Genomic DNA, 72,089 nt, shown 5'->3' with positions numbered 1-72,089 from the left:
TAAAATTACAACCTCCATTCATTTCACGTACATCATACACTTACTTCACCTACAACCTCCACTCATTTCACCTACATCATCCGCTTACTTCACCGGGAAAAAAAAAAAAACAATGGTGGTGGTTCATTCTCAAAGTCTATAAATAGGCTTCTCCATCAAGGGATCAAAAGGGGAATTGACATATACATTTTTCTACTCCCAAATTGGAAGAGAATTCCCCAAACCCTTGAAGCTATAAAACTTTAAAGCTTTCAAGCATCCAACCTCCCAAATTCCCAAGAATCCCAAAGGATCAAGAAAGCTCTCTTCGTTCTTCGTCAAATCCTTGAAGAAATCCATACAACCGGTCATCAAGACCAAGCCTCGAAGGCCCTTGAAGATCCGTTCATCCTCATTCATCCTAAAGATCAAGCCCCGACGGCCCTTTGGATCAACAACATCAACAAATTTGCACCACTATTATCCATAAATTGAGCCCCAACGACTCTTTAGATCAACAGCCCATCAACAAATCTACACCTTACGAAGATAGAATCAGAGGATCAAATTGTAAAAGAGATTGTAACACCAAAATTAATACAAAATATTATTTTATATACGTGTTCTTGTCTCATTCATCGTAGGAATATTTGTGTTTACAACTACATCCAAGAACTTTTTGTCTAGGGCACTTTATCTCTATTGAGAACTTGCACACTTATTTCAGTGTTCTAAAATGAATGATTTGAAACGACCCACTCTCCTAATTGAGTATAATGTGTGTCGATCTTTTTTTCAAATTATCCATTATTTATTTGATAATACTACAGCTAGAAATAATTTAAGATATGAGAGTTAGAGAAAAGGTCTCTTTTAAAAAAAAAAAAAAAATATATATATATATATATATATATATATATTATTAAGGGAAGAGGGAGGGTTCGAAACTATTACAATAATTTAGGAAATGAGAAGTTCAAACTCGGAATGCATGAGTGAAAGCTCAACAACTATCCAATAGGATATTGGACCACATGCAAGAGAAAAGGTCTATTGAATTTGACTTTTTTAGATTACAATGGACTCACTGTTTAGGCATAAATAAAACAAGTAGAGTTAATGTTATACTTATCATATTTTTCATACCGCATTTGTAAGACCTCTCTAATAGAGGTAATGCCCACTAACAAATGCGGGTTCCATCTCTATTAGAGAGATGGTACAAACGGGATATATATGTAAAATGTAGTAAGAGTGACATTTTTGTAACAACCAATGAGACTATATCATTAATAGTGATTTTGGCCTCTGATTAAATTAGTATATTAATAATAGGAAGTATTATTGGCATTCCAAAAATCTCATTATACACTCCTCACAAGTGTATTTTTCTTTCTTAATATAGAAAGTTTGGAGTGTAGAATGAGATTTTTGGAATGCTAATAACAATTCCCTTAATAATTTGTATTATCTAAATTTGCATTTCATGATTGACTTTTAAGGTATACATATCTAATAATCTCTCACTCTAAAGTCAACCACAACACTTATGGATTGATTATAATTTTAAAATTAAGAAACTACCTTTAACAGCGTGAGCATTACCAAAATATCAACCTAAGGTAGTGCTTGTTTGGGTTCACTAAATTTTATTGGACTAGACTACACTAATTATAATTGTAGTCCTATGTTTGTTAGGCAAATGGATTAAGTTTAAAGGAAAACTAATAAAAAGTCCAAAAAAGCTTTAGTTTTAATGAAAAATGACAAATAAAGATGTAGTAAATAGTATCAGAGAAAGATAAAAATATGATTTTTCGTTAAAAGTGAATAGTACCGAGAGTGTTTAATTAAAAGTCCTTAAGTTTAATGAGATTAGCCCTCACTCACTCCGACTATCTCTTTTGCTAGGAGTTCTTAGCGAGAATCCACAAATACAAATAATACTTGGCTACTCAAAGATGAGTATGAATTCCTACTCAAAACTCTTAGTATTTTAAACACAAAGTTTTGTACTTATTATCAGAACCATTCATACTATGAATCATACTGTAAAGATCATCTCTACAAAAAATAAATTAAAACTAAGGTCGTTTAGGAAATCTATTGTAGCAAATACATAGATGGTTCGTAATGCTTTTACCAATACTGTTCATTTGTTTTTAAATAGTTTAATGACTAAACGACCTTAATTTTAATTGATTTTTTGCAGATGTGATCTTTATAGGATGATTTATAATATGAACGGTTCTGATTATAAACACAAAGCTCTATAAATTGACAACGAACAATTTTGAAGAATTTTAAGCAGAAGTTTTCGCAAATACCAAGAGTTTATCAAGCCCGTCATTGAGAGAGTCGTCACACGTCCTCGTCTGCTCGCTCCTCTTCCTGCTCCTTTATCCTCGTTCACTCTCATCTCCTGCTCGTCATCATCTGCTCCTGGTCTGGTAAATTTCGAATCGAGCGATTTATTTCTTTGATTTTGTTTTCCAGATCGTTAAATTATTACTGGGTTTTCATCGATTAGTTGTTTTGGGTTTGAAAACTGTGAAAATTTGGAATTTTTACAGCAAAGATTGTCAATTTTGTGGATAATATTAGTTTTCTTGAATTTTGTGGTTTTGGGTGTTTTTTATTTGGGTTGAATTTCATAAATCAGTAGTGGCTAAGTGGTCCGAGTCGGGTGGATGATTAGCGTCGTTCAAATTGTTTGTCTATGCACTTTGCAATGGCAGTAGCCTGGTGCACGAGGCTGCACAATTGTTCATATTAATATCAGTAATAATTAGGTGTTCTATAAGGAAAGTAAAATGATAATTATGGTGCAAATTTTGATTAGAAAATTAGTATTAAGGACAAAAAACTGTGTGCCTTAGCATGCGGTGCTCTTGTCTACTTCCTATCACGTCCACAATTTGATGTAGATGCAAGGCTTTGGAACTAGAGCATAATTATGAGAAGGAGTAAGAAATTTTTCTGGATCCAGATGCAAGGCTTTTGATTAGAAAACTAGTATTAAGGACAAAGAATTTAGATGTAGATGCAGAGCTTTGGAGTTTGAGTATTGATTTTTATAATTGTTCATTTAATCTCTCAGTCATGTAAATAAATACAAAAAAATGTTGTTGTTTGATTCCTTGTGCTGAAATACTTCAATTTTATTTGCAGCTCTTGGTTTTCTTGCATGGTATTTGTCCGGGAAGATCAAAGTGTTTAATCATAGAGGCCATTCCGCAAAGCTCCTACATTGTATTTCTTCCATTACTATGTGCTGCTCTCGTGGGAATCTCTCATGTGGATGATTAGTGAATCATTGGCAGGACGTCTTCACTGGAGCTCTTATAGGAATTGTCACAGCTTCGATTTGTTACTTGCAGTCCTTCCCTCTCCTAAACCAACGAGATGGGTGGGCACCTCAAATGTATTTCCACATGCTGGGTGCAAAGAGGAATGTTGGTGTGTCCTTATCTGTGGCCACGAGGTTAAGCTCTCTTCTTATGCGAAGAAAAGATATTGAGAGTCCAGACTCGAGTCCGCAAGATTCGAGTGCACCGGTCCACCAGTTACTGGAAGAAGGAAGAAGATCCTGAGTTCAATTTGTATGTCATATAAAACGTATATATACATTTTGCATACACAACGTAATACCTCATCCGATGACTCCATATCGTGTGTAGCTCCTGACATCATTCTTTATTAGATGAAAATTTTATAATTTTATATAGTAAAAGTATGACTTTTGTTCTGAATTGTTTTGTTAGTCTTTTGGGTGAATGTGATGGTTTTTCGTTATCCTGCTTTTTAAACAGACACTGCACCAAACGTTTGACTAAATCAGTCTAACCTGGTTTAATCTAAGTCCATCCAACTTAATCCTTGAAGCTAGCCCATTTCGAGATAGTCCGGTGTAACAAATGTACCCTAATGGTCTAAGCGGACCAACCCAAGAAAGAATGACACCCAAAACTATAAAGCCCCAGGGCCCAAATCACTTGTCATCTAAAGGGTTCAAAGTTGATGGCAATGTCACCAATTTCCCCGGAACTGCCAGCAAATATATGAGTAAGTAGACTACCACTTCCGCAGCGAAATTTTAACCTACTGAAGGCCTATTGACTGGTGTCGCACCATATGAACGGTCTAAATACTCTATCTAATGAGTCGCTTATAGGTGTTCGTACTCGGTATACGCTAACGTACCCTAGACAAACCGAGTTACAGAAACCGCTCACAACAATTTTCTACATGAATTTGCAGGATCCCCATGCAGTAAGGTTCAGATTCGCCTTTGTTCAGACAAAAGAGGGAAGGAAACGCAGCGTTACATGGCTGCGAATACGGCAGCTGCCGGCGGATGAAAGCAACCAGGTCGCCCCGCCCAGGAAACCGATTCCGCATTCCCGCCGCCTGGTTTTACATCGCTATAAGTATCATTTTCGATTTTTTTTTTTCAAAATTTAAACAGGAATCTTTTTATGACAGTTACCATGTTTCCGTTTGTTTAACACGATTTAAATTGATAAAAAAATGTAAACTCAGGAAAAATAATCAAAGCTAAGATCCAGAAGCAGAACCACCTAAGAATTCAATGGCTGAAGTGGAAAGGGATAAGACTTCGAGCGAAGCTCTAGTCAAGAGTACCAAACAGCCAGCGAACTTCAGGAATCTAAGCTTAGGGACGGCAAGGAAGTTCAGCCAAGTTCAAGTATTTTGTTTTATCTAAGTTAAGGAATTAATTCATCTCTTTTCCAAAAATATTCATCTTCTACATTTTGTCGTCTTATAGCTCTTAGGAAATTTGTGGTGGAGGGTTAAAATTCTGAAACAGCGACCTCTTTGGGCATTTGGTGCACAAAGAAACAGACCAAACATTCCAACTCATTTCATAACCCAAAAAAAAAAAAAAATCTAAATCGAAACTGTGATCTCCACCACAAAGAATTTGGAATTCTCCATTGTAAAATCTTAATAAAAAGAAGACCCAAAAAACCCTAATACACATTCCTAAATTTCTTAGTGGGGTTTTACCATAAATTTGTTAATCAAAATCAAATACAAATCCAAACTGAAATGCCAAAATAATCAGAATATCAAACACAGTATACAATTTCAACAACCGAGATATATTATAAAAATTAAAAAAAATTAATGGGCCTAATTTTTCAAGCTCACTGAGCATCACAAATCAAGCAAATGAGCGTATGCATGTTTATTATATATGTTATGATAATATATATTATATGTACAGAAAGAGAAAGAAATATTTGAAGGTTGTCGCAAGCAGCAAGAGGTATTGGGTATACCTATTAGTTGCTAAACCACTTAGATTATAGCAGTCGGCGTCGTCCGAAGGCTAAATTTTTTCTGGGTTCAGAGAAGATTCCGAAAGAACGGCAAGCAAATATACATGGGATTAGAATAGAAGTAGAAATGTATGCAAATTTATGCAAAAACATTTTAGCAAAGAATAGCAACACAAATAATCTTTCCATAACACTATAAATACATATAATCTTAACAAAAGACTGCAAAATATATGTTTTATCTAAACCATAGACATCTTCCTGTCGGTTCTCTAAGGAAAAGTCTTGCTTAATCATTCATCGATCTTTTCTTCTTTCTTCATTGAAAACAAATCAGTGGGGCCATGCCGGTATGACTGAATATACAGATCCGAGCTGGGATAGTGGCGCCCATTCCTAACCAGTTTCGAAAAGGTTCGCTCATGCTGGAGTGAGCATCCACAATTAGTAATCGGTCCGCTAGTTCACGCGGAACGGGGGGGAAGGAGTTTTATTCTTTACAGCCTTCTCAGTGCATGAGGAATGAAAAGCGGAAAGAGCTTATTCATGAAAACAAACTACTGGAGTTCTTTCCTTTACTGCACTTCCCCTTCCAATTCTAATTTCCTTACTCCCATGCTCAAATGGACCACTTTTCCTAACATAAATTTTTTCTGTATCGGCTTTCCTCAATCTTCTGTCCCTACCACGATAATCATTTTGACGATCCCTTACCAAAGTTCCCCTTCCAGTTCTACCTTCTCTACTCCCATGCTCTGATGCACCATTTTTCCTAACATAACTATTTCTTGACACCTCCCAATAAGCACGACCAGTTTTCGACTTTGTTTCTTCCTCTAACATACTTGCTGAATTGTCCTAAGACAACTTACTACTATTTGCATCTAAACTCCTTGCTGCTCTCCCCCAAGAACCATTATCACTGACTTACTCTAACCTCTTTGCAGATTCCTCCCAAGACGAAACAGATGTCTTCGCCCTAGTTCCTTTCTCCAACCCTTTTGCTCCTTTACCTTTCGCTGCCGGTAACCACGGAAGTCTTTTCCCATCTCTTCCCACACCACTCCCTCCATTCACTGTCTGACCAGACTAAATTGAAAAACCTCGTCCTCTTACAAAACACCAATTCTGTGTACCACTTCTCATCCTAAACCCCCCAAATTGATTGAAAAAGAAAATCTGATTGCTTGCATTAAAAGACTTCCACAGACAGTTGAATAACATAATACAAATTCGTATCTGTAAAAGTAGACTCCATTTAAATAAGAATAATTAGGTTTAGGAGAAATACCCAAACAGTTAAGCCTTCACTTCTACTTGTTTTGGTCCTTGCTGCAAAAAAGCAGGTGTGTCGTTATGCAAAGTAGAATTTTTTACTTGCCGGTCCAGCAACGACCACTAACACAACAGGCACAATTAAAAGGTCAACCACTTCTTCAACAATAAACTACTTTACACAAATTTATTGAATAAGAATCAAAATAATTAGATTAAATCCAAAATTAAAACAAAGATCAGAAAATGAGATTGAAATTGAACGAAATTATCATTGCGGTACCAACAAAAAAAAAAAAAAAAAAACCAGAAATCTAAATTAATAAAAAAAAAAATCCAAACAATTGAAAACCCCACCCCAGTTGAATCGAATAAATCCCAGCAAACTCAAATAAAAAATTAAATATTTCAGACGAAAAACGGAATCCAACGGCAGATACCTCAAGAATGAGAGAGACAGGGCTGAGTCCTATCAATGACAGAACAGGGGGAGGAGTTTCTGGCGATTTTCTTGCTGAAATTTCCATAGATGCATGTACACCTTGAAGGCCTTGTAGAAATACGCGTCGTACTCACGCCTGTACAAAATTAAAAATTTACCGAGTAATTTTGGAAATTAGGGTTTAGGATGAAGAAATGAGGGGGAATGTGAAGGACCTTTTGCAGTGGTAATAGAGAAGCTGTCAAGAATTTCTTGTCGACTTTGTGGGGGAGATACCAGTCGAATCGCAGAGAGAGAAGTCGAGCTGTCCAACAGAAAACCTACTTCACACAAATTTATTGAATTATAATCAAAATAATGAGATTTAATCTAAAATTAAAACCAAAATCAGAAAATGAAATTGAAAATGAACGAAACCCTAACCGAATTGAAACCTATTTCAGGCACAGTGTGACGGCATCTCGGATAATTATTTTTCAAGGTGCGAGATGAAGAGTGGAGGATGGTCTACGAATTCGCATTTGGGGGGATAGTTGGCTGCCACGGGAGCATTTCTATCAAGTCCTTAGCCCCCTACCGATGGGGGTGCTCCCATTTCTTACGGTGAGATCCTTGATGGCGGAGGATGATGGAGTCCGGTGGAACTCGAATTTAGTGCGTAGATGGTTTTTGAAGGAGGAAGCGGATTTGATTTTGAGCATCCCTTTGAGCTTATTCCATCGGTGGAACTCGAATTTAGTGCGTAGATGGTTTTTGAAGGAGGAAGCGGATTTGATTTTGAGCATCCCTTTGAGCTTATTCCATCCAGCTGATTCTTTGATTTGGGCAAAAGAACCAAAGGGGTTGTTCACAACTAAGAGTGCGTATTTTGTGGCAAGATCATGCCAGGAAATGGGTGATGATGAGCCTCCGGGATCAATGGTTAACGAGAACACAAAGTTTCTTTGGAAAGCATTATGGCGAGCCAAAGTTCCGGGAAAAGTGAAAATTTGTGTATGGCATGGGTATATGAATGCGTTGCCTTCCAAAGTGAATATGAAGAATAGACGAGTACTTATAGAGGTTACTTGAGGATTTTGAGATCAAGAAGAGGAGACAGTAGAACATGCATTATTAAAGTGTCCTAGAGCAGCAGCTGTGTGGTTTGGAAGTCCGTTGGGAATTCGGTCGTTTATTGGAAGTGAGGACGGGTTTGGCGGGTGGCTGGAGCATATGGTGCAAAAAGTATCTAAGGAAAGTTTTGAGCTGCTCCTTATTCTAGTTTGGAGTATTTGGAAGGTACATAATGACTTTATTTGGAATGGTATTCATGTTTCTCCGTTGGATACCCAAATCAAAGCACAAGCGTGGTTGGCCGAATTTAAAAAATGGAATGATGCTGTACCGCAACACTCCTCGGTACGAATACTTCATTGGCAGACTCCAGCTTCTGGGTGGATAAAGTGCAATTTTGATGTAGCATGGGATGAAAAGGGGTCAATTGGAGGCTTTGGATTGGTAGTTAGAGACTCAGATGGAGGTTTTATGGCGGCTCAAGTGAGTAGGGAGGAAGGTGTGCACTCTGCACTACACGCTAAGGCTGCTGCTGCACGGGCAGCAGCGTTGTTCTTGCATAGATGGATCACGTAACAGGTCCAGGTGGAAGGGGATGCGTTGTTGGTGACTTCAGCAATTCAGAATGCAGGTACATCGTAGTGTGGTCATTACGGGCATTTGCTTGAGGATACAAATGGTCAAAGAGAGACGAATAAGGTGGCTCATTGCCTTGCAAGGTTTAGTCTAACTATTGATCATCCGGTCTCTTGGTTCGAAGAGCCTCCTCCGTATGTAATTTCTGAATTATTATTGCAGGATAGTACTAGTAGTTAATTTGGTGTGGGACACTCTTTTTCCCTTCGATCGGGTTGAAAGCCCCGACAAGATTTTTATTGAGGCCCAATGTAAGCACGCTATCATCGATTTGTACGTATTTCAATTTTCAATGATATCGTACTTCCTCTCAAAAAAAAAAAAAAAAAAAAAAAAAGAGGGATGAAGAGCCTAGTCTGTTTCTCCCTCTTCCTCCCCCTCCTTCATCTGTCTTCCTACCCCAACCTTAATTCTCTCTTTCCCCTTCTTTCTCGTTCTCTCCCATTTATCTCTCCTCCGTCCCCCTCTGTCTCCCCCATACTCTCTCCATCCTTTTTCTCTTTCTAATTTTCAATTGCTACAAGAAGCGTGGTAAGAAAATTCAGTTTTGATGTTTATTGTGTTAAATATAGATTTAGTGCGGGGAGATAGATAGAGAGATAGGAAGACAGAGGGGAAATAAAAGAGAAGAAGAAAACAAGGGCACCATATAAAAGAAAAGGAGATGCCTCCAGCAGGGATTGTGCCTCGTTTATTGTCGCCGGCTGGGGTGGGTGGTGTTGTGGCTGTTGGTTTGTATTTTTAGTTTTTCAGTCTTTTTGTTTTTACATTTTACAACTTAAGCTAGTAGGGATAATGGTGGAAAGATAGTTTTAGATTTTTCGTAATTTTATGGTGGGTGAAATTATAACGTGAATGGAAAAATAAGACAATAAGATGAGTCTAGTAGCACTCTAAGTTAATCTCAAACCTCCCTTAATTTCTGTTATTCTGTAACTAAACAAATCAACACGTTACATTACATATGTACTACATCGCATGATGATGCCTTGTACAAACTTATTATTGTACTCCTTATTGGAGTACAGGAAAAGAAGGACTGCATAATCCAGAAAACCAAATGCAGAAAAAAAAAATTATACTTGGTAAATATAAGATAAATAATGTCAAATGTCGACATAATTTCTCCAGTATTCCCACACTTGCGCAGACGATTAATTTGTACGTGGCAGGCTGCAGCTCATCAATCCTGGGAAGTCGAGTTAATCTTACCACCAGACCCGTCACTTAGGCCTCGCCTACTTGTAAGGATAGGAACTTTCTGTGTAATACATAATTAATTAATTAATTAATTCGAACATTATTTCAACAGCAGAGAGAGAGAGAGAGAGAGATAAAAACGTACCGAGCTCTCCGGATTTGTTTCAACAGGAGGAGAAGGAGCAGCTTCTGGATTTGCTGGTGGATCATCGGAGACTGGCGTATCTGCTACTGGGGTTTCTGTAGTTGTGGCTGGGCACTCTGCAACTTGTTCTATCTTCTCAGCACCGAAACACTTGAAAAGTGCTCTTATTGCTGCTTCAAGGAATGAGCTACAAGGCTTGGGCTTGTAAGCATCGAATACAAGTACTTTCACATCATCAGTAGTGGTGCTCATCATCTCCTCCTGTGTTGACACTATCGTTGATGATTTTTCCATTTTTGTGTTTATGATCTTTTCCTTGATTTCCTTTAGTTTCTTCTTTCCTCGCCTCCCATTAAATAGATCGTTCATCCATGGTCTTTGTCTCTTCCTTCACAATAAATTAATCTGTTATTCTAATTGACCCAAAATAAAGAATAAATAATTAGGTTTTATATTATACAATGTGATAAATAATTAGTTAGCAATAATTAAATACCAAACTCGCAATTCATAAGAGTTGAATCTGACGTATTTGTATTTGGTAGTCCAACCTACCTAGTAGTTTTTTACCGTCGATTTTCTAAAGTCATTCTTAAAGTTAATCTTCACCGTTCATTTCTCGGACGACTCAATCAATAATCTTAGACTTTAAAGAAACATTAAAGTCCGTCGCTAATGTAGAACAAATGGCTAAGAAGATTGAAGAACATGTCAAAAGGTGCAAAACTGGAAGCAAGATCCAAGGGATGCAAGCACGATCGTTGACGTCAAAATCAAACATAAAATATGTCGTTTTGAATGAGAATGAACGAGGAACAATACTCAACATTAAAAGTTCTGGGGTATTTTTAGTACTTTGTTAACTGTTCATTTTATTTCTTGTTTGAACGTTAAGTCCTTTTGCTGTTTGGATTTATGTTTTGGAGGTATAATATTTCAACCTGTTATCTTTCAACTATTATTCAATAAACGAGACTTTTTTTTTTTTTTTTTTTTTTTGTTGAACTCTAGGGTTTGCTAGTAGATTGTAGCGTTAGAATTTCTTTCGATTTTCCTTGTCATATATCCCACTACATCAACACCTTCTACTTATAAGTGGACAGAAAACTACAAAATCTCAATATTATGGCAAAGAATCAGCATGCATGGCATTCATGTTTGAATCCTCTCCCTATGAAATAAATTTTAAAATTTTGTTTTTTTAAGAAAATAAATAAAAGAAATTTCATCTTTAAAATATGTAATTCAGTTTATTTAAAATATTCGTGTTTGAACTCAAGGTCTTTAGTTCAGTTCCTTATCAATTACTTTAAATATATAAAGAGCCCTCATTGATATATAAAAGATTAGAAAAAAACCGTAGTGTGTGTTTGCTGTTTGGTCTTTCTGTGGGAACGGTCTTGTTCACAATTCACAAACAATGAGGGGGAAGGAGGGTTCATGTTGTTATTCTAATTAGACACGGGAGTCGGGAATTGACCAGTCCACATGTGGTTCAATTTTTTATCTAAACACCAGTCCACATGTGGTTCAATTTTTAATCTAAACAAAGCAATAGTATGACCAGTGGGAACTCAAATCAGGCCAACATGTAACGGATTTTGTTTAATAGCTAAATGTCAACCTACCATATGGAAGTAAGAATATGAATGTCGGATGAATAGTGTTCAACTCATTGACCCCAGCTCAGGTCATACTACTGTCACCACCTAACCCACATTATTTTTTTCTCTAATCCATCATCTAACCTCATATTATATTTTCTCTAATCTGTCATCTGAGCTAATTAAATCACCATAACTCTATTAATTAATGTTTTAACTACTATATGGGATTCCTTGCTGTTAATAATATAAGACTCCCACACATCCAAAGATAGAGAGAGTGAGAGACTCGATCGCCAAATTAGAAGCGTAAATTAAGAGACCATTGGTAGGCCAAATTGAATGCTTTGAGAGGATATAGGAACAAGGCATTTGTTATAGAGTAATGTTAAGGAAACTGTAATTTTAAATCACATTAATTGGTGTACTATCTTATATGTCAAGTGATGCATACAATCTGATAACATAACAATGGAGATGAACAAATGAACTAAGGAAGAAGAATATGAAATGTGAGAAGAAGAGAGAGAATCTGAGAAATGTAAAGCTTGTACATTTCACGCCATGTAAAAGAGTATTACACACAAGGTTTTATAGAGACTCTTCTTACATCAACAATTACTACAATACTCTCTAACTAACTTGTGTTCTTCTAACAGACTTAACTAACTAGTGACAAGTGTCACCACAATTTTAAATCACATTACTTAGTGTACTATGTCATGTGCCAAGTGATGCATACAATCTGATAATAGTACAATGGAGATGAAGAAATGAACTAATGAAAAAGAAGATGAAATGCGAGAGGAAGGGAGAGAATCTGAGAAACGTAAAGCTTGTATATTTTACACTATGTAAAAGAGTATTGCACACAAGGTTATATAGAAACTCTTCTTACATCAACAATTACTACAACACTCTCTAACTGACTTTTGTTCTTCTAACAAACTTAACTAACTAGTGACAAGTGTCACCACAATTTTAAATCACATTAATTAGTGTACTATGTCATGTGCCAGGTGATGCATACAATCTGATAACAGTACAATGGAGATGAACAAATGAACTAAGGAAAAAAAAGATGAAATGCGAGAGGAAGAGAGAGAATCTGAGAAACGTAAAGCTTGTATATTTCACACTATGTAAAAGAGTATTACACACAAGGTTTTATAGAAACTCTTCTTACATCAACAATTATCACAACACCCTCTAACTAACTTTTGTTCTTCTAACAAACTTACACTAACTAGTGACAGGTGTCACCATCTTCAGACACTATACTCTCCCCCCATTCTCAACACGCCCCCTCACGTGTGGCGAATTTTCAAGCCTAACACGTGGACAACACAATGAGGTGACGTGGAGCGCATATGGTCATTTGGCTTCACACGTGAGACAACCTGCTCTACTACCATGATAACAGTACAATGAAGATGAACAAATGAACTAAGGAAGAAGAAGATGAAATGCGAGAGGAAGAGAGAGAATTTGAGAAATGTAAAGCTTGTATATTTCACACCATGTAAAAGAGTATTACACACAATGTTTTATATAGACTCTTATTACATCAACAATTACTACAATACCCTCTAACTAACTTTTGTTCTTCTAACAGACTTAACTAATGACAAGTGTCACCATCTTATGACACTATAGCTACTACAATCAACATCCAATCAAATAAGTTCATTAATCAAAAGCTTCGTTCCTCGTGAAATCATGATTTTCCAGTCATATGTATTTAAGAAGTTTGATCTTACTTAAGTCGAACTTCGATTAATGGCTCTAATATGGATCATTCCATGAGCCGCCATGATCTATTCTCCAAAACTATAAATAGCCGCATAGTTTTCTCTTTCTTTTTCTCAACGGCCCCAACAACTACATATAACCAACTCCTCCTTCTGCTACCCCCATAGTGTAGGAGACCAAATGTATGTATTTCGATTACGGTCGTATTGTATAGTTACAATTCTCCATATCTGTTCTCTCTCTTGTTAAGTTCTTGACTACATATTCCGGCTAACCCGGACAAAAACCAACGAATCTCCAACGAAGACAAACCCCTATTTCCTTCATCTCGTCCTCATATACAACCCAACACCTGAAAGCCCTAGCACGAGGTGAATCGAGCCTCCACAGTTTTTTCAAGTCGAATGGTTTTTTTTTTCTTTTTCAAAACTTCGGGCACCCTTGGATGCAAGGTTGGGTGTATTATCTCTCTCTCCAAGATCTTCAACAACCCCTTCTTAAATGAGCTTAATAGCTTTTTCAAAATGAAAGTGCCATTAGAGTTAAGAGAACGGAGGTAGTAGTTTCCGGTGTAAAAAGATTGGTTGCAGCGTAAAAAGCATTTACTCTTATGCCTTCATAGGTTGGTGAAATGTTAATTGACATAGGATTATGGGTTCTAACGTGGCGGTTTTGACTGGCCAACAACTTGATGGCTTCTTGAAGGAAAGGGAATAGAAGATACATTGTTGGAGTCTTCTAGCTTTTGGCAACTCTAAAGCTAGTAGCATGAAGTTATATTATGAGAAATGTTTCTTCTGGCCTGAAAAAGGTTTCTTTTTTTGTCTCTACAGTCTATAATACACATTAGAGCAACTTCACCGTTGCTAAGGCCCCCCCAGAGCTATTCACTATTTAATCCACCCATTGAACAGTAATTGCCCTTAATAAATAATAACTGCCTTTTGAGAAACTTATACGCAAGCTTGAGGAACTTCAACCACCGTAGAAGCAGGAGAACGAAGTCGCGGTCTTGACGGTCACGTGATCCACTCTCCAAGGCAGCGGTGGTCACGAGGTGGAGATCTAGGAGCTCGGCCTACAGCGCCTTGTGGAAGCAGACGAGTAGGAGGATCGGCGTGTTGGCGAGCGGGACACGTGTCGTGGATGCAGAGGACTCCAGTTGGGCATCATTTTGCAAAGGGAGAAGGAGGCATTGGGAAGAGTCGTCGTCGTTGCTAGCGTTAGACCTGGCAATTTCTTACACGATCCGTTAACACGACATGTAAACGACACAAAAATAACGGGTTTCGGGTCAACACAATAATAACCCATTAATAATGGGTCCTTAGCAGGTTTACACGAGAGTGACACGCGAGTAACCTGTTTCGACAAGATAAGAAAAAAGTTATTTTGATGATTTTAATTTTTTAAACTACTAAAAAAAATTACTATAAAATACAATAGATATAATGAATATGTATATATTGTTTATTAATTATTATTCTATATAATTTTAAAATTTAAGTTTAATTTTTTTTATTTTTTGTATAGTATATTATAGGCAAAAATTGAGATTAAAAATCATAAAACACATTAAAAATAAAAATATCAAGTAATTTAAAAATACCAAACACATTAGAAAAATTATAATAATTAATTTACATGTGCGAAAAATATGAAAAAAATATGCAAACGCTCGTAGTCGTAGTCGCATCCTCTGCGCTTTAAAGATGGGTATATGATCGTTTGAATTTTAAAACCATACAAATTCTCATGAATAGTATTTGTAAGGGTGTTCAAAATAAACAAAATTCATAATCATTAATGTATAAGTTTGAAAGATGTGAAAGCATAATAATCACTAATTTAGTATTATGTTTTACATTTTTTTGGGTGAAATTATGTTTTTCATTTTCATTTTTATTTATTTAAAATATATTTTTCTTAACAGATAATGTCACATCTCGGCCCAGGGCGAATCACTTCCCGGGCCCGCTCCACCACCGTAGCACGATATTGTCCGCTTTGGGCTTACCATTCCCTCACGGTTTTGTTTTTGGGAACTCACGAGCAACTTCCCAGTGGGTCACCCATCATGGGATTGCTCTAGCTTCCTTCTCGCTTAACTTCGGAGTTCCTACGAAACCCGAAGCCAGTGAGCTCCCAAAAGGCCTCGCGCTAAGTAGGGATTGGAATATACATTTAAGGATCACTCCCCTGGGCGATGTGGGATGTCACAATCCACCCCCCTTAGGGGCCCGACGTCCTCGTCGGCACATTTCCGGACAGGGATTGTCTCTGATACCAATTTGTCACATCTCGGCCCGGGGCGAATCACTTCCCGTGCCCGCTCCACCACCGTAGCACGATATTGTCCGCTTTGGGCTTACCATTCCCTCACGGTTTTGTTTTTGGGAACTCACGAGCAACTTCCCAGTGGGTCACCCATCATGGGATTGCTCCTTCTCGCTTAACTTCGGAGTTCCTACAGAACCCGAAGCCAGTGAGCTCCCAAAAGGCCTCGCGCTAAGTAGGGATTGGAATATACATTTAAGGATCACTCCCCTGGGCGATGTGGGATGTCACAGATAACGAGTCGGGTCATATTACCCGTTTACTTTAACGGATATTACACGACACTACCCGTTAAGCTATCGGGTATGACATGAAAATGACACGAGCATGAGAAACACGACACGAATGCTAGGTCTAACCGGCGTCGAGATTTACCTATGCGAAGAGCTGTCCAAGCTCGTCCACCACCACATCAGGGTGTTGCTGCTCTTTGACTCTGTCCAGGCTCGTCCACCACGTGGTTGACGTCGCGCAGACGTCAGCCTTGCGTCACATGCCCTTTGGGCTCTCTGGCTGGCAACTTCTGCTAGGCCTTTCCCTCGGGCCCGCTCGGGCTCCATCGCCAGCACACATTGGACCAAGTTGCTTAGGCTTTCTGGCCCTGTTTGAGAGCCAGTTCATCAGGCTATTGCCCACGGTGGAACCACTCTTAAGGAGAGCGTTTTCTATGATTAGTGATGTGTAATAGCTTGAGATTGATGTTTAAGAGATTTGGCTTTGTTGGTTCAAAAAAAGAGATCCGCAGAGGATTGCTTGAGGTAATGTAAGGCTTGTTTTTGGGAGCTTGATGATGGCTTGCTCTTTGGTTCCAAAATAGTTATGCTAGAGCAACAATGATCTTTTGCTCTTCAAGCTCCACAAGGTGTTTCTTCTTGGATTGTTCTTATTTAGCAAATCATTCTTTTTGCTTTTCACCTTACTTTTTCCCATTAAACCTATATTGGTGATAGGTGCTAACAAAATGACAGCACTCTGCCCTAAAATTTCATGCAACTGGCATTTGGATAGGCTTATTTCTTTGGCAACGTTCATCCTTTCCTTCTCCCATTTTTCTCCTTATAAGCAGGCATGGGTAATATTTTTATGCAGGAAACATTAAATGCTCAATGGCTTTCTTTTGAATTTATCGCATGGCTTGTTTGTTGGGTTTGGGGAATATCATTGGGATAAATTAATTTGAATAATTAAATACGCAATGGAAAATAATAAATAACATACAATATGTTATCTTAATTATATATAAGTTGATTGTAATTGATAAAGCAATAAAAAAGGGGAAATTATTATTAGTACTCTAAAAATCTCATTATACACTCCTCACAAGTGTATTTTTCTTTCTAATTATAGATAGTGTGAAGTGCAAAATGAGATTTTTAGAGTGCCAATAACAATTCCCTAAAAAAAGATGACGAAGAGAATTACTTATAAGATTCCTTAGCCATGCGTGTGCCGTTTTTGTAGGATCATCTATGTGCTTTGGTTCTTCTTTTACATGGTCGATCGCATAAAGATCACATGAAGCTGCTCAAGTGTTATGACTCTAGGATTATCCACACTACTACACCAACGACGGATGATGGAGTAAAAGATTCGATTGTGCTAGCAATATCACTCTCTTGGAAATATTTTGTGTGGCACACTAGGGTGCTTTCAGCTAGGGTTTTTCTCATTTGCCTTGTTGGAAGAGATCATCTCATTAGCCTCTCGACGAGTTGAGGTGTTATCAAGTTCCGTTGTTTGGCACGTTGAAAGCCAAACCCATTTTATGATTGGATATTCACAGGTGCATTTTAAAGTTCAGCAGTTTGACGGTTGAACCACATTTATAGTCAATACGCTCATCTCCTTTGAGTATTTGTGTCCATACAATTTGATACCTTTTCGGCAAACTTATATTTTCACAAATATAATTGAAGCAGCCGAGCCCGATGCAGACGATCCTTGAACATCGCAGTCACTAGCAGTCTTGTCTTCATGCTCTAGAACCATATGCCGAGACGAGTTCCTTCCTCGGCCATAATCGTTCGAATACGAGAAGTCAACAACGCCTTCGACACCACCACTATGTTCATTCACTCACCGACCAAGCTTGGTTGACGAGTTGGCACACCCCACATTCAACTTAAGGATGTAGTTAGCTCACTAGCTATTCGGCCTGTGCGCTATGTAGACTTGGTAGTTTTTAGAGCCAACACATATATAACACAAATTTAAAAATACATGTTCTCACATACAATCGATTAAGACTTTGATCAATTCATGTTTACCGAACAGTGGGCGGTTATATGAGGAACGGGATACTTTCTGTCTGTACTCAAGGAGCTTCCTCGTCAGTATAGTTAGACGCTTACTGAAGCATCGTAACAAAAAGCAACGCTAATGTCGTCCTTGTATACCTAAACAACCCTAACATCATTAGGCACCCAAATTGGAAGCAAGTAATGAAGTTAATATAATCCAAAAAATGATTTGAAAACTTAACATTTTAAGCATCAGAATTTAGCTAAAATTGTTTATAGGCCATTGAAAAGAAGTGGGTTGTACTTGTCTTCGATACAACATATAATGGGACTGATTCCGAGCATGGAGCCGGAATATACACAGGATTTCTCTGTTTTGGCACCTGTTGAGCTGCTCTTCAGTCAGCATAGTGATTTGTTCTACATATGCACTTGGAAGTCTTTCGTTGTAGAGGGACCTCATGTATGAATCATCTTACATGAAGATGAACTCTGTTTTTGGTATGGAATGTCCAGTTTAGTCTTACCATCATATATCTGGCTCAAGCATATATGTTAACAGACGGCCTAGTCCTTCATGTATCGTTTGGGTTGTTGGACCTCGGTCAACTTTGATGTGGTTAAATTTAGAGGTTTTTGAACTTTAATCCTTGAAGAAGATTAAAATTCAATAAAAATCTGGTGTTAGATTATATATTGATTTTAGTCCTCTAATGTTTACTTAATTCAAATTTATATTATATTTTTGTTTTAATATTTAATAGATATCTTATTTAATGTCATTACATTAAAATTAAAATTATTTATTATCACATTTTAATTCATTATATTTATTTTACTTCCTATAAACGTTCGTATTATAATATATTTTACTAAATTAGTGTACCGAAATGTCCGTACATTAATATATTTTAGTGAATTAGTAGCACATAAGAAAATATATAAAAACATAAGTGTACCAAAAAATTCCATACCTAAATATATGATACCAAACTAGTGTACCGAAATGTCAGTACCTAACTATATTATAAGAAACTAGTGTACTGAAATGTTCGTATCTAAACATATTATACTAACTTAGTGAACCGAAATGTTCGTACCTAAATATATTGTAATGAATTAGTGGCACATAAGAAAATATGCAAAAACATGTGTACCGAATCTCTATGAAAATATTTTCTTATATAAGATACTAACCATACTGAGAATTAAAATTTATAATATTTTCATAAAATCTAATTTATGAACACCATAAAATTATAAATAAAAAAAGAGAGAGACATTTAATATGCTGGCATTAAATAGAGTCTAGGGACTAAAATCAATTTTTAATCTTGTATACGACATTTTTCTAAACTTCATCTTATTTAAGAATTAAAATCTAGTTTTCTATTAAATTTATTCATTAAGAGGAAAGACTTGCCTCCTCAAGGATTGTGGAGGAACTCCTGCTTAAAATATTTTGTTGTCTATTCATAGAATTTTTTGTATATGATTGAACTAGTTTATATTATAATCATCTCTACAAAGAATCAGTCAAAACTAAGATTGTTTAATTAGTCATCGAACTGTATAAAAACATATAGACAGATTTGGTAAAATTTTTATGAACCGTCTATCTATTTGCTACAATTGATTGACAAAACGATCTTAGTTTTAAATGATTTATTGCAAAAATGTTCTTTACATATAGTAAATTATAATATGAACAGTTTCAATCATAAGTACGAAGTTCTGTAGATGACCGATTAATAAATATTTTGAAGAGGAACTCCTCAAAATTAAGGAGCCAAGCTCTTCTATTTAATCAAAGTACGTAGTAACTAGCCAACTGTTCACATGCAAGTGCATGGAGAAGGGAATTTTTGAATTTTTTTAGTTTGTATTATTTTGTATTTTGATATAAATATTTCTCACAAATAGAATTTTAATTTATTTAAATAATAGAAAGATTAAATTGGTGACATGACTGACATTATTTTATATGAAAAGAAAATGTTTGAGACATGATACAGTGTGGGTTCTCTAACATTGCTTTAAAAGGGGTTTAATACTCCTCACTAATGTAAAAAGATAAAACTTTAACAAACTGATTGAAAACTTTGGCTTAATTAAGTATTCCACTATAGATATAGTAGATTGTCCGTAGCATATGCATGCAGGCTCAGTTAATATGACCACCACTCCCTGTGCTTAAAGGCGGGTTGTCCGCACATACGATTACGCGCTGCATGCAAGTATACAACAGCATGAGAAAATTGCCCACAGAGAGAGAGAGAGAGAGAGAGAGAGAGAGAGAGAGAGAGAGAAGAGAGGGAGAAATTAATCACTGAGGTTTCTGCAGGTGAAGAAGAAGCCTCAACACCCAAATTTGAAAAGTTCCCTCACTGCTTCAAAGAAATTGCAGCATGGTTTCTTATTGTAAACATCCAGTATCTTCTCTCTTGATTTTTTTGTTGATGATGAGTACTCTTCCATTTTCTTCTTCCCTGCTCCCCAATATCTCGTTAAACATATACTTGTGATTCGTCTCCCTTTCTCTTTTTTACTTTCTTATACAACGATAAAAGGGTAGCATGACTTCAGTTTTTGCAAGTGTCAAATACTATGAACCAACCAGCACATAGAGCAAAAGGCCAAATACATACATACAAACCTTGCAGAAGTAGTTGGGTACAATATCCTATTAAATGTTGTATACCATTGGCACCAGATGATTGGTTTTATGATTTTGCTATAAAATTGTGGTTTCTGGTCATATATATTGGTAAGTGTATGCATGCATGATGCATGTGGGGTAATGTTGATTGGACTTCATTCCTCTGGAAGAACAAAGTATACGACCAATGGCAGTGCGAATCCAAATTAATCAGCGTATTCTTTTTCGGATATAAAAATGCATGTGGGTACATAGTTTATACATAATAAATTATTTTTTTTCGGAATAAGTCGACCGGAGAAGAATGACATTAACTGGCGACTTTCTCGTTTTGTCTTCTGCGCAAAGGATTATTGAGGATCAAACTTCAACGAAGGTTTGAATATATAAACATGAGAAAAGAGGGGACCGGTTCTCGAGCATGCATTGACTGGAATTGAGATATATAAAACCAATACTGGAGAACGAGGCCTTTAGCACCGACTACGGTTCATTAAGTAGAGAAGCGTTGTGCAGCACTATTTTTGGATATTGATCTCCAATCACAGAAAATCTTCAATTCAAATTTGACAGTTAGCCTCTAGAGAGACATTGTTATATATTTGTCATGTCTTCACTAATTTCGTTTGGCTTGCAGTTTGAACTCTGTGATTAAATGTCCATGTTTTCCACTATTATTATGCATTTATATAATATATAATATGTGGTTTAGGTTAGTTGGTGAGAGCAAGCTCTCTTAGTCTCTTACATGCAAGTTCCCATCCTCTAAATTAATCAAAGTATTTTTTAATATCGTTTTATGTACTAAAAGAAGTACTTGGGTGTAAGCCAAAGCATCAGTTCTACGCGCTAGACTAATTTGTGAGATTTATTATATATGGTCCAAAAAGTAAAGTTATCGTTAATAGTCGATCAATATCATTTATAGAATAAAACTTGTGTATAGTCGTAATGTTAATAGCAATTCAAATTTAGTTATCCTACTAGAGAGCATGTCAAGATGTAGCGTTGGAAAAAAGAGGCGCCATAATTTTTTAGGACTACATAGAGGTTATTTATGTGGCCGCAAGTGTGTAATATTGAGTATTGCTAAAGCATAACATTTATTGAGTATTGCTAAAGCATAACATTTCTATACCTTTTGTAACCATTTTTATTTAGGAAAACTAATGAAAATGACTTGAAAACTTTGAGTTTTAACGATAAGGACAAAATAAAGGATAAAATGAATAGTACTAGGTTTAACTTTTTAGTGTAAAAATGTGGTTTTTTGTTAAAGTGAATAGTACCGTGGACATTTCGTTAAAACTTCATTTTTATTTTCAATTCCACAATAAGGGGTAGTATACATACATGTTTTTTTTTTCTTTTTTTTGTTTTGGGGGGGGGGGGGGGGTGGCCAGTTAATTTTCAACATGATATGTATATGTTTTCCTCGCATGTAATAAAAACAAATATTTTTTAAAATTGAACATTATGTTGTGCACATACGAAAATTTTACAACTTTTCGGGTTTGGAGGTTTATTAAATATTTATGACTTTGCATTGGAGTTATACATTCGAATATATAAATTATAGGGTGACATTGAAACGGATTGCCGGATGTTAACTACCTAACACCCTCTTTTTCTGCTCTTATCCAAATTCTTGAATATATAAATATGAATGAAAATTGGCAACATACAAATTTGAGGATTTGCAAACTAAAAACTAAATGAGGATATTTTTGCCATTGTATGGGTGACAAGATAACGAAATAACTAACATTGGGATTTAGTTATATTAGTTTCTTGTGCGACATGTCATTAAATGGGTATCTAATCCAAAATACTAATTGATTGATACCCTTAATTAGTATTTAAAATGAAAAAATGATAATTTAATCTCAAACCTCCCTTGAATTCTTTTATTCTGTAACTAAACAAATCAACACATTACTTTACATATGCACTGCATCGCATGATCATGCCTTGTACGTACAAACTTATTAATGCACTTCTTGTCGGAGTACAGGAAAAGGACTACATAATCCAACAAACCAAATGCAGAAAGAAAATTTATAATTGATAGAAATACAGATAAACAGTGTCTGCTGTCTACATAATTTCTCCAGTATTACAATACGTGCGCGGACAATTAATTTGCATGTAGCAGGCTGCAGCTCATCAATCCATTTGAGTTAGGCCCTTGGGACTCTAGTTAATCTTACCACCAGACCCGTCAGATAGGCCTGGCCTACTTTTAAGGATAGGAACTTCCTGTGTAATACATAATTAATTAATTAGGACATTATTTCAACAGCACAGAGAGAGAGAGAGAGAGAGAGAGAGAGAGAGAGAGAGAGAGAGAGAGAGAGAGAGAGAGAGAGAAAGAGAGAGAACCGTACCGAACTCACCGGGTCTGTTTCAACAGGAGGAGTAGGAGCAGCTTCTGGATTTACGGGTGGATCATTGGAAACTGGCGTATCTGCAACGGGAGTTTCTGTAGTTTTACCTGGGCACTCTGCAACTTGTTCTATCCTCTCCGCACCGAAACACTTGAAAAGAGCTCTTATTGTTGTTTCAAGGAATGAACTACGAGGCTTGGGCTTGTAATAAGCATCGAATACAACTACTTCCACATCATCAGTAGTACTGCTCATCATCTCCTCCTGTGTTGACACTATCGTCGATGATTTTTCCAGTTTTGTGTTTATGATCTCTTCCATGATTTACTTTAGTTTCTTCTTCCCTCCCCTCCCATTAAATAGATCGTTCATGCATGGACTTTGTCAGTTCCTTCACAATCAATTAATCTGTGGTTCTCATTGACCCAAAACAATTTATCCAATAAATAATTAGGTTTCATACGATACAATGTGATAAATAATTCGTTAGCAATAATTAAGTATTAAACTCGCAATTTGTAAGAGTTGAATCCAATTCAGCCCTATTGATGTAAACTTACAAGAGGCAGTCCTACTGATTTAAGTTATTGTTTTCTAACATCATTACATTGTCCTACTTTTTTTGAAAAATTATCTTAAGGAGGGACCATTTTGATAAATTTCGCATAGGACCTCTGAAATCTCAGTGACCGTCCTGGGCGTAAAATATGTCGTTTTGAATGAGAATGACACGAGAAACAATACTAAACAACTTTGCTTGTGATATAGGGGCAATTTTGGCCAAATCTTTCGTTTACCATCTCATACAACACGTAGGGTGCGTTTGTTGCAACGGACTATATCGGACTAGGCGAGCTTTAGGGACTAAGTTGGAATGGCTTGGCTTGGACTAAGCAAGATAGTGAAGTGTTTAGTGCAGTGCCGGACTAAATTGACAGATTAAATATTTTGCTATTTTTTATTCACTTTTATAACTTTTTATTTCATTTTTTTTTTTTATCTCTTTGCATTCACAAAAGCTATTCTCTGCTCTTCTTCACTGATATTAACCTTTTCTTTTCTCCGCTTCCAAAAATCCCAACCACCGTCTCCAATCTCTTCAATGGAATCCAATCATCTAGTGCGATTCAGTTGCAAAAGCCCCAATCTCTTCAAGATGTGTTAGTAATTTGTTTGTAGATGTTCTGAAGGATAACTATGGTCAATTTCGAGACAAGGTTCAGATAAGGATATAAAGAAGACAAGGAATAGATGTTGACAGAGCACAGCTAAACATCATTTTGAAGTGATCAATTCAATTACAAATGCCCCAATCTCTTCAAGCTGAACATCTTCTTGACGTGTTGGACTGCGATTTCTGTTTGTTCATATTTTAGATTTCGATTTGGGGATCTAGGGTTTTTGGGTTTTTTCTCAATATATTGGAAATCTACGGGCAAGAAAATTTCCAGCACGAGGCGTTGGCGAGGTGTTGGAGTTGGTGACGAGGTTGATTTGGGAGATGGGGCGCGCAGTAGCTGATGATGCAGAAGACAGGATTATAGGGGGTCTTAGCAATCCCATGCTGGAGCACGGGATTCGTAGTGATGCGTTAGTGAAGGCTGTAGTCTAAGCGAGTCTCGGCTAGTCTCATTTACTTTAATCCCAACCTGCGCCAAACATGGGACTGTAGTCCCACTCAAGCCAGTTGCACTTAATAACATCAAACAAACGCACCCGTAAAGTTTTAGGAATACTTTCAGTGCTTTGTTAACTGTTCATGTTATTTCCTATTTGAACGTTGTGTCCTTCTACAGTTTGAATTTATGTTTAGGACGCATAATATTTAAACCTCTTAGGTGTTGGAATTGTTATCTTTCAACAATTATTCAATAAACGTGAGTTTTTTTTTTCTTTATTTTCCTAGTGGACTCTAGGGCTTGCTAGTGGATTCTAGATGGAATTTCTTTCTATTTTCTCATATATTCCGCTGTGTCAGTCACTTTCTCCTTATAAATAAAGAGGAATACTACTAAATCTTAATATTATTGGCAAATAATCAACATGCCTATCATGTCACGTGGCACTCTATGTTCGATTTCCTCTCCATATGAATTAAAGTAATTTAAAATTTTGTCTTTTTAAAATAAAACAAATACCTTAAAAAAAATAACAAATCTATAATTTAGTTGATTAAGAACATTCATTTTTAAACTCAAAGTCTTGAGTTAAGTTCCATGTCCCACTATAACTTAGAATAAATGGATAAAGAGCCCTCATAGATAAATAAAAGATTAAAAAAAAAATTGTGTGTTTGGTCTTTCTGTGGGAACGGCCTTCACAAACAATAGACTCTGGAATTTACTAGTGCAGATGCTTCATTTTTTTTATCCATTCAAAGCAAAAGTATGACCAGTGGGAAGTGGGAACTCAAATCCGGCTAACATATGTAACGACTCCTACTTAACAGCTATGTCAACATACTCTATCAAAGAATATATATATATATATATATATATGAATGTCGGATGAATTGTATTCAACTCATTGTCACCACCTAATCTCATATTATATTTTCTCTAATCTATCATCGCAGCTAATTAGATCACGATAACTCTATTAATTAATGTGTTTTTAACAAATTGACATATTCTACGCGGAACAAGTTGCTGCTAATAATAAAATACGCGCACACATGCAAAGGTAGAGAGACTCGATCGCAAAATTAGAGGGGTAAATATAGAGACTATCGTTAGGCCAAATTGAGTGCTTTGAGAGGATGTACGTAGGAACATTAAAGCATTTGTTAAAGAGTAATGTTAAGAAGATTATAAAAAGTTTGATCTTAATTAATTCGATCTTCTATTATTGGCTCTAATATGGATCGTTCCATGAGCCGTGATCTATTTTCCAAAACTATATATATATATATATATATATATATATATATATAAATTAACTATATAAAGCTGTACAGCTTTCTCTTTCTTTTTCTCAATGGCTCGAACTAGACCTATGAACAGGTTGGGTTTATTGGGTTTTGGTCGGGTTTCACTTGACCTGTTAAGTTAACGGGTCACCCACACTCATCCCTTAAACTAATGGGTCATCCAAATCCAACCCGTTAAACTAGTGAGTCACCGGGTTAACACCCAATAACAATTTCTTTTTGTAATGTGTAATCATGATTTCAAGTATGGAGGTCCAACACATTTAAAAGTATCCAAATGCAAAGTTGATATGTCTTACAAGCATGGACGGATCCATATAGGGACCCGGGAGGTCCTGGGATCCTCCGGAAGCCTGAAGAAACACTTGTAATCAACCTTCGGGACCCTCTAACAATTTGGGCACGTGCAGCGAAGAGGTTTGTTGCCTCCATAGATGTGCATGCAGCAGTGCTCACAAAGAAGAAGAAGAGGTTTCTAATTTTTGTTAGTCTCAACTCCCAATTGTAATATATATGTTACATTAACAAATTTCATCTTTGTAAAGCGGGACAACTAGTGGTAAGCCATGGTTATCCACCCCTTTCTAGGGGCCTAGAAGACTCACAGAGGCATTTCAGCTTTCTCATGGCCACAGTCAAGCAGACTCACTAGCTTGGAGCCTTGAACCCGAGACCTCCCTGTATTTAAAGAGCCAAAATCCGTGCACTTACCACTTGGCCACTTGATGTGGTTGATTAATTTTAATTATTCAATGAACCAAATTCAATAAAAAATAGTGCTATGGAACCAAACTAGTCTAATATTTTTTTTTTTTTTTTTTTGAACTTTTATCTTGGAACCCCCGATCTTGAAATGTTGGATCCACCACTGCTGAAAAGTTACAATTGGCAATAGTTGTATGATAAAACCTTGTAATCAAGTTACAACCCAACACTAATCAAAACCATAGTAACTATCAGTCTACCATCTATAGTAGTATAGACCGAAGGATCTCAACTACAATTTTTGAGTTCAGGTACAACATATTCATCTCGTCTGGAAAATTTACCCAGATGGGCAAGTAAATGTTAAAAAACTACTCAATTAATTGAAAAACTTACCAATTTCATTTGAATTCAAATAATCAAAGAACAAGCCAATACAAGACAAAAGAAAACAAGCCAAGCTGCCAAGAAAACAAACTAAGCTGCAAAGAAACGAAACACAGACTCCGAAGGTTTTAAACTTTCAATTGATACTGATAGTAGGCAAAACAGAGAACAGGACAGCCAGCTGCCTCTCAAAAGCACCAGAAACAGAAAGATATTGAGTAACAGAGCTTCACAAAAGAGAGAGGTTGAAAAGGTGAGTGACCTTTGCCAAATAACGAAGTGGAGGAAGAGTTGATAGAGACTAGAGAGCAAAACAAGAGTGTGAGACGAAGAGTCAACGAGGTTGGGTTTTTTTTTTTTTTTTTTTTTTTTTTTTTTTTTTTTGTGAAGCCTTCATTGAAATTACGCAAGACACCCTCAATAATGGGTGCTGATATGTTTCATGGTTTGATCTAAAGTGACTCGTTATTTAACGAGTTTACTAGATAACAACCCGATCAGTTAAGCATTCACCTAAATACTAATTTTAACGGGTGAATCAAGTTGGATTAATGGGTTGAGTATAAAATGATATGTCTAGCCCCAACAACTATATATAGCCAACAACTATTTCTGCCACCACTTTCCCTCTCCACGTTGAAAACGTTAAGTTCTTGAATGCATACTCCCGCTAATCCAGCCAAAATCCAACGAAGCTCCAATGAAGACAACCCTATTCACTTCATCTCGCCCTCATATACAACATGACATTGAGTATATAATTAACCTTGAAAGCCCCGGTACGAGGTGAATTGAGCCTCTACAATTTTTTCAAGTCTAATGGTATTTTTGCCTTTTTCGACCAAATTCAGACACCCTTGGATGGAAGCTTGGATGCATTATTTTTCTCTCTCCAAGATCTTCAACACCCCCTTCTTAGATGAGTTTAATATATAGTTTTCAAAATGAAAGTGCTATAAGAGTTAAGAGAGGGAAGTTAGTATAGTTTCCGGTGTAAAAAGATTGGTTGCAGAGTGAAAAGCGTGCATTTTTATTTAAGAAAGTTGACGTTCCATCATAAAAGCAATTGTCAATATGGAGAATAACTCAACTTACTTATAAGCTCATTCAAGGTCTTTCTTTCCATCAATATGAGATACCAAGGAAAGCGTTTTCTAATTGATTAGTGATGTGTAATAGCTTGAGATTGATGTTTTAAGAGATTTGGCTTTGGTGGTTCAAAAATAGAATATGGAGGAGGATTGCTTGAGGTGATGTAAAGGCTTATTTTTGGCAACTTGAGAATGACATGCTCGCTGATTCCAGAATAGTTATGCTAGAGCTATGGATTCAAGGGTCTTTTGCTCTTAAAGCTCCACAAAGTGTTTCTTTTTGAATTGCCATTACGCCTATATTGGTGATAGGTGCTAATAAAAAAAATAGCACTCTTTTGGAGGTGCTAATAAAATTTCAAGCAACTGGCTTTTGGAGGGGCTTATATTTTTGGCAATGTTCATCCTTTCTTTCTCCCATTTTTCTCCTTATGAGCATGCATTAGTAATATTCTATGCTGGAAACATTAGATGCTCTATAGCTTTCTTTCAAATTTAAGTTCGCATGGTTTGTTTGTTGGGATTCGAACATATCATTGAGATAAATTTAATTTGAATACTTAAATACACAACAGAAAATAATAAATAACATACAATATGTTATCTCAATTATATATCGGTTGGTTATAATCAATACAATAACAAAGAAAGATGAAGAGAATTACTTATAAAATTCCTTTGTCATACATCAGATTTTAAAAGACGCAAGGAGCGACCAGCTGGGGCCTAGCGCCTAGGCAAATTTAAGTAAATTATTGTATATATTGCAAATAAGTGCCTATTGATATTTCATCAAAAAAAAAAAAAAAAAAAGCTATACTAGTATGGATAAGATAATAAAAGAATGATGAAATGAAAAAATAGAAGTAGAAGAAAATATAATAATATAAGATACTTACAAAGTTGCAAAGCTAGGCATCACTGTCTTCTTGTCCATATCCCTCCAAGACTATCTCCGTGTTGGACTCAAATTCAGCTTCTTCATCATCTTTTTCTTCTTCTTTCGTGTCCTCATTTGATACAAAATCTTCTTCATGAAGTTCTCTTACTTCAACATTTCTAGAACTCCTCCTAGGCTCTAGGGAACTACCCACCTCTGATGTCTCTCCATACATTCCCAAACCAAACTCAAGTTCTTCATCACCACCATCCACAATCCACCCTTGCACCATACTAGTTATCATGCAAGTAGTATGTCCACATTCGTCTCCTTCTCTCTTTTCTTCTTGTTCATGATCCTTGCATTGAATTAGACATAGACTAAATTATTTAACCTTATTGTATCTAGTCTATTCATTTTCTTTGTATGTATCCCTTAAAGTGTGCTCAAATTTCTCTCACAACTTGATGAGCTTGTAATCAATGAGAGAATTTTTATAGTCATCTTTTGCAAATTAGTTACACCATTTTTCATAATTATATCACCATGCAACTAAGGAAGAAAAAAAGCACACAATTAGTAAAGAAAAATAAGTAGTAAAGCTAAATTTAATAATCAATATTCATATCCGGATTATAGTTGTCATCATTCTCAACGCATCCAATCTTAGGCAAATGTCTAACAAATCCACTTTCTTTTCCTCTATACTTATTCATCTCAACATTTATCACTTGGTTTTGGACCTTATAGTTATCGGGGAAGAACTTCTCAACACAAGCAAAAATCCCATCCATGACATTGGATCATATGCTTTGATCTTTAAAGAAGTAATAAGGGTTCAAGAGGTAACCCGCCAAATCTAATGGACTATCAAGCCGCTCACTAATTTTTTCCATCAATAAGAATTGGTTGATAGTTGGCCTCATTTTTCTTGAATGCCTCTTTAATCTCCATCTTTACTTTTTGTAGCTCTCCATACAATAACCTCATTGATGACTTTGTATCCCCATCCAAAATTCGAAGTACCTTAAATAAAGGTTCACACACTTTAAAGCAAAATGAGACCCCATTCCAAAAATGTGCACTCACAGCATATGTCGTTTTCCCCTTTGTACTCTTGGAATGTTTGCATTGTTCCCATTCATCACCAGCAACCATAATCTTCGAAGTCTTTTTTTTTATCATTTAAGTTTTGCATTGTGAGAAAAAAAGTTGCAAATCTAATGACTCCAGGCCTCACTATGTCTCTTTTCTTCGTATGCTTCCTCATCAATGCCAAAGTTTTATGATGTGCATAATGAAGATAGTGAAAGTCTTTACTTTATCAGTAACTCCTTTGAACTTAGGGAGATTACCAATCCCTTGAAGCATGAGATTCAAAATGTGAGTGGCACATGATGTCCAAAATATGTTTGGCCTCTTTTTCTTCATCACGTTGCCCATCGCCATATTGTTAAAGCATTATCGGTCACTGCTTGAACTACATTTTCAGGCCCAATTTTCAACACACTTGTCAACATATTCAAATATGTATTCCCCAGTGTGTGCTTCACTAGAGCATTCCTTAGAACAAACAAATATGGTGTGCCTTCCTTGCAATTGACATACAAATTTATTGTGCTTTTTTTTTTTGGGTCACTCCAAGCATTGGTTATGCTTGAGCAACCATTCAAAGTGCACTCTTCTTCATGATTCTTGAAAATGTAAGTACATAAAGGAAATTATGTTAATACTTATAAAATATCCAACAATAAAGTAATAACCTGAAGAAATACTTAGCACAAGAGATAAGGAAAGTTTACACCTATATTTGCCAGTTGCTGAAGTGCTTTGGAATGAAGTTTTCTTAAAAGAAATCAACACTACAAGCAATGTATTAGAGCTTAAAACATAAATACAATTGCAAATGTGCTAAACTACAAAAGGAACTTAGAAAAGGTAGGCTACAAGACTTTAAGTCTTTTTGTGCTGTTAGTTGAGCGTCCTTGTGTTTTGTCTTTCTGCTACCTTATATAGAACAAACTTATCCTTCATGGCTCGTTTATGTAACCGTAATCAAAATAAGAGAAATTGGATTGAGGAGAAATTGAACTGAGGAGGAATTGGAATGAAGAGGAGTCAGAATCGGGTTTCTGTTGAAGTTGTTTACTTAAATATTCAGGAATCAGAATAGGAATTCAACTGACTTCATATAAGTTGTTTACTAGTTCAACTGAATCGGAATAAAAATCAGTATAATTACTAAAATGCTTTTATTATTTTTTTGTTTTATTTTATTCTATATTTATTTTTAAAAACATTTTAATTAGTTATTTTTATTTATTTAGTTAAAGTAGAGTTAAATATCAATTATTGTGTATAAATTAAATTATAATATACATACATACATACATATATATATATATATATATATATATATATATATATATATATATAAACCTAAAACCCAGCCACGTTCATCTTCCCACCAACAAGAATAAACCCAGAAAAAATCAGAGCCATCAAGACCAGACAAGCATTGACATCGCTAAGGTCGCGATCGCAATCGTCAAAGCAACGTCGTACGAGGATGAGCCAGCGAGCTAGAAGCACGTCCGCGAAATAACGACGTTAACGTCATCGTCCCGGGGCTACATCCACGGTTTCTGTCCGCGGTGTCGAAGCTTCTGCCGTCTGGTCCATCGCCTCCTGAACGATGGTGATCCAGTGTTCGTGAACGAGATCTCATATGCGACCCACATGGTCTCTTTACCTATCGGATTTCATGGAGGCGCAGTCGAGATCGTTGAAGGGCAGATTGATAAGAGGGCATGATAGGAAGAGCAAATGTATTCCTGATTCCCTCACCATCCGGGAATTCAATTACCTCGTACATGGAAGGAGTCCAATTCCTCCAATACCAGGAATTGAATTCCATTTTTCTCGTGGGTCCTACAAACTCTTGATTCCTCCCAATATCAGTAAACACAAGAATGAACCGTAATCAAAATTGGATTCCTTGTTATCATTCCGATTACGAGTTGGTAAACACGTCCTCAGTATAATCTTTTTACTCTCGAAGTAATTCTCTTTGCTCCGAGTTATTTATCCGACTACTAACAAACACTACTTTATCATAAACTTTTCAAAGCCCATTTTTAGTTTTATCTTAGCATGTTTCCTTCCTTTTCATTTTTTACCTAGGTAGGTTAAATCAAGACCTGGTTGCCACAAAGAGGAAAACACTGTCAGGGATAGATAGAGCCTAATAATTCCAATGTGCATAAATATTGCGACACAATACAAAAGTGTACAACAACTCAGAATCCAGAGGAAAATAAAAAAATAATAGTAATGTCGTAATCAAATAAAATTGTGTTGTAATACGACAGCTTGGCTTCACTTCACTTCCTTGATGATCAAATAAAACTATGTGTTGGACCGAATCTGAAGTGGCTAATTATGTGGGCCCCCACGTACTCAAGCCCAGGATTTGAATGGGAAACGGGGTTGCCCTGCCCACGGTCACGTCCCTTTCCACGATACGAGCGCGAAGCCGTTTTGAGTCTGCCACCGGGCACCGGTCAGCACTGTTCGGGCAGCTCTCCCTCTCCCTGCTTTTTGCACTCTCACTCCACACTCTCTCTCACTCATCGCTCTCTGTGTGTGCGCACGCCTCACTCAAAAAAGCGAAATTAGAAAAATAAAAATAAAAATAAAAAATAAAGAGAGAGAGAGAGAGAGATAACTATTAAGAAATAAGAATCCCACACAAATGCTGAGAGGAGAGGGAGAGGGAGAGGGAGAGCGAGCAAAAGGGGAAGTTCCGCGAAAAGGGTAGCAGAGAAAGCGAATGGAATGGTTGCAAATCTGTGATTTTTTTTTTAATTGGTTGGTTGTTTTTTGTTGGTGAGATCTTAGGGTTTTGATCTTGGTAGAGTGGGTGATTTTTGTGATTTGGGGAAGTGGGTAATGGTGGGTTTGTTGTTAGGTTGAGATTTGTGAGCTGGGATTTGGTAATCTGAGTGAGTTGGGGTGGGTTTGGGGGGTTTCTGGGATGGTGTGTTTGGGGGTGAGATACCATTTGGATCTGAGACTCGTAAAAAGCAAGTGAGAGAAATGGAGAGAAAGGTTGGGAATTCAGTTTGTCTCTGGTTGATCTTGGTAGCTCATCCACTATGGATGACAATGGTGCTTGCTAATATGGAAGGTCTGTACTTGTTTGCTTTCTTCAGCTAGCTTTACTTTTGCTGATTTTCCTTTTTCTCATTCTTTTTCCTTTATAATTTGTTATCTTTTTAGTACAAAAAAATTTAATAAATTTATTTATTTTCTTGAGATTATGAATTTCTGGACATAGATTGCTGTAAAATTTATGGGGTGGTAGAATTTGTTATGCTCATTTAAACTTAGTCGCATACCTTGTACTGGGACTTGAAAGCCATTTATGAATCTTGAATACTAGAGTGTTTTCTTAAGCTTTCAATTTGCTTTGAGAACTATTAAATGTAATGAAGTGGAAGTTGAACTTTAATGTGATAAAGCGTTGAAGAATCGTACTAATTACGGCTTGTATTGGTGTTTCGGTTGCTACAATTGATATTAAGTGCCATTATTTGATTTCCCAGTTATGGCCTTTTGATGTGTGATTTCTGTGTAAAACCTCTATCTATTTTGTAAGTCTTATGAGTCAACAAGACTTTGAGGGTAGTAGTTGCCTTCCGTAGTTAATGAAGTGTTGTACCCACAGAACTTTATGAATGTAAACCTGAATTCAATCATATGTTTCTGCTTGTGATCAATTGTGAGGCTTGAGTTTTGCTTTGTACATCAAGTCCCACAAATTCCACAAATTTGTATCTCTATGGATTATATGTTTTTTCTGCATGATGGTTTTATATTTCGTTCCGGATATTCTAGAATAGCGTGCTCTTCAAAATTCAAACTTTATGGTCTGATAGGTTATGACTTTCCAGTGTGTTTATGGCTTGTGGTGCGCAACTAATTGCTTTTCTTGTTTATACAAACAGGTGATGCCTTGCATAATCTAAGAACCAACTTGGAGGACCCCAACAATGTCCTGCAAAGTTGGGATCCTACTCTTGTGAACCCTTGTACGTGGTTTCATGTTACATGCAACAATGAAAATAGCGTCATAAGAGTGTATGTTTTCTCACTCCTGACATCTTTAAAGAACATGCTTTTGCATCACTCCCTTTCGGAAGAATACTCTTCATGATTTGTTTTACCTGTAATCTCAGTGATCTTGGAAACGCAGCCTTGTCTGGTCAACTTGTTCCGCAGCTTGGCCTTCTCAAGAATTTACAGTATCTGTAAGTTACTTTGTAGTTTAATTCTGCGCTGTTGCTTTCATTCTTTTCCTAAGTATTGTTTGTCTTATTGTAGTTATACTCATTCCATTTGCTTTAATTCATAGTTATTTGATTGTTATGCATATGAAAGAATGTAGTTATCAGCTTAGCGCCATGGTGGAGCCTAGGCCATGGGCTATCAGGTTGTTGGGGGCACGATATTCTCTCCATTTGGAAGATCTTTCATTGAGCTACTTCACTGGCAATACTAATACATTGAATTAGGGTCATGGTTGTCAGATTGGTTAGCAAACTTGATGTGCAAATACAGTTACGTCAAATAAACGTAAATCAAGCACTATGATGGTGAAGAACTTTGCCTGCTCTTTGAATTTTTTTCTAGTTCAGTTAGATATACTGGTATCTACTTAACGGAAGGACTTAAAGTTATGAGAGTTTGAGAAGTATTAATGGTAAGTAGTAGGCCCTTAAACCTTGACTACGAAGGTTGGTGATGGGTTGGGGCTTACTTTAAAGAAAAAGGTGGCATTGTGTTGGGATAGGTATTCATTTAGATTTTGTTATAAAAGTAAAGGTAAACAAAATGAGGTTTCCCAAGTTGATGAGTACAGTTAAGTTATTGCAAATTATTCTACTCAATCTCGAAAGTATCTTTAAAATGACATGGACCTAGATCTGCTTTCATTATATGGGCAAAATCGATCTACTTTAATAGATCGTATGGATGTAGAAAAGGCTTACGATTGAAAATTAAACATTTTTGCATAGAAGATGTCAAACATATATTGAAAATTCTAGAAAAAAAAAAAGCATTTCGAATAAATTTTTACGAGTTATTTACTTCTTTTTTTTCTAAAGTTTTGTCTAAACGGATAAAAATTTGTTTTGAATCTTGAATCTTTAGCACAATCCATATATTCTGATAGGTCCAAAATTTAATTTAATAGATGTATCTATAGGGAAAATTCACTTTGAAGCAACTATTCCCTAGATACACACGTCATAATATACTTTTTATTTATTTCACAGTTGAATCAATTCAACCATATGATGCTTGATAGTTAGACAAACTTATGGAGGACAGCTTGTTGATAATATAAAGCAAGCCTCATGATTGCATACTGCATAGGATAATGTAAATAGCTAATCATTTCAGAGTATAGACATGGGTGGGGGAAGCAAGTGCAATCTTTTTGATCAGCCTGTTCTTGCCCAGTTAGCAGGATAACATATGTGCTTGCATTCATCATTTGCAGAATCACACTTATTGTCCTTATGAGCACTTGTGTTGTCTATTTTAAAGGAGGTTTTTCTATGACTACTAGAACTTGTATATTTTATACCTGGATGAAAGCTAAACCAAACCAGATATTGACATGAACTGCAAAATATACAACCTTTTGTAATCAAGTTAAGACCAGTTTAGATCAACCCAAAATTGTAATCTATTTATTGATTTAGACTTTTGTAGCAAGCTTCTATCAGAAACTTTGAAGGTTCTTTGTCACAGTTCTGGTAGCTCATCATTTCTGACCAATGAGATGTGGCTCCATGTAGAGATCTTTCCCTTATTGGTAGTCAAATTTTATTTAGTTCACAGTATCTAAGTCCCGTAATGTTCTCAAATTTGTCATCTAACATGCATTCAGTGTTTGCGAACTTGTTAACTGGTGTTTTGTTTTTGGTTGCTTCTCATCCAGATCAAAAATATTGTTTATCAGGAGCTGTGTTGTATGATATTAGACTAGTTTCAGTGATAGCTTAGTTGTTACAGTGGATAAAATTTGCATGCTATTATTTATGTACAACTTTATATTTGATTTTGGGATTATCTTCTGCCCTTCTTTGGGATGTTCGTTGCAGCTGATCCTTGGGGGAAAGCCATATTGTAATAACATCTTTGTATGCCCAGACCCAGACCTGAAGGAAATGTTGGGTTCTTTTGGCATATTATCTGGAAATAACTTATTAATACTATCTAACATTGTTATTTTTTCTTGGCATACACGCTTTAAGACCACAATCTAGATTTTTCATATCATTTGTTTGCCTGAACCATCTGATGGTATTGCACAGTTTTCCTGAACTATCTTTTAAACTTAATCTTTTTCTTTCCTTTATGATAGGGAACTCTACAGTAATAACATAAGTGGACCAATTCCTAGGGAACTGGGGAACCTAACCACCTTGGTGAGCTTGGATCTTTATTTGAATAGTTTTTCAGGTCCAATCCCAGACACCTTGGGCAAGCTGTCAAAACTACGATTCCTGTGGGTATACTTATCTTTTACCTTATTTCTTTAATGCCCATATTGTAGACATAAGTACCATGTCATGCGTGTTTGGCTTGTATTCTGAAGCCTCATGACCTAACAAAGATTGAAAGAAATATTTATTTGCATGGAAAAATACAATTATATTTTGTAAATATTTATTGCCATATTATTTCATCTTGGTAAATGGAAGAAAGGAAAATAATATATGCATGATACTTTGAAATGAGCTGCTTCGCATTTAAGATTCTAAATTTGGATTTGAAAAGGTACATTCAGTGATAAAATAACAAATCCATGAGCTTCATTTGTAGAAGAGGCAAACTAAAGGTTTAAGGTTCCGTGAGCATAGAAAATCCCTGGGATGTTGATTGTATAAACGAGCCTAAGTTCAATCTTTGTGGGCCTTCACGAACACAAACATATATCAAATCAGGTGGTGTTATAAAATCATCATAATTATATTATACAAACAAGTGTACAAACATTTCAGTTCAAACATATACAAACATGGTGAATTTCTTATCCACTATTTTGTAATTCTTGTTTTTTTTAATAAAGTGTTATCGTTTCATCTAAAAAAACAAACATATATAAAATGTTGTGCTTGTGCTGTTCTGTTAGACTAGCATAAATTATTTATTTTGTTGTCTATTATTGATTCAAATGTGGAATATTCGTTGATTGATTGTAGATCTTACCATGTATTTTCTTGAAATCCTTTGTGCAAGGATAGGCGGCTTAACAACAACAGCTTGGCGGGTCCGATTCCCATGTCATTGACTAATATCTCTTCACTTCAAGTACTGTGAGTGCCAATCTGATCCCAGTCTCTCGCACACATCACATCTCATGTTTAGTATTGTTCGTTGCAAGATTCTATGGTCTGATGTTGATTTCAAAATGCAGGGATCTATCAAATAATCGTCTCTCAGGAGTAGTTCCAGACAATGGCTCCTTTTCTTTATTCACTCCCATAAGGTTTCTTGTTAATGTACAAACTTTTCTTGCATTTACTGACTCTATTGTTAACGATTTCTGAATGACTGTTCTCTCCCATTTGCAGTTTTGCTAACAACATGAATCTATGTGGCCCAGTAACTGGTCGCCCCTGCCCAGGATCTCCTCCATTTTCACCTCCCCCACCATTTGTCCCACCACCGCCAATTTCAATACCAGGTAATTTTTCCTTTTGTTCACTATTAGATTTCAGGGGTTTAGGTGATCCGTGTAACATGTTTCTTCCAGAAGCGACATAGCATGTCTTCGCCCAAGGCGCTACCTAGTCTTAGACTAGAATGTTTTAAGTTTTAACATCTACATGTAGCTTGGTTATTATTGTTAAGTTCTCTTGCAAGGAGTTACTAGTTTTGTTTATAGTGGTTGCAGTTTTATACATTACTTGGACAGTTTTTTGTCGTTTTCTTTTTGTTGTACTATTTTTTTTTTCTCGATATTTTTCCCTGGTTAAGAATGCGATTGCTGACCTATGGGAGGCTTTATTGCGTTCATTCTCTGCAAAGGCGGTCAATGCATATTTAGTTGTTAGATTTCGTCATTTTACTTGTGTTCTTGTCATTCTAGGCTTCCAGAGATTGAATGAACTGCACTATCTTTCTAAATTATAAATATGGTGAAGTGTTTGCATGTAACCTTTTTAATGGCTTATAAAATTGTGCGTAGCTGCCATCTAATCTTTATTTCATCTTACATCAGGAGGTAATAGTGCCACTGGGGCTATAGCTGGTGGAGTTGCTGCTGGTGCTGCTTTACTATTTGCTGCCCCTGCAATTGCATTTGCATGGTGGCGCCGGAGGAAGCCACAAGAATTTTTCTTTGATGTACCTGGTTAGTAATTGAACTGAAATCTGAATCACTTTCAGTTCAATAGTTTGTTTAAAAACTTAAACTTCATCTCTTGCAGCTGAGGAGGATCCTGAAGTACATCTTGGGCAGCTCAAGAGGTTTTCTTTACGAGAATTACAAGTTGCGACGGATAGTTTTAGTAACAAAAACATTCTGGGGAGAGGTGGATTTGGTAAGGTCTACAAGGGGCGCCTAGCAGATGGTTCGCTAGTCGCTGTGAAAAGACTGAAAGAAGAGCGCACCCCTGGTGGGGAGTTGCAGTTTCAAACTGAAGTAGAGATGATCAGCATGGCTGTGCATCGAAATCTTCTTCGGTTACGTGGGTTCTGTATGACACCAACTGAGCGGTTACTTGTTTATCCATACATGGCTAATGGGAGTGTTGCCTCATGTTTAAGAGGTATTGCTTCATTGCATTTTAGAAAACTTTTAGGATGATACTCTACTTTGGAAATTTTCTTTGACACATCAATGTGCTGTTTATTTAATTATAACCTGAAAAAAAAAAAAAAAAAAAAAATTCTTAACCCTGGTTTCCACTTTCTTATTATTTTCTTAATGCACATTGTCCCATTCTATGTCCTCATCATATTCATGCTTTATTTGTGCATTATTCTAGAACGCCCTCCAAACCAACCGCCTCTTGATTGGCCAAGTCGGAAGCGAATTGCACTGGGATCTGCAAGGGGTCTTTCTTATTTGCATGATCACTGTGATCCGAAGATTATTCATCGTGATGTGAAAGCTGCGAACATTCTGCTGGATGAGGAGTTTGAGGCTGTTGTTGGAGACTTTGGGTTGGCTAAACTGATGGACTACAAAGACACCCACGTCACTACTGCTGTACGTGGCACAATTGGACATATAGCTCCAGAGTACCTGTCTACCGGGAAGTCATCTGAGAAAACTGATGTTTTCGGATACGGTATCATGCTTCTGGAGCTTATTACTGGTCAGAGGGCTTTTGATCTTGCTCGCCTTGCAAATGATGATGATGTCATGTTGCTTGATTGGGTATGTATCTGTTCCATTATTACTCATTTTTCTGATATCAATTTGCTTCTGCCGCTGTTGCTGTGATCTGCTGCCGCAGTTGAACATTCTCTTGGACTGTAGCTGTGAAGTTGCATTGTAGCTTTTTATCCCTTGTGTAAACCTGTAGAAACCAACAAGCTGATTTCTTGATAATGATATCCAATCTTAGAATGGAAGTAAGAGCTATTGAGAGAGTATCAGCCTAAGGTAGGGTAGGAATGCTTAATGAACTTTAAAGAGAGTCTTGAGAATTGCAGTCTGACTAGTTTCCGTATATTTGTGTCGTCTAAGTTCAATCCAGTGTCATATTTGGTATATGTTGAGTCAGATGACAAAATTTTTATTTGCTTTCTGGTTTCATATATTTTCCCCATTCATGCGCATGCCTTGTGTGACTCCTCTCTTCTCTTTTGATTTAATTGAGGAATTATCAACAATCTTTGAGGAGCTTCTCCGCATTGCTAGGAGAGACGTACGAAATTTCTACAACATCTAACAGAGATGAGTGCTTTTCCAGGTGAAAGGATTACTGAAGGAGAAAAAGCTAGAAATGCTGGTTGATCCTGATCTCCAGAGTAATTACGTAGAGGCTGAGGTAGAGCAGCTAATTCAAGTTGCACTGCTCTGCACACAAGGCTCCCCAATGGACCGGCCTAAGATGTCGGAAGTTGTAAGGATGCTTGAAGGTGATGGGTTGGCAGAAAGATGGGATGAGTGGCAAAAGGTCGAAGTGCTCCGCCAAGAAGTGGAGTTAGCTCCTCACCCAAATTCTGACTGGATCGTTGACTCAACCGAAAATTTGCATGCAGTGGAGTTATCTGGTCCAAGGTGACCTTCGTGCTGTAGACGCTGGTAAAAGGAGGAAGGGAGGAATTATTTTCTACTTAATTTTTTAACATACATTTTTCTTTCTTTCCGAACGACGATAGCTATCCCGATTAATGTATCTTATAAGTCCATTCTGCATTTTATTCATTACACTTGTGCATATGAGTTGCTTTAGTTAGGTGCAATTTGTATCATCTGCTGCAGTGTGACAAAGCCCTTCATTTATACATACATGTAAGAAGCTGTGGCAGATTTAATCTTTATGCTCTCCATACTTACGTGCGGTCCAGTGTCCGTTTATACGCGGGCAATCGCATCTCGGAATGAGTTCAAGACCCGTAGTTGGAGCTGAAATTTGATTTGGATTAATTTAGAATGGTGTTGTTCACAAACTTCTTGTGAATTTGTGTCATTTGATTTTTTTCAGTTTATTCGATCTGACTACCAGAAGTTTGGGAGGGAAAGTAGTATGCTCATGGGATGTTGCTGTCACTGGCGATAGTGGCTTTCTATACGAGCAGCTTTGGGGCTCCGAAGTGGCCCACTGGCCGGAGCGTGTGGCTGACCGTTCATTAATGGTGACCCGTGAACTTTTGAGAAAAAGTATTAATGGTATTGGACAAATTGATGCATGAACCTTCACCCTAATTTACAATTAATTTATGAACTTAAAATTCGGTAACTGAGGTTCACGAATTTTCGTCCAAAACATGTAGGTTTTTATAAATTCAAGGTTGAGTACTGAAAATTGCTCTTTTGTGACTGAATGTTATAAGTTCGAGTTGTGGAAATAGTTTCTTTATAAAGTAAGGGTAAGATTACGTACGAGAGACATTCTCTTCTCGACCCTTAAAGCAAAGAGTCTTGTTAGTTTGAAGTAACTTTTAAGAACTGAGCTAAGACGTAAAAGTTTGGGACCCACACACTCTTTATTTTTATCGGTAAATTGAATAATCAAATAGAAACAACAGACTACGTTAAAGATAAAATCACCAAATACAATGAATTAATCCATCGAGTTCAAGGTTCCAACTAACTAAATCACCAAAAAAGACCTTGATAATTTGCCTGAATCCATGTCAAACTCCCCAAGAAGAAAGCATACATACATTTGACATATATATATACTCAAAACATATGGTTTTACACATTAACCCAAAAAAATAAAAATAAAAAATAAAAAAAAATAAAATATTAAGAGCAAATGTGGAGTTATAAATTGAGCTTAATGTCACCCAAATCAAGCTCCGCCGCAATCTCCTCCAGCTGCTTCTTGACGCTTAAGTCAATAAGCTTGGACCCCGACTGCCCATACCTCACTGTGAACCCCGCCACCAAACTCGGATCAATCTCCGTCTTAATCCTCACATTCTTCGCCCCCGTCAGCTTCTGCACCTGCTTCGCTATCTGCGCCAAGTGCTGCGACTCCAGCTTCACCACCGAGCTCACGATCGCCAACTCCGTGTCCGTAATCTTGTTGTACACCACCTCGAACTCCTTCACGATCTCCTTTATCAGGTCGATGCGCTTCGCGTCCACCAGGATGTTCAGGAAGTTGATCGTGTGCGGCTGCAGCGCCGACGACTTGGCGATGTCGTCCAGTACCTGCCGCTTCTTCTCCAGGCCGATGGTCGGGTTGATGAAGAAGTCGAACACCGACGGCTCGCCGAAGAACTTCTCGATCTTTTCCACGTCGCCGCAGGTGGCTTCGAGGGTGTTGTTCGACTTCGCCACGTCGGCTAGCGCGGAGGCGTAGCTGGTGGCGGCGGAGGCATTCATGCGAGCGCCGAGGGACCCGGAGCCGGTGCGGCGGGCGGTGAGGGCGGAGGCGGAGAGTTTGAGGTGGATAGGGGAGAAGGTGGAGGAGAAGGAGAAAGAGAGAGTGGTGGTTCGCGGGGTGAGGGCGGAGGAGAGTGGTGGGGATGCGGTGGTTTTGGATTGGAGAGAGATTGGGGTGTGTTGGAGGGCGGCCATAGGTGGAATGGGGTGGCTCTCTTCTCTCTTTTTTTTTTCTGATGGTTTGTTGGAAAGAAGTGGCTTGAAACTTTTGGGGATTTAAATGAGGATGGACGGACGGTTGGGATGGTGGAGAAGGAGAGGGATTGACGATCGAGATGCGATGAGCTTTTATCCGGAATTTGAAGTTCATAGCCACTTATATCTTGAGGAGGACATACCGAGATATGGATTTGACGCGTGGATAACTTTTATAGGATAGCCTTTATGTTCTATGTTTTATAGGAGAAACTCTTTCTTATTAGAGTTCACACGAGTTAAATTTAATTCTTGTTATTCGTGAGTGTTTTTAAAATAATATAGTGCGTTTTTAGATGAAAAATTTTATTTGAATTCATATAATTTCTCTTTACACTCAATTTAAATTTTAAATATGAATTGTCTTTTTTACCATATTACATAATTACCATCAAGTATATGATGAAATAAATAATAAAACTAAAATTTATCAATAAACACACATGTCACATCCCAGTGCCGACTCAATCATAGCACGATATTGTCCGCTTTGAGCTCCGGCCAAGCCCTCACAGTTTCGTTTTTGAGAACTCACACAAAAACTTCCCAGTAGATCACCCATCCTAGGACCGCTCGCCCGAACTCGCTTAACTTTGGAGTTCCGATAGAATCCGAAGCCAGTGAGTCCCCAAAAGGCCTCGTGCTATATGGAGGTGGGCATGAACATATAAGGCACATCACCCCCTTTCTGTTGGTTGATGTGAGATGTTACAATGCACATCACCCCCTCTCCGTTGGTCGATGTGGGATGTTACAATCCACCCCCCTTGGGGCCCGACGTCTTCGTCGGTACACTCGCACCAAACGGCAAAGTGGCTCTGAAACCATTCTGTCACATCCCAGTCCCGGCTCCGCCATAACATGATATTGTCCGCTTTGGGCTCCGGCCATGCCCTCACGGTTTGGTCATCCATCCTAGGACCGCTCTCGCCCTAACTCGCTTAACTTTGGAGTTCCGATAGAATTCGAAGCCAGTGAGTCCCCAAAAGGTCTCGTGTTATATGAAGGTGGACATGTACATATAAGGCACATCACTCCCTCTCCGTTGGTCGATGTGGGATGTTACACACACCTATCACCTAGGCACATGGGTTTAATTCACACTTTTATGTTCTGAGAAATATTTACCACCCAAAAAGAGGAAAAAATAGAGTTTTGTCTAAAGAAGTTCCTTAAGAAGGGATGGATGTATAGAACTCTAAGACGTTAAGGGTGCGTTTGTTACACTGCATTGTCTCAAACTGGACTAACTTCAGGGACTAAGCTGGATTGGCTTAGACTAGACTAAGCTGGACTAACTTAGTGAAACGTTTGGTGCAGTGTTGGACTAAATCACAGACTATATTTTTTTGCCATTTTTAATTCACTTTTGGCTTAAAAATTAAACAAAAATTAATAATTAAAGGGCAGTGAAGTCTGGAAATGAATGTACCCAAGAAAATTTTCTTTCCCCTTCCTTCCTTTACCCTTCCTCGTTTATCTTCTCCATCATTTTCTCTCTATCAAATTATGCATCAATCTCTTACTTTTTGTGTTTAATTAAGAGAATTTGTTGGTTAACCATTCGCCAAGCCTTCAGAGATTCCAAAAAGAAAGGCGAGCCTTCCAATAACCAATTAAACTTGCAAATCCCAGAAAATTAAAAAAAAAAAAAAAAAAAAAAAAAACCCAAAATCCCAAAACAAAAATCAATTTACTGAGATTGCGAAGCAATCATGGTGGAGATGACCCATTCAATGAGGAGGCAAGCCGAAGGCAATAACAAAGCAGCGAAAGAGAAGAAGATGGCGGAGATGACCCAGTCGACGAGGTCATCGTCGGAGATGAAGAAGTCAACGAGTTCGTCATCGGAGATGAAGTCGCGCCCGAAGCTTGTGCCGTCGAAATCGACGTCGGGGAGGTGATTCAAGCAGGACGAAGAAGTTCTTAGCTAGTCCGATGGTTTTTGAGGGGACACGTTAAGAACGGCTAGTGAGGTTGTTAGTGAAAGCGAGTCCTGGCTAATCCCATTAAAACTAGTCCAGCCATGAAACAAACATGGGACTGGACTAATCTTTAGTATAGTCCAGTCCAGTGAACTTTAGTGAAGGGAAACAAACACCCCCTAAGGGTATTCATGATAGCTAAACCCTAAAACGCTCTCATAGATAAGGGTATTGTCTGCACCACTTTCCACCAACACACCCAACAAATCTGGAATTGCAATGGTAGCCCATGTATCAAGACCAAAAGAACATCTGAAGAACTGAAGGGAGACTTTTTTTTATGTCATTTGACGCAAGCTGGTTACCAACAATATGCAGATAACTTTAGTTCGATGTCAACAGCCTAGTTGTTACGAACTCTACCCTCATTACCCATAACACTTTTTTTTTTCTTTTTTTTTTGTGGTGAAACAATAACAAATTTAATGCAGTTAAGAATTGACTTAAACCAATACATCTCTTCCTAAGCTTAGATTCATATGAGTGTTGGACAAACTCGTGATACATTTGGCCAGTCCAATCAGTGTTAGTTTATTTGCGAGAGCCCTATTTTTTCAGTCGGAGAGCCGCAACGCATGATGCAAGATTTAAAGCCCTCATGGCAGCTATGGTGGCACCATGGCAATGATCTTCTCGATCAATCTTGTGATTGCACAAAGTTCTTGATGTGTACTCAAGAATCATATTGGCCATTCCAGAGTGATGGACAAAGCATTATTCAAAGCTTGTGGCTGACAAAATCAAAATCTTTTTTTTTTTTTTTTTTTTTTTCTCTCTAAGTTTTGTCTTTATTTTAATGAAATGGTTCACTCTTGACATGAAATCTAACATACTTTCTTGTTTTGTTCTTTTAACCTCTTGGGTATAAAGATAAATGTAAACATATTGATCTAGACTTGTGAGGGTGGTTTAGGTACTAAATTTGGGTTTAAAGAAATATTAAAAGTTTCTTTAAAAATAATATAGGTATAAAAAGTAAGTTGGATGTGGAAATATGTTACATAGATTCAAATAAAATTATCCTTTTTAGATTACTAAAGTGTTTGCTCTTTTTTGTGTGCTTGAATGCGCTTTTGGGATAAAATTAGAAGTGCATTTAGGTTTTAAAATGTATTTGGACTGCTTTTTGTTATATACTTTTTGCACGAGTTATTTCTAGTGTTTGTCAAGGCATCACTTGTATTTTTATCAAAATATTGATGTGCTTTAATACAATTGCTAAAGCACAATTTGAGCATAAGTGTGAGTTAGACAAGCATTTTCGAATGGCCCTATCACAAATTATTAGTGTAGCATGCGTTGGATATTCTCATTTCTATTCAATGTTGTTTGAATTTTAATATCCGCTTGATCACTATATTCTTTTTATTTTTTAGTATTAACTTTTTGTAATTGAGATTTTGGAAAAGGAGAAATGAAAAAGGACGGTAGGAGTGAAGGGAAGAAACAAATAAAGAATGAATGAAAATAAAATCGTTTAAGTGAAGATAACTTTAAAATAGTTTTTTGATTTTTGGTGTTTCGGTTTTATTTTGTGTGCATTTTCTTATACATTATTCTACACTAATTTTTAATGTTAGGTCGGGCTAGCCTCTATGTGTCAAATAATCGGCCGTTGCTTCTCCCCTACCCCCGACCATTACCGTCTGTCCACCAATCCCACTGTTGGTCTCTCTGGCACCGATTGCTGTTGAGAGCCAGTCGGATCGCAACGAGAAGGGGCAGAGGGGCTGGATCTCAACGAGAAAGGGCAAATGACTCCCCTCAAACTTCGTCGGGGAAATGCTCTAGGAGGCTATCCAGGATAGCTGGAGGAGCCACCGCTAGATTCCTCGTTATACTCTTTAAGGGTCAGTCTCAATTTATTACCTTTAAAGTTTCTTGGTTTTAAACGTTTCCTACGTCAAGTTTTTTTTGTCCTAATCTAGTACCTAAAGTCATAATTCTACGACACTTTCATACATCTGTTAACTTTTTCATCAGAATTTTCGTTAACTAATGACAAGACGTCCACAGACAATGACTAGGGCCCACATGAATATTAAAAAATTAAGTACCCAATCTCCTTCCTCTATTCCCCCTCAGCTCTTCTATTTCCCTCACTTCGAAGCTCCCAACCACTGAACCACCAGTCACCCAAATTCTAGATCAAAATTAACCACACCCAAACTCAGCCATGGCTTCTCCCTCTCCTCACAACTCCAAGATCTGCAACTCCCTCTTAAAACCATCAGCCCTCATCAGAGGCAACACATATCCGCCCCATTCTGCTCCCTCTAAACCACCCCAATACGATTTCTTTAAGTTAAAACAATTCAATTTATTTATTTTTTATTTCTATTCCCAAAACAGATAGAAAAAAATTCGTTTGTAGAGAAAAAGGTATATATTTTGCATAGATAAGACCTGAGGTCAGTGGTGGGTCACGAGTACATGATGACCGAGACAACAGGGATCATGCTGTCGTGCGCATGGAAGTTGGAATGGAACAAACTCCCGACGATAGAGCAGGCGAGGCTGAAAGCAAGGCAGGGAGTGATGACGATCGGGATGGTGGAGGCGGATGTGGTGAATCCAGATACGGGTTTGGGTGTGAATCGGGACGGGTTGGAAATCAAGGAGATAGTTTTGAGAGGCGGGTGCATGATGCTCAGGTGAGGTAGGGTTGATTTTGATTTGAAGTTTGGGTGGTTGGTGGTTCAGAAGTTGGGAGCTTTGAAGCGAGAGAGAAATGATCTGACGGGGAAAAGAGGAAGGGGCTTTTAGATTTTTAGGTTTTTAATTTTTTAATTTTTTAAATGGGTCGAGTTGAACCAGGCTAACCCGTTTTACATTTTTAATCAAATGTTGTTTAGTTTTAATCATGTGCCTTTTCAAAAACAAAGCAAAAATATAATTATGTGCCAATTTTACAAATAGTAGTTCTACCAACTGTTGCTATGGTAGCTACACTCTTGTTTTAAAGGGAGCTTTCATGAAAAGAGTTTGATCTAAGTTTATTTTAACCAAAAATCATGCTATAACTTTATTTAATGAAAAAGAATTAAATATTAATTAAAAAAAACCCTTAAATTTTAATAAAAATAATAAAAGAACTTAAATTTTAATGAAAAGACACAATTTTAATATAAAAAAAATAACCTGACGCGCGTCTATCACATACGCTGTTATGAAACTGAACGGTACTACACTATTTATTGGTCTAGTTTTATAAATAGTGTCTACTTCTTGTGCCTAGTTCTTGGTCATGTTTCATAAATAGTGTCTAGTTATTGAGTCCAATTTCATAAATAATGTATAGTAATTGGTACAGTTTCATAAATAATCTCTTTCTTGGTCTGGTTTCATAAATATTGTCTAGTTATTGGTCAACTTTCATAAATAGTGCCTAGTTCGTGGTCATGTTTCATAAATAGTGTCTAGTTCTTGGTCCAGTTCCATAAATAGTGTATAGTTTAGTTTCATAAATAATTTCCACCTATTGGTTTAGTTTTATAAATTGTGCCTAATTCTTGGTTTCGTTTCAAAAATAGTGTCTACTTATTAGTCCAGTTTCTTAAATAATGTCTACTTATTGGTCAAGTTTTATAAATAGTGTCTAATTCTTGGTTTAGTTTCATAAGGTTTGTAACTTAGACCCTTTGTGGTCCTATAAAAGCACGCATTGCGCCGAAAAAAATGAACCCATAAATGATACTTTAGATCAAAACCTTGAGAAGATTATGTCATCAATAATTATATTTAAAAAGTTGTTTTCAATTACCAAATTAAAATTCCCTCACATTTTTTACATACACACAATAATTAAATGTAGCTCGCCATCCATTTTCTTTAGCTTGGGTGTCATCTTGAAGAAATTTTTCCTTACGCTCGTAATACAAGTGGTACATCACGTGTTATTATGTAAGTGGTGGAAAACTTTATTTTTTAACACAAGAATCTCACCACTTGTATAGAGACACGTGGTGCACCACGCCGTGTCCCAAGCATCTTGAAAAATTTCTCGTCGTCTTGACTACTACTGGGAAACAATACCACAAAACAAAACTGGGAAATATAATTCAATTTGAAGTCTTTCTCTTATTCTAAGGGAAAAAAAGAAAAAAGAAAAAAAAATGTCTTATTGATAGCTGACAACATAGAGGAAAAAAAGTGGAAAGGGGAAAGGGCTGGGAGTATGCGCACACAGCTCATGTGGTGTTTTTTTTTTATGTTAATTTTTTTTCTTATTATTAAATAAATTTAGTAAATAAAATTTTGATTAAAATGCGAAGATTTGAATCACTTCCATTAGTTTTTCTTATTTTGAATTCGTGGGGTTCAAAGTTTATTGAAATTGAACTTTTTCTTTTTAAATTCAGACTCCTTTATATTTGAAAATCCATTTTCATTATTCATTACGAAGGAATTTGTGGCCCAATTAACAATTAAATGAAATAGGTAAACGAACTCATTCAGCCCAACACGATATTGTACAAGCACAATTAATTTATTGTCATCTATTCATCTTCTCTCTTTTGTGTCTCTCATTTCTCCAATGTACTTTCTCTTTCTAAAACAAAAATAAAGGAAAAATAGTTATATAATGAGGACTTTAATAAAAAAAATTGCACTTTTTTCTTGCTTGCATGTTTTTCTAAATAGTTAAAATCTTAATATTTCTATGTGTGTACAAATAAATCTAAAGAAATTCGTAAATTTAAAAGCCGCTCACATATGCAAGTACAAGTTAAGTTAGTTGACTAAGCAATGTGTCCGCTCTCTTGATCTAAGTTAAAACCTCACTCTCTATAATTTTTTTTTTTTTATTTCTTTTCTGGAAATGCTATAAATTTGAGTAATTTAAAATATTGTCTTCTAGCACTGCTATATAGTTGGCATCATAAAGGCTATTATCAGAGAAAAAGGACCTGACTTCTTCCAGTTCATATCATAATTATTTCTATGTACGTGGTTTGCCGCTCGTTTGCGCTCAAGTTCAAGTTTCCGTTTATACAAAGCAAATAACATATCAAGAAACTTTTTTTATTGCATATATCTAATTATTTCGAGCAGCAATACAATTGGTACATTGCTATCCCAAATGTAACCAAGACGACATACCATGAATTCTCGACCATGAACACCTCAACAGAATCAAAGGCACAAACTCACAACCATTCAACTTACATAAACAAGTACACTGCACTACTATACAAAATTACAAATAATTGACTACACCATGTAACAAAAGTTGTTTGATAGAACAAACATATCCCCTGCTCAGCCAGATCGAAGAAAGCAAAATTGAGCCGTGGGAAAAAACGATGAATACTCAAACCTCAGTGTCCTTGGGATGGGAAAGGATTATCTGTAGAAGAATGAGCATCAGATCCGACATTTGAATTTTGCGATGTAAATAAGTTTGGGTACGAGAAGTAGGGGTCATCCTCCATTGAAGCCAATCTCTGAGGCTGATGACGAACAGGATCATGCTCAGAAGCATGATCATTGGAATGTGCGGAATCAAAATCAACATTAAGTGGTTCCATAGTGATAGACGAAGCATTTGATATCTCTGATCCCTGGCCATATAAATGGATTTGATGGGGTACCGGAGAATCTATTACACCAGCAGAACCACCATCAGGGATAAGATGATTGGAGTTTGGTTTTTCTCTTGTATCTGACTGATTAGGAACGTCCACATGAAATGGGTTTTCACAGCTAGTTTCTGGGACTTCTTCACTGTTTTTCTTGGTAATCTCGTTGATTCTGACCTGTGCAAGACTAGCTGCTGAGCGAGCCGCTGTGGCTGCACGTTCTGCAGAGTCCGCAGCAGCCTGAGCAGCAGCTAACACATCCTGCAAATCAACATTGACCTCACTTCTTGTTCTTGAGAGATTTGGTGGTGGATTGCTTTGTCTTGTCGAAAATGACGCAGAAGAAAGTGAGGGGGAAGAAATAAATGGCAAAAACTGCTTATCTTCCACAGCACCAACCGAGACATGAGACTGTTCCTGATTGTTAGCTACTGATCTTTCTTCCATCACTTCTCCAGACTCAAAGGATGGCTCTTTAGATTGACTGTCAATGGACCCAAGTTTCTTTGACAAGTCATGATCAATTTCAGGGTGTGGCTGGGTTGGTAAAGGAGGAGACATTGCAGGTGCTGAGGCTGGATTTGCACTTGGTCGTAGTGATTGCTTGGGTACTTCAGGAAAGTCTAATGAGTCCAAACCATCATCAGAATCAGACAGTTCTTTCTGGTCTTGATCCGGGCTGTATTGCAATGTTTCATCATGTTTTTCTTTGGGAAGGGGCAATTTAGACCCACTAACAAACTGTGTCGGACCACTCTGACAATGAGAGGACAGATTTAGGCAGACATAGGTGAAAAAGAAAAAGGGAAAAAGGACAAGCAAAAAATGAGACCAAGCAGGGGCATATATGCTTACCAACAAATCTTCGTGCGGTTTGTAAATTTCAGCTTCAGATGCAGCAGGATCCCAATCCAGGTCATGCTCTTCAGCAATTTCTTTCAGAAGCTTCAGTTTTTTCTCAGGTGAGGGCGCACGAACAGATAGCAGTTCTATCAACTGTACCAAAACCAAATGTCACAAACACATAGTAGGAAACTAAATATCATGCACAACACACATGCAAGTTTAGTTGACTAAAATATCATGGGAGAAAAAGGGAGTACACTACAAAAAGAAAGTACATAAAACCTGGCGATTGACACCACAATCCGGTATGAGCTCTGTTGCAGCTGCTACAAATTCTTTCCCATATTTTGAAGCAAATAGCATTTGAACTTGCAGCAACTCTGGCAGATCAGCACATCTTGGCGCAGCAAAACACACACTGGATATTGCTTCTTTCAAGTCTATGGGGCATTCCCTGTACCAAACGAAAAGTTATAAATAAAGTATGTGAATTTTAAAATGTAAGTAATTACAAAACTTAACTAACTTTTTTGTGTCGACTTCAACAAACTTTAATGCCAAAAAAGTAAATCAAGTATCACAGACAACACTTAATGCGACAAATGGTTGAGAATAATCAACCATATGAACCTAGTAAAGGACCAAGGTACACAGATAAGCTATGTGATGCTAGAAGTGCCCGTGTCGCAAGCTACCTCAGTAAAATAACATGGAAGGTTATGTGGAAGTGCAATGTGAGTTAATGGAATTCCCCGGGATACATGAGGGTTGGGGTTGTATAATGCGTGGTATGCCATCTGGATCGCCACAACAGTTCGTAAAGTCTTAATAGTCGGAAATTTCATAATAGGTTCATCTGATCCTCCATCAAGGAACAAGGACAGAGTAAATATGAAACTCAAACAAACTTCCTATAACTGATACTATTGGACTCCGTATTCCAGAAGCACAACAATAAACCACCGGTTAGAGAGCAGACAGTGCTCCCCGCTAGCTTTTGATGGGTTTAGTGACTGAATTGCAATCCTTAAATGACAAACTCTGTTTGGTTACTCGAATATATTGGTAAAAGATGGTATTGATATTTTATTTGTAACAATTTGGGAAGAAAAGTACAAACCTATACATCTGTCCAGCTTAGCTAAAGTGCTTGTATTCCACAAGAAGAAAAACCAATCACTAGTTCTCAAATTTTCTTTTTCCTCTCTCTTCTCTCCCCAATTATTTCTAGAAGACAAATTAAGTATATATGAAACTAGAAACCCAAAACAAGCTTACAGAGAGAAAGCCTGTTAGCAGCATGCTTTCTATGGAACTGCAAATAAGTGAATCTCTTTCATGCATCTATTTTACAGGGCAACAAACAAGTGAATTAAAGGATTAAGTTTGGGTTTCCCAAAAACTCAAAAATGTTTGACTCCGGACCTTTAACCAATCAAACATGTAATATTATTGATTGGACGCAAAAGAAAATATGATCATTGCACTTTCAAATTATTTCAAAAAGCTTTTGTGATCTAACCCAAAATGCAGCAGCCAAATTTCTGCCTACCATGAGAAACATAGGCTAGTTTACAAGCTTAGTCAGACACTAAAAATTAAAAATTTTACCCCACAAATTACAAGCTTTGCAGATGAGCCACAGCAACATCTGATTAGGTAATAAAATGATGTATTCTTGACTTAAAAAATGCTATGAGAAACCACATCATCATATCCAAAGTCCCATGCCTCGTATGTAAGAATTTATGTAGCTATGCCATTGCAGACTCTTCTTCTCATCTATAATTTTCTCTTAACGAGTTTACCTCTACACCCATGTACATCTCAAAATGATGTGTGTGTGTGTGTTTGTGAATGTGTGCTTTTGCCTTAGTCTAAAGAGCTTGCTTCTGTTAACACCCACTTGGAATGCAGGGGCTGTTTGCCCTTTTTGCTATAACATGTGGTTTATAAGGCTCTTCTCCAAGAAGATTTAAGTTTGTCTGGTGTGCCGTGAAGAAACAATAGTCACATCAGTCTAACGCACAGTAACAACTAACAGAGCTTTATTTGGTCTTGTAAGGAAACTTGAAACGAAGAAAGAAAATAAGTTATTCAGAAAATATAGTTAGGTGTCAAAATCAAAGACATGGGCATTATTTTCTAATTTAGATTATCTTAAAGTAATAACATATAGTGACAAAACTCCAATAAAACTTTTTGATAAAATATGGGTGGGGAAACATGTATGGTGGGGGGGGAGCAAAGGGATTTTAGAGTTTCTGTGCTCAATCCCTCAAGTATTAAAAAAAAATCCTTTGATTTGATTAATTGATTAAGAGAAATTTTATACTTTATTCTAGCAACAATGGTCTTTTTTCAAAGCCATCTCTCTCTCCCCACAAGGAAAAGAAACAATGAGTACACTATGGACTGAGGATTATAAACAATAAATTTCAATTTTTTTCTTTTTCTAAATCATACCGGTTCATAATTTCTGTAATACATGCCTGTTACTAAATCCAAGAGATGCACCCTAGACCAGCCCAGATTTTTCACTAACACATTGCTGAATTGCTTGCAAGTTTATAACGGATTACAACATATCAATTGCTTTTTAAGAATGAGATTCTACACAAAGTGGAAGCAAACATCAATCTAAAACTAAATCTTCCTTCTTTATACAATCCACTGACAGTCATTCTTTCACCATACTAAAAGATATGTATAGATATTTTCCAAATTTTCAAACATTGACTTAAATTTGATTTGGTGAAACCAAGTTAACCAACCTACGGTTAGCCATTCAAAAAGATAGCAGGCATAGCAGCATGCACTATAACCCATGCACCCCAAATCATCTCAGTTTTTAGACTTACAATATATACAGTTCTCAAAATGTTCCCTCCCTAGAGAGAAATATGAGATATTGACACAATTTCAGATTAGGGTTCTGACCACAAAATATAAGCTTACAGAAATGCTAAACCAAAAGGTTGGGTTAAAGTAATTTTTTTTTTTTTTATGAAAAACAATCAGAAATAGAAACTGAACAGGAACATGTTACAAGCAAATCATCAGTTTAGAGAATAACCTTTGTGATTCAATAATTGGAAGGCGGACAGCAATAAGCTCAGAAAATAGCTCAAGGATCTCCTGAGCTGCCATCATGTTCTCTTCTCTAATAATATGCTCTACCTGAAATGTAAATATCAATAACACCATTACGAAATGATCATTAGAAATACCCAAACTAAACTTTCTCTTCATACTTTCTAATAAGGGTACCCAACCCATATACTCCAGAAGTAGCAGAATCTCTTAGTATAGATAATATAAGGAAAAGAGATGTATTACCCGAATCCTCGCAGTAGCCTCTTGGCCAGTCTCAAGAAGCTTGGCAATGTCGCGGCGCATCTGTTTAATCTGAATTTCTCTCCTGTTCCTCAACAATTTTATCCGCGGAATTGTCAATTTCAGCATGGTTTTGCTGCACATAGAAATACACACTTACATAAAATCACAAAATTCAAAGTTGCATTGCACATCCACAGAACGCAAATAATTCAAACCCCCGTCCTTAAAATCTTCAGTATATCATACTCAAATGGGTTTTCTAAGAAATTAAAATTTTGTAAAATCTCACACTTCTCAACAGACAAACAGAAGTACCAAATCGATCCAAGATTTCGATCTCAATAAAAATTGAGACGAAACCAAAACGGGAAAAGAAAAAAAAAGAGAGAGACAAACTGAGAAAGAGAGAGAGATGAGTGACGGGGGTACCATTTGGCCGCTTTGAAGCCCTTGTTGAAGAAGGAATCGAGCATCGACATGGCCGATGAAAATCCAGATCCCTAGTTCCCAAATAAAAGATCAAATCTTTTCTCTGCGTATTGGATTTTGATGTTGCAGTGAAGGAATTTGATGACGAGGATATGATTGAGAATTATGATCAGTACCTGAGGAGACGACTGCCTGCTAAGTACAAGTTTGCTTAATGGACAAGGACTCCCTTCCTTCCGGCGTCTACCTCTTACCTATCTATGTTTGCGCCGGCCATCTGTGCGTTGTGTCCGAACATTCCCTAGCTAACAATTGTAAAAATATATTAGAGTTCCACACTTACATGTAACATCTCATATTGCAGAGATTCATATCACTAATACTTGTATGCTAATAAAGAGAGTGTATTATTAGGATTTTATAGCTAAAGTAATCCTGATACGATTAGTAAACCTAATTAGATATGAATAAGTTTAGGTGATAAAATTTTGTTCGAGTAGAATTACATGACAGGAAATTTCCTACTCAGATTCCACCTCTTCTACTATATAACAAGGGTCCTACTCTCACACTCTACACACAGAAATAACTCTTCTAGCCTCATTGAATAGAGATGTGATAAGAAGAGTGAAAGAGAGTAGAAGATCATTTGTTTACGCTATAGAGTTGTCACGATACAAGGAGAGATGCATATGTTCAAAAGATTGCTCAACAAAGTTTCTAATTCAAATAAGTGTTCTTAGTTGATTATGAACTTCCTTGTAACATATGGTATCAGAGCCACTCATAATCAATGTTCTAAAAATCGGCCTCGGTGGTGAAGGCCGGCCCAGATTTAGGGCAAATCGTTTCGAAAAATCAATCTGGAGTTAGGCGGTCCTAGGTGGCGCCTAGGCAGCTTTGTTTTTTTTTGTTTTTTAATTAATTGTGTACTTTTTTCTTTTTTAGTTTCATGGTGATATACTTATGGAAATGGTGTACCTAATTTGCAAATTATGGATTGACTATAAGTTCATCCAATTGTGAAATGAATTAGAGCACTATTGAGGGGATACATACAAAGAAAAAAAATAAACTAGATACTATGTCTAATCCAATGCAAGGATCATAAACAAGAAGAATTTAGTCTATCATCTAAGAATACTCCTCATTATGATTTTATACTTACTGTTTTTTAAATATTGAACTTGTTGGATGGATGTACTTTGTGTATTATTCTACTTCTATTTTTGCATTTTATCATTCTTTTTATTATCCATACAAGTATAACTTTTTTTTTAAATGTAAATATGCACTTATTTACAAGATATATAATAAATTTACATAAATCCACCTAAGCCCCACCTAACCGTCGCCCGACCAGCGCTTAGCGTTTTTTAAAACCTTGCTCATAATACGACTAAAGACCTATTCGGTAAACCCTTAAATTTATAAACAGAGTCCATGGCATGTTTTAGATTTCAATCAAGAAATAAATTGTGTGCTTTCAAACATATAGTGGATACAACTTGCCATGATGAAATCGACACTTTAGCTATTATTTAAAAATTGTGTTCATATCTAGGTGGGATAGGAAAACTAACAAAAAACTATGGGTAAATTACACAAAACTACCTTAATTATTGAGCCAATCACAGTTTCATACCCCATCTTTAAAAAATGTCAATGTCATACATCATCTACGAATTTATTACAATTTCATACATTTCGTCAGTTGTCTGTCAATTTTTCCGTTAAATGTTGACGTAGCTTGATGAGAGACCCACTTTCTATCAAATTAATTAAATATTAAAAAAATTAAAAAAAAACCCAAAAAAACTGAAAAACCAAAAAAAACCAAACCCACACCCATATTTTCCCCATCGACTCGTTCCCCCACCCCCCAAAACTCACATCCCCACTTTCTTCCGGCATCTCCTGGTTTAGATGTTCTCCTTCTTCACCAAATTCCTCTCCCGCATAATCAAAATCCAAAACCCTCTTAGCTCCATTGCCATCTTCGCCACCACCCAAACCATCAAAACTCGAATTCATTTCACCTTCACCGCCCAAACCATCAAAACCAAAATCGATTTCCCCTCCAGCACCCAACCCGTCAGAACCAGAAGTCATTTCACCTTCACCACCGCCCAAGCTGTCAAATTCGTAATTAGAATCCTTTTCGCCGTCCAAACCTTCTGATCCTAACCCTAACCTTGACGGCTCATTTGATTCCTCCAAGCTTAGAGATTCAAATTCAGAGGGATTCACTCGGCCGCTCTCCAATTCGTCGACGAGAGGTTCTTCGAAAACTCTAATTGCTTTCTTTAAGCACTTCAGCTTCGTTTGGTGGACTGGCAGAGCAACCTCCGCCAATAGCAGCTTGAAATTGTCATCGTTGTCCACCTTCGCAACGGATTTCTCGACGTAACGGATGAAGAAAAATCAAATTAAGGTTTGATGAGACGCAGTGGAGAGAAGGTAGAAGGGTGATGGGAAGTTTTGGGAAGGGGGAGGGGAAGGGGATTTAGGTGTGGGTTTGGTTTTTTTTTTTTTTAATTTTTTTTAATATTTAGTTAATATTTAATTAATTTTAAATAGAAAGTGGGTCCCGCCTCAAGCCATTGTAAACACGAAAAATTCCTGAAACAAGAAACAAGAATACCGTGTACAAAATATATTTTTATATTAATGATTTTGGGGGTTACAATCTCTTTGTAATTTGATCCTCTGATTCTATCTTCGTAAGGTGTATGTTTGTGGATGAGCTGTTGATCCAAAGGGTCGTCGGGGCTTGATCGAGGGATGAACAGTTGATGAATGGATCTTCAAGGGGCGTTGGGCTTGATCTTGAAGAATGGGTGTATAGGTTTGTTGAGATTGTTGATCCAAAGGGCCGTCGGGGCTTGATCTAAGGATGAACAGTTGATGAATGGATCTTTAAGGGGCGTTGGGCTTGATCTTGAAGAATAGTTGTGCGGATTTCTTCAAGGGCTTTTGGGCTTAATCTTGAAGGTTGATGGATGAGCGGATCTTCAAGGGCTTTTGGGCTTGATCTTGAAGAACGATTGGATGTGTGGATTTGTTGATGTGTTATTGATCCAAAGGGCCGTTGAGGCTTGATCTTTGGATGAACGGATGATGAACGATGAACACTTTCTTCAAGGGGCCGTCGGGGCTTGATCTTGAGTTGGTGGAAGTTCTTCAAGGGCCGTTGGGGCTTGACCTTGAAGGAGGATTTGACGAAGAACGAAGAGTGTTTTCTTGATCCTTCGGGATTTTCTTGAGAGCTTTAGAGTTTCAAGGCTTCAAGGTTTTGGTGTGATGTAAATTCCCTTCTTTCTTTTCTTTTTTTTTTCAAAATGAATGTCTTGGCTTCCTATTTATAGAATTCCAAAACTTGATTTTTGGATTTAAATAATCAGATGAAATAAATCATTTTTGCCAGGTATTGACACGTGTCCTATTTGATGACTTTTCCAATTTATTTCGATTTTTCGTTGAGTCACACGCTACATGTAAAATTTATGTGACACGTGAGCGTTGAAATTTTAATTATTGGTCAACATTCATTTCACCGAAATTTTGATGTCTACAAATGCCCCCACTTCAAGGCGCGTCGTAGACATGTGCTTGTCACGTGTAGAAGATGCGTTTTGAAGTCCCTTAATGTAGATGTCAACCCAAGGGCCGTCGAGGCTTGATCTTGAATTGGGCTGGAAATTTCTTCAAGGGCCATCGAGGCTTGACCTTGAGTTCGACTGGAAGATTTTTCTAGTTTCCTCCAATCGTTGATTTTCCACAGGCTTAATCTTGAACTGGGCTGGAGGATTCTTTTGGTCTCCTCCGAAGGTCTGAACTTACTCCTTTTATCTGGAGTTGAATTTGATTCAAGGGTGGTGAACACTTAATTTTGAATCGGACTTGTGATTTCTTCAAGGGCCATTGAGGCTTGATCTTGAGTGAAAATAGGGCCATGAGCGGTTTCAGGATTCAGACACATGGCAGGCAAACACGAGGTAGAGGTGATGATCTGTTTCTTTGTTCAATCTTTCCAATTCATATTTGAAGAGGGTTAGAGGATGACTCAGCATATGCAGTTGTTGCGTTTGCTGACGATCCACAAGATTGATGTTTCATTGTCACTCGTCTTAGCTGTTCTCCAAGAAGATGCGGTCCCTTCTCTGGAAGTGTATCAACCGTTGAAGATGACTACTCGAGAGCAACGCTAGGTAAGCAACCAGGCAAAGGTTCCAGGTAGTCGGTTCTAGATCGGAAGACTGACTCCAAGTGCCGGCTGATTGCTCTCTTTCTCTTTGCCATGCGAGTAATAACAAGGACAAAAGAAAAGACAGGGAAAAAACATGATATGAGATACCTTTGCTTTCGAAGAAGCAGCGAATGAATCAGCACATATATTTGTTGTGCTTGTCTCCACATGCTTCGATGTATCATTTTCACTTGCCTTACTTGCTCCCTTTGCAGAAGTGGTATTTCCTTATGCAGGTTTAGCATCTTCTCTTGTAGTATTTGTCCTCTGATACAGGAGTGGAATGCAAACCTTGCATTTGAATGGACCATCACTTCTTGGTGGCAGCGCAAGTTTGAGTGGAGGTTCCGACATATTGTTTTCTCTGTCCTTGTCTTGGCAGGTGAGAACAAGGCAAAGGAAAAGACAGGGAAAAAGCATGATATGAGATACCTTTGCTTTCGCCCTTGATGATATGAGATATTTTTGCTTTTGAAGAAGCAGCGAATGAATCAGCACATATATTTGTTGTGCTTATCTCCACATGCTTCGATCTACCGTTTCCTCTTACCTCATCTGTACTCCAGGCATCTGGTATCTTCTTTGGGGAAGAAGAAAAAATTGAGTATTTCGAGAAGCTTTGCTGGGAGTGCGCCCTCAGAGGTGAGGAAGAGTTGGGCATTTTTTTTTGCAGGTCTGCCTTGCCATAAAAGATGAAGGTCGACATATATAGGGATTTCCCAATAGCAAGTGGTGGTACTGTTCCTTTACCATTGTCGACAACTGTTGGGTAATTGAAACAGTAAGATTCACGCGTTCTCAACTTTGTCAGAAATCTTTGACAAAGTTGCCCGTGATTTCTGCAAAGCTGGGGTTGCATATGAAGGGTGATGACAAATCTGGAAAAGCCCAGCTTTTGAAATTCAGAGAGTGATGACTCTTCGATCCTTGAACGAGCGGCCCGACTTTTGAGGTTTGGAGGGTGATACTTCTTTGATTTCTGAACAAACACCTCTTTGATTTCTGAGCAGGCGTCTCTTCGATTTCTGAACAAACGCCTCTTTGATTTCTGAGCAAGCGTCTCTTCGATTTCTGAACAAACGCCTCTTTGATTTCTGAGTAAGCGCCTCTTCGATTTCTGAATGAACAACCCTGTTCCTCCTTCTTTTTTTATAGAGGCAAAAATTGTGTGGTAGTTGGGATAATGACCTCCACGTGTTTTCAACTTTGTCAGAGATCTTTGACAAAGTTGCATGTGTTATCTGAAAAGTCGAGATTGTGTCTGAAGAGCGTTGCCGAACTTTATGCAGGAAAATCCGGCTTTTAAGATTTGAAGAGTGGTGTCTCTTCAATTTTTTGAATCGGTGGTCGTGTCGCCTCTCCTTTTTATAGAGGTATCGATTACCTCCAACATGCACACTTTGAAGATTGTCCATTCGTGAACATCATCTCCGGTGTATTTTGTTTTAACGGCCCTTTGAGATTTTACTTCATCCAACCCTTCTCTTTTAACACCTTTGAAAATGGCTAACCCATCTAACATTTGCTTAGATTTGAGTCTCAGCAGTGATACGGGTGCGCCGCGTCAAGGTAATGTATGGCGCCCGTCTTTCCTATCTTCTAGTGGCCCTCTTACAGGTGAAGACTCCGTAATGAAGGATGCAACAACAGCTACAATAGTAGCTAGGAACCTCCTCACTCCTAGAGATAGTAGGCTGCTTTCAGGACGGTCTGATGAGTTGGCCGTTTAAGAGTCCCTAGCTCTCAGTGTTCAGTGTGCGGGCTCTGTGTCCAACATGGACCAACGCCTACTTGCTCGATCCCGTCAAGTTGAATCATTGATGGCGGAGGTGGAAAATCTTAAACAAGAGATCCAACAGCTTAAGCGCGAGAATAGAGGTTTGCACGTGCTTGCAAATAATTATTCGACGAGCATGAAGAGGAAGCTTGATGAGCTGCAAAAATCTGAAGGTCGAATTCAAAGTGACCGTCACAGGCTTGCAGCTTTCTTCCAGAGGCACCTTTTTCCTGCGTCATCTAGCGTTCCACCAAGTATTGAGGCCTCGAATGATCTATCTTCGATGCCTCCCGCTCTTGGAGTTTTGCCAAGTAGTGGGGCTTCACGTGAACAACCTTTGTGAAAGCTCCATCTTTCTTTTTTTTTTTCTTTTTTTTTTGTACGCACTTGTAATTTCTCGGAGATCAATGGACATGCTTTATTTTATTCAGTGTATTGTGCTAAATACAGATAAAACATATACATCACCAAGATGTGTTTTTTTTTTTTTTTTTTTCACTTGATGCCGTCCATCATCATTTCCTTTTATTTTATTTTATTATTATTTTATTTTTTTTTATTATTCTTTACCTTCATCATTGCTTCCCAACATCATCATTCCCTTTTATTTTATTTTATTATTTTTTTCAACATCATCATTGCTACCTCTTCACCATCATTCCCTTTTATTTTATTTTATTATTTTTTTTTCTTTTCTTTGCTTTCGGTGGTGCTGATCCACCAAGATTCCACCATTTCTTCTTCTTTCCAGACTGGCGTGTCCCTTTTTTTTTTTTTTTTAATAATAATTTTTTTATATATATATTCCCCACATGGTGCGAGGAAATGCAGAGGAGCTTGGAGTAGTAGGAGGTAAGAGATGGAGAAAGTCTTTGGGTGTGAGTTGACAAACTTTGGTTTTGTCAATCACATTCAAAGGCAGCAGCAGAGGCAAGCATATGTGAGTTGACAAACTTTGGTTTTGTTAATCACATTCACAGGTAGCGACCATGGCGGAAGTGCAGAAGCAACCAGAGCTTGAAGTAATGCAAAGCGTCGAGCTTCACGATTGGCTAGTCGTTTGACAGCGGTCACTGAAGTTCTTTGCCGATTTTGACCACGGTGGCCGGAGTGAGGAGCTTGAGGTAGTTAGTGGATGTCGTTGCTGCGGCTATGGAGTTTGGAGAGCTGAAGCAGCGGAGTTCGGAGAGCTTGAAGATGGAGCACAGCCGTGAGGAGGTCAATGATCGAAGGGAGAAGGCCGCGCTGCTCAACCTTAGAGAGAGACAAACTACCCATACAGTAGCATGAAGATCTTACTGGGGTAGATGGGCAGAATGGAGAGCATGGACGAAGAGCTCAACGAAGACGGAGACGGCTCGGGGTTTGGTGGATTTGTCGCTAGTGGATCAGAAATCCTTGTCCATATGCTGCAGGCTGAGATGCGGCAGAAGGGTCTTCGACTAACATCACGAATCATCTTTGTTTGTTGGAGCTTTTTTTTTTTTTTTTTTTTTTTTTTCCAATTCCTAATTTAAACTGGAATTCGAATGAAATTTGGTCAGCAACCACTAGCGCCCATTCTTCTTTGGCTGGGCTTTCTTTGGGTTTCTGTCTCAATGAAGAACACCAAAAAGCTTTTGAAGACGACCATGGCCCGTCGACCGACAGAAGTTTGGGACCATAGCTGGGCATGTTGGGTTCCTCTTCCCCACTTGTTCAAACGTGCAGAGTGATGGCTTCTTCTCCATTGCATCTCTGAAAAGAGAAGAGAGATGTCGAAAACTTCTTTAGACACCCAAGAGGCTGCAGGAAGCTGTGGGAAGACGGTTTGCTGCTGTGTTTTGGTGAAATCTCCGTTGGACATCACAAGTTGCAGGGTGTTGATGAAGTCAAAGACATGGCGCAGCTACTGTCTCTGTTTGGGCTTCTGCCTGACGTCGGCGGTTGCTACAGCGTTATGCAAAGAAGGAAAGGCTGCTGCTTGTTCGTCCGTCACTGCTGTTGTTTTGTTCGAAACCGTCCTTGCATCATCGGCGGGTTTCGGGACCATCGTTGGGCACGATGGGTTCTTCTTCTCCACTTGTTCAAACATGGAGGATGATGGTTTCTTCTCCGTTGCATCTCTGAAGAGAGAAAGAAAAATGTCGAAAACCTCTTTAGACACCCAAGAGGTTACAGGAGGCTGTGGGAAGGAGATTAAGCTCGTGGATGCTGCTGGCAGACTCGAATCGGCGCTCCTGGCGAATATCGTCCTCGATTTCTTGCTGGGCCCTCCGGCGCTGGTTGAATTTCCCGGCGTTGACGTTGTTCCACCGCGCGAATCGGACCTTCGTTGGCGGGCGGTGCTGGGCCGGGTTGTGGGTAGGGCTCAGGTTCAATAGTGGCGCGAAAATGGGACAGGAAGTGGGCAAATTTAACGCCATTTCTTGCTGGGTTCCTTAAATTGAAGCCGAAAGCTTCAAACTTTTAGCAGATAGGAGTCCTTTTGCTGGGTTCTGGATGCATATCAGTTAACGATGTCGCAACAGCTGACAGTAGGGGGTTTTCAAAGTGAGAGTTTTGCAGGGAAGAATTGAGAGAGAGAGAGAGAAAAGGCAAAGACTTTGGGGAGTTTGTGGGGGAAAAGAGAGAGACGATGTTGAGATGCAAGTCACGGAAAGAAATGGAAGGAGCAGGGATTTGGAACTTGGTGTGCAACATGTGGGCCTAGCTATGGGGTTGTGTTCCTTAGCTGGGGCTTGTGTGCGGGTGGGCTTCATGCGAGGGACACACACATAACACATATACACATTTTTTTTTTTTTAAATACAAAGTAATATTTTTCTCCTTGTAATAAAATTGACTTTTATTTGTAAGTCTTTAATAAAAACCCTTATTTTTTTTATTTTTTTTCATTTTGATGTAATGAAATTGACTTTCAATAGTCAAACATTTAATAAAACCCCTTTTTTTATTTTTTATTTTTTTATTTTTTTTTTTAATTTTTATTTTTTGATGTGACTGTACTTGAAGTTTCAAGTTGCCTACGTACCCTTGGTTGAGGAGGGATCAAGTCATGACGTAGTTCAAATACATATATTTTTTGTTGGTGCCGTACACAGTTTATGCTCTTGCGGGCTAGGAGCATTTGTTGTCACCTTTTAGGCTCGTGCGAACGAGGAGCTTTTGTTTGTCACCTTTTAGGCTCGTGCAGACCAGGAGCTTTTGGTGCCGTTTGCAGTTTCAGCTCATGCAGACAAGGAGCTTTTGGTGCCGTTTGCAGTTTCAGCTCATGCAGGCGAGGAGCTTTTGGTGCCGTTTGCAGTTTCAGCTCGTGCAGGCAAGGAGCGTTTGGTGCCGTTTGCAGTTTCAGCTCGTGCAGGCAAGGTGCGTTTGTTGTCACCTTTTAGGCTCGTGCGAACGAGGAGCTTTTGTTTGTCATCTTTTAGGCTCGTGCGAACGAGGAGCTTTTTGAATTTGTCAAACGATCTTAGAGAGGCATTCCTTGCAATCTTCATAGCAAGGAGTCTTGACTGAGTGATTGAATAAGTCTTTGGGGAAGAAATCGCGCATCGTGATGGCAACAGACGATCTTTGTGTCATAATTTCATCATCCTCAACATTTTCATGTAGCTTTGAAGGTTGACGGTAGCTGCTTTGCCCCCTTTCCGATTGGTGAACTTGTGGAAGAGACCTATGTTTCTTGTGCATTTTCTTTGGAGTGACATAAGTCCATCCTTCAACTTCACTTGACTTGACTGACATGGTTTTGGAGCATGCCCCCAGCGGTTGAGGTGAAGATTTTGAGTTCAAAGAGCCAGAAGTGACGGTGGTATAGTTTGACTTCACCACATCATTAAGATCTAGCTCGATGATCCCTTTCTGAGCCAACTTCATGATGAGATCTTTTAGCACAAAGCACTTTTCCGTCGGATGACCAATGAAGCGGTGGAATTTACAGTACCTTGGACTGTCAGTACGGTTCATATCTTCCGCCCGTTTGCACTCAGGTAGGTCGATCACCTTTTTGTCAAGCAAGTCTTTCAACATGGCAACCACGTCAAAGTCGAGGAATGGATAAGTCTTCTCCTCAAGCTCCTTCAAAGTGCGTCTACGTATCTCTTGATCACGAAAAGCTTCGGTTTGAATCGCCTTGCCTCGTGTATGGATTTTGACTGGAGTTGTGTTGACCGTCATTGCTTCCTTGGTGGGTTTCCATGCAACCTTATCCACCTTTGGGCCCAAAACTTTGTCATTCTTGTAGTCGGCGATCTGTTCTTTCTTCCCATGACGGGTGATGCTTAACTCCATATCATGGGCGCGGGTGGCTAACTCCTCAAATGTTCGTGGTTTGATGCCTTGAAGGATGTAGTGTAGTCCCCACTGCATGCCTTGAACGCACATCTCAATGGCGGAGGTTTCAGAAAGCCGATCTTTGCAATCCAGGCTTAATGAACGCCATCTATTGATGTAGTCGATGACAGGTTCATCATTCCACTGTTTCGTACTGGTCAGCTTCAGCATGCTCACAGTGCGACGAGTGCTGTAGAAGCGGTTGAGAAATTCCCTTTCTAATTGATCCCAACTGTTCATAGACTCGGGTTCGAGGTCGGTGTACCAGTCAAAGGCGTTACCTTTCAGAGAGCACACGAACTGTTTGACGAGGTAGTCTCCCTCCGTCCCAGCATTGTTGCAAGTTTCAATGAAATGGGCGACATGTTGCTTTGGGTTGCCTTTTCCGTCGAACTGCATGAATTTTGGGGGCTGATAACCCATTGGCATCTTCAAAGCATCAATCTTCTTGGAGTAAGGCTTTGAGTACAGTACTGAGTCATGTGAACTTCCTTCGTACTGTGTCTTGATAGTGCTTGCAATCATCTCCTGTAGTTGCTGGATAGAGGGAGATCCCATGAACGCCGTTGCTTGGTCTAGCTTCAACTTCTCTTCGACTTTCTCTGCTGGATGCTCTTCTTCTTCATCGACTTCTTTCTTTAATGGACCAACATTTGGGTCGACTTTCACGTCGAGCCTCGCATCTAGTTGGTTGATGAGTGCGGCGATTTGCAAATCCTTCTCTTCCACAGTCCATGTAAGCTTTGCAATTGCTTCGCTCATTTGAGCAAGTTGTTCTTCAACAGAGGTGACGCCGATGGTCATGACTTGTGCAACCAATAGACATGACTTTCCTTCAGACATCCATAGTGCTGATGAAGAACCCCATTGGCCATTTTGGGGTGTCATCTTGTGCGCCTCAATAGCATGCTTTGGTGCCCCCAGCATGGTTAGGTTGATGACCGACTCGCGTCTTTGGTGCTGCTCTTGCTTGCTTAGCGGCATCAACTTTGCAGCAGCATGTTGAGGAGTGGTTGTGTTAAGCCGTTTGAACATGGAAGTTCGGTCTTGCCCACCAATACGATCAAGTGCCGAAATTCTAGGTTTTGAATGATTCAGCCTATCGAAGACTGACACTCGAATAGGAGGTTTAGGCTCCTCTTGATTTTGTTCAATGCTCACGCTGATGTGTTGAGCGCTAGCGTTATTCGCCTTTGCTTGAAATCTTCATGAGTGCACTTGGTGTGAAGCCAAGTCCAGCTTTGTTGTTGTCAACTCCGTAATCATGCTCCTTCAACTTCTTTTGAGTCTCGGTGAGGTCGCGATCTTTGTCGTTGACAGTGTTTGAAACCTTCTTTCCAAGATTTGAAGAGGAAGCAAAGTCATGCCTAGCCTTTGACATGAGTTCGTAGGCATTTGGGTTAAAGCCTTCTTCGGTCTTCTTAGTTGGAAGAGAGCTTGGTTTCACTTTGACGCCATACTGTGCCTCCAGACGGTTAATGAGTCCGGTGGTTTGCAAGTTTTTTTCCTCTGTAGTCTTTATCAGCCTTGCAATTGTTTCCTTCATCTGAGCTAGCTGCTCCTCGATTGAAGTTGCTCCAGTGGTCATGACTTGCATGGTTGTACTGCCGCTCGAATCAGCGTCGGAGAGTAGGGACTCTGAGTATTTCCTCGGGCTTTCCCCCCTTGATGCCCTTAGCGAGGCTAGGGTGATCACAGGCTCGTACCTCAGGTGCTCTTGTTCCTTTGACAGAGTTAATGCAGGGGCGGAAGCCGCGGCAAAAAGATCTCTTGCCTTACTTCGGGTTATGATGCCCGAAATATCACCACTTGCGGCGATGATGTTCTTGTTCTTTGCTTTGATTGCAGGAACAGCTTGATCCTTTCTTGATGCCATTTGCGTTTTTTCGATGATTTGAGGATAGAGATGAGAGGTAGAGATGTCCCACTGGGCGTGCCAAATTTGTAAACACGAAAAATTCCTGAAACAAGAAACAAGAATACCGTGTACAAAATATATTTTTTATATTAATGATTTTGGGGGTTACAATCTCTTTGTAATTTGATCCTCTGATTCTATCTTCGTAGGGTGTAGGTTTGTGGATGAGTTGTTGATCCAAAGGGTCGCCGGGGCTTGATCTAGGGATGAACAGTTGATGAATGGATCTTCAAGGGGCGTTGGGCTTGATCTTGAAGAATGGGTGTATAGGTTTGTTGAGATTGTTGATCCAAAGGGCCGTCAGGGCTTGATCTAAGGATGAACAGTTGATGAATGGATCTTCAAGGGGCGTTGGGCTTGATCTTGAAGAATAGTTGTGCGGATTTCTTCAAAGGCTTTTGGGCTTAATCTTGAAGGTTGATGGATGAGCGGATCTTCAAGGGCTTTTGGGCTTGATCTTGAAGAACGATTGGATGTGTGGATTTGTTGATGTGTTATTGATCCAAAGGGCCGTTGAGGCTTGATCTTTGGATGAACGGATGATGAACGATGAACACTTTCTTCAAGGGGCCGTCGGGGCTTGATCTTGAGTTGGTGGAAGTTCTTCAAGGGCCGTTGGGGCTTGACCTTGAAGGAGGATTTGACGAAGAACGAAGAGTGTTTTCTTGATCCTTCGGGATTTTCTTGAGAGCTTTAGAGTTTCAAGGCTTCAAGGTTTTGGTGTGATGTAAATTCCCTTCTTTCTTTTCTTTTTTTTTTCAAAATGAATGCCTTGACTTCCTATTTATAGAATTCCAAAACTTGATTTTTGGATTTAAATAATCAGATGAAATAAATCATTTCTGCCAGGTATTGACACGTGTCCTATTTGATGACTTTTCCAATTTATTTTGATTTTTCGTTGAGTCACACGCTACATGTAAAATTTATGTGACACGTGAGCGTTGAAATTTTAATTATTGGTCAACATTCATTTCACCGAAATTTTGATGTTTACAGCCACGTCAGCATTTAATAGAGGAATTAATAGACAACTAATGGAAAGTATGAAATTGTAATAAATTCGTATATGAGGTATGACATTGACACTTTTTAAAGATGGAGTATGAAACTGTGACTGGCCCAATAGTTTTGTGTAATTTGCCCAAAAACTAATATGCATCGTTGAGATTCTGTTTTTTGTTATCCGGCCTCATAAAGGTATTAAGGTATTTATGTAGTTTTTCCACATCAAGGTTCCCCAACAATCACAAAAGCTTAATACTTTTCAATTACTAGCAGAAAATTAAAAATATATAAAATAAAATAAAAGATGAATGCTTCCATCGTAAAAGCCAAGAGAAAATAAAAAATGAGAACTTGATTTTTACAAGTAAGAGGACGATCTGTTTTCTTTATAGCATGGGATCTTTGAGTTTCTTAGTCTGTCTTGTGGTGATAACTAAAGGAGGAAGAAGCAGAATTGAGAGTTATCTTGATTGACATATATACAAAATTGAAAATTAAAGAATGGACCAGATTATTGGTATTTTGTGAGTGGTACATGTTTTGTGTAATCTTTGTTTTGGCTTCAGTCAATAAGGTAAGCCAATTGAATCATAAATGTATACCAATACATAAAAAATATGACAACAAGCATCTTACACCATAAAGATTATGAACAACTGCTTATTGGCAATATTGATATTAAGATTTGGGGTGCTTACAGTATTGTCATGCCTCTCAAGAATTTATAGGGTAATTATACAGAGCTCTCGAGACAACAAACTGAATTACAGGTTTTTGTATGTATATATCATTGAGATAATATGTAACATTAAACTCGAGTAGTATGTGTTATCTACTATAATTTGATTTATTTATTGGGCATGATATTGATAACAACACATGCAAAAAAATTTGTTTCTTGCCACACCATGCTATAGAGCACACCACTAATATTTTGATTATAAATAAAGAAATATGAGACTGAGTCACTTATAACATGATTCATTGATTTTCCAAAACATGCAGGAAAATAAGTTTCAGTTCACACGGTATTTTCAAATCCAATGAAAGTGACTAAATCGTCAATGTGAGTTTATCTAATTAAGTTTGTTGGATTCTCGTGATTCTTTCATTTGGTAAAATGTCCACTAAATGTTGTAACAAATAGAATTGTTTAATCCCATGGATACTTGGAGATACTTTCATGAATCAAGTCGCAATGTGAAGTTCAGTGGTTATTTATGAAGTCTTCAAAAACCTATGATCATGAAGCCACAAAACATGAACAACCATCACTGGTTGTGTATTACTTTGTCCTCACTAAGGTCTTATTAGGGAAAATACTATTTTGTTTTTGTTCTCATTCTATTAAGATTTTCCAATGAAGAATGTGGTAAATTTGATCTTGATATTTTTCAACACTAATCATATTGAGTTGTAGAGAGACGGAAAAGGCATTGGAAAGCTACAAAAATTCAGAAGATGCCTATCAGCTTCGTTATTAGCTTCATCACTCTGATCACGATCAACAAACTAAATGTTGCATATTCATGTATTGGTTAAAGCCTTTCTTGTTTATATGTAATTTCTGAACATGATCAAAGAACTAATTATTAGAATTGCACTAGAATTCATAACATGGAGAAAGAAACCCTTCCAAAGGAGGTTTGATTTAATTTTTATTTTTCATGGTTTGGATTCTAGTGGTATAATATATCATATACATATGTTTAAATTAGGTTTTGCTTTCTCCTTTCACAAAGATATGAAAGCAAGGCTACATGAAATTCAAACATAGCTATGGTAGTATTATCAACAAAAGAAATTGTTATCGGTATTTCTTCATCCAAAGGTGTCGAAACTGCAAACTATATAGTTATGGGGTTAAAAATGTTAACACTTTTTATAAGTACTTATGTTCTCCAGTTTCGTCAAGAACTCATTCAGATTCATACAACTATGGACTGAGACTGATTTAAGAAGAGAAAGCATGGTATGAATTCTTAACCAAGACAATATCTATATCATGCATTGACTAATATGTAGAAGTATTTTTAAGCATGATAAATTCTTTGGAATAATAAGGGGTTTGCACTTTGATATTACTATCTGGATTGTCAGATAGCATAAACATGGTACATGTTACACCATGTATGCCATGAGTTATATCACTAAAGCTATACATTATAATTTGATGTGGTGTGCAATCGTGTAGTTGTCTTGCTTTTCATTTAAAGATTTATTAGGACGGATGACCGTTTTCAATCCTTAGCCAATATGCTACAATTTGTTTGCTTTTTACTAGCTGACTAGTATTTTGAATCCCACCATGATTAATCTTATTGACTGCATGTGTTAATTAACTAAGAAGTTTAAAGACCACCAAATAACCTAAATTTTATTTTTATGTGTCCTCTTATTGACTGCATGTGTTAATTAACTAAGAAGTTTATATGTTGGTAGCTTTAGCTGCCTCAATTAGGGTGCATTTTGAGTTATTAGATAGACTCGTAGTGGTTTTATTTTCATATATAAAGACAAGTTTGTAATTTGTTAAATACTTGTTTGAGGTTAATTGAACTTGAAAGAGTAAACAAAATTAAAGTACATTGCATAAACCTTGTTCGACAATTTTGTATTAGTTCTTTTGAAGTAACAAAATATAGTGACTAGTGAGTATTTGTCCAAGTGGGAGAATTAAAAAGGAATACATGATATACAGAATACATTTGAATGAATATTTCCTTGTATTGATTCATTTCAATTACATGATATATAGAATACATTTGATGAAACTATTAATTACAGTTGATTCATTTCCCTATATAATTTACGGAAGCATAACTTAATCTAGAGAATAGTGGAGTAATTACAATTGATTCATTGAATCTTGCTAACATAATGTGAGCTTCAGACTCACTAATTACCTCATCTAGTAAGACCAAGCTCATACATTTGATAAAACTATTAATTACAATTGATTCATTTCCCCATATAATTTAAGGAAACATAACTTAATCTAGAGAATTGTGGAGTAATTACAATTGATTCATTGAATCTTGCTAACAGAATGTGAGCTTTACACTCACTAATTGCCTCATCCAGTAAGACTGTGATATCCCACATCGCCCAGGAGAGTGATCCTTATATGTATATTCCCATCCCTACCTAGCATGAGGCCTTTTGGGAGCTCACTGGCTTCGGGTTCCATAGGAACTCCGAAGTTAAGCGAGAAGGGGGCTAGAGCAATCCCATGATAGGTGACCCACTGGGAAGTTACTCGTGAGTTCCCAAAAAAACAAAACCGTGAGGGAATGGTAAGCCCAAAGCAGACAATATCGTGCTACTGTGGTGGAGCGGGCCCGGGAAGTGATTCGCCCCGGGCCGGGATGTGACAATTTGGTATCAGAGCCTAACCCTGGTTGTGGTGTGCCGACAAGGACGTCGGGCCCCTAAGGGGGGTGGATTGTGATATCCCACATCGCCCAAGAGAGCGATCCTTATATGTATATTCCCATCCCTACCTAGCATGAGGCCTTTTGGGAGCTCACTGGCTTCGGGTTCCGTAGGAACTCCGAAGTTAAGCGAGAAGGAGGCTAGAGCAATCCCATGATGGGTGACCCACTGAGAAATTGCTCGTGAGTTCCCAAAAAAACAAGACCGTGAGGGAATGGTAAGCCCAAAGCGGACAATATCGTGCTACGGTGGTGGAGCCGGCCTGGGAAGTGATCCGCCCCGGGGCGGGATGTGACAAAGACCAAGCTCATAAAGTTTTGAGGATCAAACTCACATCACATTTTTGTTACATTGAAGTTTTACTTAAAATTTTATAGTAAGTTTTCATCTAAAATGTTTTTTTTTTTTCCAAAGTAAATAGTTTACAAACTTTGAATTAACTTTGTCTAACTCATCTAAAGTATAGACATGGAACTTGATTAATACCAAGGTCTTACTAAGAGAAAAGGAGCTCTGATATTCTAATTTTTTTTTTTCTGTCTTCAGTTCTTTGTTTCTTTGTACAAACATTAGGAATGAGCTTAAGGTTATTGACACATGCTTATCTTCTTCTAATGATTCAATTGTAAACATAGATATTGAAGAAGTCTTTTACCAAATTTATTTCAGTTTGTTTTCTCAAATTTTAAGTTTTGGATGATCAATTCTTTTGTGTTGCCTAATCCCTTGTGATAAGATTCAGTTTCATACTTGGGAAAAATTAAGCCATGCCAATAAGGATAATAGTACTTAATGTCTATCTATGCATATTACTTTGGTTTAAATGGCTATAATGATTTTATCAAACCTCAG

At 37.7% G+C, this 72,089-nt stretch overlaps 3 protein-coding genes across 3 annotated transcripts; 1 reads left to right on the top strand and 2 right to left on the bottom strand.

The window, feature by feature from the left end:
* Positions 1–32,640: 32,640 nt before the first annotated feature.
* Positions 32,641–40,584, top strand: LOC137725361 (somatic embryogenesis receptor kinase 2). Its single transcript, XM_068464020.1, has 11 exons — positions 32,641–33,196; positions 34,017–34,149; positions 34,248–34,319; positions 36,446–36,589; positions 37,329–37,400; positions 37,502–37,573; positions 37,659–37,771; positions 38,309–38,440; positions 38,517–38,858; positions 39,078–39,472; positions 40,011–40,584. Exons 1-11 carry the CDS (start codon positions 33,106–33,108, stop codon positions 40,323–40,325), a joined length of 1,881 nt encoding a protein of 626 aa, XP_068320121.1. The 5' UTR covers positions 32,641–33,105; the 3' UTR covers positions 40,326–40,584.
* Positions 40,585–41,218: 634 nt separating this feature from the next.
* On the bottom strand, positions 41,219–42,360 carry LOC137726202 (ATP synthase delta chain, chloroplastic-like). Its single transcript, XM_068465089.1, has one exon. It carries the CDS (start codon positions 42,293–42,295, stop codon positions 41,534–41,536), a length of 762 nt encoding a protein of 253 aa, XP_068321190.1. The 5' UTR covers positions 42,296–42,360; the 3' UTR covers positions 41,219–41,533.
* Positions 42,361–49,344: 6,984 nt separating this feature from the next.
* LOC137725414 (vacuolar protein sorting-associated protein IST1-like) lies at positions 49,345–54,706 on the bottom strand. Its single transcript, XM_068464078.1, has 6 exons — positions 54,537–54,706; positions 54,108–54,240; positions 53,845–53,948; positions 51,051–51,222; positions 50,778–50,918; positions 49,345–50,678 (listed from the first exon to the last, which is right to left on the bottom strand). The coding sequence occupies exons 1-6, from the start codon at positions 54,584–54,586 to the stop codon at positions 49,662–49,664; spliced, it is 1,617 nt and encodes a 538-aa protein (XP_068320179.1). The 5' UTR covers positions 54,587–54,706; the 3' UTR covers positions 49,345–49,661.
* Between the last annotated feature and the right edge of the window lie 17,383 nt (positions 54,707–72,089).

The sequence above is a fragment of the Pyrus communis genome, chromosome 2 (assembly GCF_963583255.1).
Source record: "Pyrus communis chromosome 2, drPyrComm1.1, whole genome shotgun sequence".
Classification (NCBI taxonomy): domain Eukaryota; kingdom Viridiplantae; phylum Streptophyta; class Magnoliopsida; order Rosales; family Rosaceae; genus Pyrus; species Pyrus communis.
This window is presented reverse-complemented; position numbering and strand designations above follow the sequence as displayed.

Bases quoted from the DNA above. Each gene is read 5' to 3' on its own strand.
- LOC137725361 (XM_068464020.1), top strand. From the start codon at position 33,106: ATGGAGAGAAAGGTTGGGAATTCAGTTTGTCTCTGGTTGATCTTGGTA. The intron at 34,150-34,247 runs GTATGTTTTCTC...CTGTAATCTCAG, and splicing joins GAAAATAGCGTCATAAGAGT to TGATCTTGGAAACGCAGCCT. The intron at 37,401-37,501 runs GTGAGTGCCAAT...TTCAAAATGCAG, and splicing joins ATCTCTTCACTTCAAGTACT to GGATCTATCAAATAATCGTC.
- LOC137726202 (XM_068465089.1), bottom strand. From the start codon at position 42,295: ATGGCCGCCCTCCAACACACCCCAATCTCTCTCCAATCCAAAACCACC.
- LOC137725414 (XM_068464078.1), bottom strand. From the start codon at position 54,586: ATGTCGATGCTCGATTCCTTCTTCAACAAGGGCTTCAAAGCGGCCAAA. The intron at 50,919-51,050 runs GTTTTATGTACT...GTTTTGGTACAG, and splicing joins ATTGTGGTGTCAATCGCCAG to TTGATAGAACTGCTATCTGT. The intron at 50,679-50,777 runs GTAAGCATATAT...TCTCATTGTCAG, and splicing joins AACCGCACGAAGATTTGTTG to AGTGGTCCGACACAGTTTGT.